Source organism: Columba livia, chromosome 9 (genome assembly GCF_036013475.1).
Source record: "Columba livia isolate bColLiv1 breed racing homer chromosome 9, bColLiv1.pat.W.v2, whole genome shotgun sequence".
NCBI lineage: Eukaryota > Metazoa > Chordata > Aves > Columbiformes > Columbidae > Columba > Columba livia.
In genome coordinates this window covers 25,675,292-25,736,270 of record NC_088610.1, presented here as the reverse complement: position 1 = coordinate 25,736,270, position 60,979 = coordinate 25,675,292, and the positions used below count along the sequence as shown (strand labels likewise).

At 40.1% G+C, this 60,979-nt stretch overlaps 1 protein-coding gene across 1 annotated transcript; it reads left to right on the top strand.

The window, feature by feature from the left end:
- The first annotated feature begins 8,508 nt into the window (after positions 1-8,508).
- LOC102083552 (vesicle-associated membrane protein 2) lies at positions 8,509-60,572 on the top strand. Its single transcript, XM_005505052.3, has 5 exons — positions 8,509-8,903; positions 44,149-44,263; positions 47,790-47,948; positions 49,633-49,684; positions 51,706-60,572. Coding segments are annotated over exons 1-5 (345 nt in total). The 5' UTR covers positions 8,509-8,901; the 3' UTR covers positions 51,723-60,572.
- Positions 60,573-60,979: the final 407 nt, after the last annotated feature.

Sequence of the window (60,979 nt, the reverse complement as noted above, 5' to 3'; positions counted from 1 at the left end):
CAAGTCTGTTTAGCCCATTCCCTACCAAATAGCAAGGAATTCATCCTGCATATAGAGTTGTGCCGGCTGACTTGGGAGAAGGTGCATACTGCAAGGTTTGGGCTGATCTGCTCCAGAGGCTGCTTCCACACACCCTCAAACTATATTTATGAATTCCATAAAGATGAATAGTCTTGTGTATGCCCAGACCTTAATGCCACCCACCCCTACCTGTGTGTATTGGCTAGTCACCGTGCTGCTCTCCTGGTCATCACTGGGCAAGTCCTTCCATGCGCTGTGAAGGGAACGGAGACAGACATCTCAAGGTGTGGGTTCCACTGGTTTGCTTAAACTTTGAATACTGTTTTATTTGGTGCTGTACTACACAGATCTTAAACTCAAAGAAGATTTTGAGTTGCAATTGTTATTGTTCTTCATAAGGAAAGGTACTGGATTATAATTTAGGAGTTGAAAGACTGTGAAAGTTCAGATGTTCTAGAAGGGAATTTGAATGTGATCTGCAGTGTTTGTGGCCAGGATAGCCTTCAGAAACCCAATTCCCCCATCAAATTGCATACCCATGTTAGTTAATTTAAAAATAAATTAAAAGTTTAATGTTTGAGACCACGAACACCACTGAAACATACTTCAGCATTACAAATAAGTGTAATGCACCACATGGTTCTGCATTTAATATTCAGTTTCTCTTTTGCAGCTCAATGGGATAATCTTGTTCTTGTTCAGAAACTGCTTCTGAAACCATTCCTGCTCTTGACAGCTCAGAAACCTTTAGCTCCAGCTTACAAATCTTTGTTTGCAGAGTTTATGCTAGTTAAATTAGTGAATGTGCATCTGCTATGCACAGTAAGTATGAACTACAATATGGTTGTAATTGCTGCTGTTGCATACAGATTGCACAAACCGGAGATCCAGTCAGCCTGAATGGATCCAAGCTTTAGCATTTTGGATGTAGTCAGGTACCGACAAGGTACCCACACCAAATCTTTAGTCACCTCCATATGCTTGACTTTCTGCAATCAATGCATTAGAGCTGGTGTCTCCTCTGTCATAGTGATCAAGCAGGCTGTGGGCAATAAAGCTGCTTTCTGAGTGTAGTGTCTCACATTTTCGGCAGACGAGGATTTCACATTTCGGACACATTTTCCCAGAGTGTGGCTGCCTTAAAGAGCATATTTCCTCCCGTGCTGGCTTCAGCTTTTTGGAACCTTTCCTGTGTAAACATCTCTTCTTGTCTTCAAAAAGCTGACTTCTTCCCTGAGGGCTAGAACAGTCAGAAAGGAAGGTGACAAGTTTAGCCTATATGCTTCCTAGATGAATGAGCTCAGCAGAAGCAATTAGTATGTGATTTATGAACTTGTTATGAGGCTTTACCTATGATACACTAGGAGCAGGTACAATGTGTGGTCACCTGCAGAAAAGAGGACTGGACAGAAAAGGGAGAGCCTGGCTGTGGTGCTGTGATGGCAGTGACAAGCCATTAGTTTTAGAACATAAAATTATTTAAAAGGATTTGTCACCATTTAAACAAAAACCTTAATCCTAACTAGCTAGATAGGAGCTTTCTCTTCAGTTCTTCAATATGCAGCTTTTCTGTGGGTGACCATGGCACGAGTTTCATGTGTTTGCATGAAGACATTTTATACAGCTCTGTGTACCTAAATTCCAGGCCTCTGACCTAGTAGACCCCACCTGTACTAGGTTATTTTTCCATTTGCATGCACTAATAATTATGCTGGCTCATAGATTGCCCTATACTGCACTGTCCTTGAATAGAGATGGAAGGGCTGAAAGAAAAGCACTATTTACTGAATTATATACCATTATATTTTATATAAAATAACACTTCAAAATCAATACACTAGCCTACGATAATCCCTTACAAGAGCTTGCAAATCAGCGTTGAACTGTAGAGATTATCTGATTTGGCTACACCACTGTGAAAGTTGTGTAGGCCCTGATGCATTGAATGTTTTCTAAAAACACTGCCATGCAATGTCTTGGCAGAAATATGTGCAGTGAAGTCTGAAGACGCCTTCCCATTAATATGAGAATACCATGAGAAAGACGATGCTATATTACTGGTTTGTAGATCAAAGAGGAAAATCTGTATTCATCACTTACAAATGAGGATCAAGGCCCAGAAAGCATGATTTTACTGATTCCGTTGCATTTGTCTGCCTTGAGAATGCAAGTTTCAGTGAAATTCTGAACAACAGAAAATTCACAGCTAATTCACTAACTCCTTGGATGTTTGACTGTTTCCAGTTCAGTTCCTCAGCGGTGCAGCAAAATGAATCATTTCTGGGTAGTGGATTTTAATCTTATGTCGAGCTTGTAACCAGCTGCTGTGGCTATCAAGCTTAATGTAGTTAGCTGAGTAATTGCTGGACTTGCATGCACTTCCTGCTAAGACAGTAATTTCATAATTATCAAAGACAGACTCTTTTTAGGAGATTTGTATAGAAAACAGCTCTTGTAATGGATGAGAAAAGACACTTTTTGGAAGCTACTCCTGATCATAGCATGATGCATCCACTAAGTTTGCCTCATGTTAAGGATGAATAATGTCAAGTATAAAGACCAAGAGAATTTCAAGTCCTGTAAGACCGATGACAATAACTCAAAGCTAACACATGCACAAAGCAGTAAGCTCAAACTCATTTGTGCCTCTTTGGTTAAAAAATGAATAGTTTCGCATTGCTTGTCCTTTTTTAAAATTATTATTTTATTTTCTCTGAAAAGTAGTAAGCATAGAGGCATGTTATAGAAACATAAGCAATAACTGTGCTCTGATTCAAGAAACTTAGTAACACTAATTTTGAACAGTGATTTTGGCTGCTGCCAGTACATTGCCACTGTCCGTTACAACCTGGAGCTATAGAAATCAATGCAACAAAAGCTGAAGCAATATTATTCCCAGAGACAGCGTTCTGGGTCATCACAACTGGTAGGGCTGCTGCTCGTTTCAATCTCTCTTGCTGGGTGGGTGGAAGCACAGGGAAATGGATGTAAGATAAACATGCAGACACACAAGGTTTGGAGACCTTAATTTCATACTTACTTCTGGCTGTGACTTGCTTGTCATGTTGTTTAATTAGCCCATAACTGTTTCCTTGTTTCTGAAACAGTTAATATAGCAAAGGTAACAAAGGTGCCTGTGCCTCTTTCGCAAGGTGCGCTGGAAATACTTAAAAAATTTATATAATCTTGGATGTACTTACAGTTTATTTTTAGGAGACCCAGAGAAGAGGCTCAATCCAGAAAATCTTTTCTTAAACAGCCGCTCTCGCTTCTTTCGGCTGTGCTTCCCATCTCCCGCAGTTTCTTCTGCGAGTTCCTTCTTTCCTTTGTGCCAGCTCATTTTATCTGTCATAACAAAACACCTGCTTAGATGAAAGCAGAAGTCTGAGTAGCTTTTTGAAAGTCTCTCCCTTACTGCGTTGCACCTGGTGATGTCTGGATCCGTTGCTCTATAAACCTGTAAGTGTCCTGGTTATGCGGGTTTAGTTAATATCAGTGAGAAGCTGCTCTCCATCAAATTGAGCAAAGACCTGCTTTGAAAAATCCTGCAGGCACAAGGCAACTGGATATTCTTACTCAACCACTATTCCACATAATTATGGAAAGTAGGCTTGGACATCTAATGTAATAAATATTTCCCTCTACATGCTCTCTTTCATGATAGGGCTAGTTGCTGAAAACCAAGAGAGAAGGCGGCTTGTTTGCTAAAAGCAAAGAACCGGGAGCCAATGAAATAGTTTTCTGCAGACAACAGCAGCAGTGAAACAAATGTGAGATGGAACAAACACTGCAAAGCAAAAACCAGAACCCTGAAAAGATGAACCACCAACTGGGGATTTTAGTCAAGGCTTGGAAATTGTTTCCTTTTTCTTTTGATAAAGCAGTTGATTAGTCTGCATTTCCGCGTTGCATTGCTTTGTCTCCAAGAATTATCCCTTTGGCCTCTCTGATTGAATTAGTTGCTCTGCTCTACATTTGGTACTTAGTAATTGCATTAACTTTTGGTTGCTTGACTTGGAAGGTCACGTTCACCCCCTCCTAATAATTGGAAGAGCTTGTCTGTTCAAAATATTTTCCATCAATTTTCTAAAACAAGTCACACAAAGTTTGTAGGCTTAAAAGCAAAATTGACAACCATTTTGAACTAAGCATCTTCATGATTTTACTCTTCGTCTCTGTGTGTGTCCCTCACACCCTAACTGCCTTTTAAGGATAGTTCTCCTTACCCAGTTCTTACAGTAGGAGATACACAGGCACTAAGGGCTCACTGTGCAAATGCTTTGCAGGATCGCTCCCTGAAAGGGTTTTTCATTGTTTTATAATTATTTACCAAAATTATATGTTGACATACATTAAGCAAGCAACTATAAATACCTCGAAGGAACAAAGAGAGACACACCTTGCTGCTTGTGCTTGGTAATGAAACACTCAGCTTTTAAACAGAACTTAGGTAAGCTGGACCTGTTTCACCCACAGAAATGGCAGAAAAGATAATTTATGAAAGAAATCACAAACAGTTCATTGAGCTGTAAGAGGAAACTGTTGCTAAAGAATTACTATGCTATTAAGGAATGAATAAAAGTTGTGAATGAAAGAAAATAACACATTTCACAATCATAGACTTCCATTCAGTTTTTAACTTGTGACAAAATAATCTGCAAGTTCAAGACCCAGTTTAGGCATGTGGTGGTGCTGAGGTGAAGCTTTGCTGAGCAGAGTTTATTATCTGTGGGTAATAAAGTCAGCAATGGGGGAAGCAGGAATTTGCTGTACCTCTGAGAAGTGAGCTTCAAAGGTTTCTCACTGCAGGATATTTCAGTACTAATTCCACTTGTCGAAAAGATCAAGAGAGGAAAACGGAACATTGAAAGTACAGAGGTAAGTATGTGGAAAATGGTGACAAAGCATTGGAGATACACAGAAGGGGTATTTTCTAAAGCCTTTTAGTCAATTTAAAAAAAAAATAAATATTTTAGACATGTACAGTATGTAGTTTATCTTCTTTAAAGATGAGGTTGTCTGGCTATGTTGAGTTTGCAGTGTAATTAATTCTAATGATGTAGGGGGAAATTTTCCTATATTTTAACTATATGTTTAAATGTGTTGCCAGATCAGAAGACTTTAACACTCAGCATTTAAATAATTCAATTTTTTTGCCTTGCTTCTCCGCTTAAATCTTGTGCAACTTGACTACCATTGCTTGCAGTATACTGATTAATTGCCCTCACCTTTCTTACATATCAAGAGCAATAGCGGGTTTTTTTTTGTTTTGTAAGCCAAAGCAAACAGTAGAAGTGTTACTGTGGGTAGCCCCGAGATTTACTTAATTATGTGGTGAGTCTGTAAACCAACAGAGTAAGTACATAATGAGTCTTTAAAACAGGAATTATACTTGTAGATCTGGGAGAAAATAAGCTTCCTTCAGGTGAAGGTCAGGCAACACCATTTTCAGGAGCCTCAGTGTTGTATCTGTAGGTTGTCTCCAGTTAATTACAAGCAAGGTCTAGTACTTGTAAGACTTCAGATGTCAAAACTGATTTGCACTGATCCATGCTGTTTTCTGCTTGCATTCCTGAACTACCTGAGCAGTGAATTGGTGCCTCTGTAACTACCTTCATATTTATAAATACGATTTCAGGACAGAGTATGAATTATGGATGGGGTGAAAAAAAAACCACCACCAACAAAAAAACACAACAAACCAAACAAACAACCACAACAAAATCCAAAACCAATTTACAAACAAGACCAATAGTTTTCCCTACCCAGGTCTGACAGGTTAAAGACACATGAAATTGTTTTCCAGAAACAGAGTATTTCCACAGACATCCCTCCAACTGCAGCAGCGTGCACCAGCCCTGACCCAGCTGATGTCCCCTGGGATAAAAGAACCAAACAGAACAAGAGAGAAAAATCTTTGTGGCAACGTCCGTCATGCAAACACACAGGACAAAAGAGGCCAGACAGGAAAGGAAGTCTGAAGAGAGGAAATTACATGACTAGCAACTTAGGAGAGATTTCTCTGTGTCCCCAGGATGCAGCTTTTCTGATCCAGTTCTGTGTTTTAACCAAAAAAAACTTAAGCTGTTTGAACAAATTCTGATCATATTATTTTTGCCACCACAGGGTGTCTCTGCATCTCTTCTTACACCAAAGGCTTTGGTAGCCTTCAGTGGCAAGCTGTAATCCCAAAGGGATGTAGGGTTAATTGAAAATGTCCCCCTGTTTAGCTGGGGATTTTCTTCAGTATCATGAGCCTTCTTGAACTGGAATGGTGATGCCTTTGTTAGATGGTAAGAAATTATGCCTTAGCAAGTAAGGCAATAGTCCAGTGGTGTTATTTAATTTGGTTTTTAGAGCTCACCTATATCAGATCAAAGCAAGCTGTGGCCATATGATGCAGTACATCAACCTAGTTTAAGCTCATTCTGCACGATGTTCACAATCTTTGAAGCACGGTCCCTGTGCTGGCACACTTCTGCTAAAGCAGGCAGTGTCTGGCTGCTGTTTTACCTTAACGCTTATGTAGGTATTTCCTTTTCTCCTTCAGTCAGGACAAAGCTGGCATGAACTCAGCATAACCACTGTATCATGTGCTCTTGACAGTTTGTATATTAAAACTGTTTCATGTTGGCTTTGGGGTTTTCCATTATTTTTTTGAGTCTTAGGAGCTTTGGTCTAGCATAAATAGTTACTTGACCCACCCTCCATATAGTAGGGACATGAAATGATACCATAAAAAGGGCAGGAAAGTCTAGATAGTGGGTCCTTTTGTCCCAGGAGCTCTGTGCCACACTAGCCATGCATAACTTTTCACTTCCTCAGTATTCAAACGTGTTTTGGGTTTGAGGACTAAGAAGGTAATGTACTTGGTAGCAGGTGGTCCCAATATTGAGCTTAAGTCTATGTGTAGGTGCTGGTGTGGCTGTATGCTATAGGGGCATCATATAAACATATCTTTATCTGGAATATCTGAAAAGTTAACTGTCCTCAGGAGGAAAAAGTTATGGGGGAATTCCAGATGAGAAGTGCTGAGCTAAATGGTCTGTGGATGGATAGTCAGGAATCCTCTGACTGTCATCAGGCATGTCAATTGGTTGAAACTCCAGCTTTTAATAGAGAAAATCCAGTCTGAAGTTTTTCTTACTTCCATCTGGAAAAGTTTTCCAGGGCCAGGCTGTTACGAGTGCAATATGTGAGAAAGCCCCTAGTGATGTGGTCAAATGTAGAAAACTAAGGATCAAAATGCTGCCCTAAGTGACATTTATTTATTCATGCAAATAACTAGCTTCAGTAGAAGAGACAGAATCACCCTCCAGTGGCAGTAGGTATGACGAGTCTTTAACACAGTGAATAAGCTCTCAGTCAGCAGAGGGAGAAGGAAGAGAAGATCCTGTGACTAAGTTGCTCCAAGGCGTTCCATCTTCCCAAGGGGCTGGTTCACCTTCAGAGCTGATTGCTGGGGGTTTGCATCTGAATCAGGCTGTGATAGCATCTGAGCCTGGATTTAGGCAATAACCAAGTGTCCTAATGTCTGGGCTGTGTACCACTGCTGTGGGTGTTGTCACATTCTCTGTTACTTTCTTTCTCCATTAAAATATTCAAGTGGCTGATATCAGGTTTAGAAATTGGGACTGACACTTTTCTCACCTGTAGTACCTGCACCTTTGCCTGTTGCTTTGAGGAACAACTCATCTTTTCTTTGGCTACCACATGCAGAAAACATGGATTTGATCTGATTATGCCAATGTACTTTATCCTCAAGAAGAATCCTAGGATCTGAGGCCTGGATACTTATAAAAGCTCCTCTGTGTTCTGGGTAAGCCCTTGCCTTACTTGGGTAGACACCTGGTTTTGAACGCTTGTGCTAGCTGTCACTGAAATTGATAGAAAGATAGTGAAGGCATTGACTGGTGGAGTATCTTTTTACAAGTAAAATGAAATAAGGTATCATTTGGGACAGCAATGTTCCCACTTCTTGAAAAACGGACTGTGTAGACTTTATTCTTCCTTGGCCTCTGTTTAGAGTATGTCATGGCCTTAGTTTAAATGCAAAGGAGCATGTACTGTTTCAGAAGAAGTTTTGTTCTGTACAGGGGCGAGGGGTGTGCAAGAGAAGTGCTCATGTTAATGAAGGGGATTCAGAGGGGAGATTGGATGCCTGGACCTAGGCTGAGTATGAGGTAAGGCTGCAAGAAGTCAAAGCCAGGAGAGCAGAGCCTTGGAAATGGCTGTATTCCACCTGAGACACACAATCATTTAAGAAGCAATGGTTGATCTAGCAGCTTATCTGCCTCTGGTTTTCCTCTGTTATGGGTAGGAATTACAATCCTGACAACTTGCTTCTTTTCATTCGCAAGTGCTCACCCATGACAGCACAGATCAAACTGCAACACCTCTTGTGATTTTTTTTTCCTTTTTTTTTTTTCTTTTCCTTTTCCTTTCTAGAGAAGAGAGGGAGAAAGAAGGTGGTTACAGAAATACACAAAGGTTTTCATCTAAATAACCCCTCTAAGCCTCCTGACTGGAACGAGCCCAGCTCTGGTAACCACACCCCAGCGAGACAGTTCCAGCTCGGCACGGGGAAGAGGCGGATGCGGGCAGGAACGAGCGGCTCCATCTGCGTTAGTCACTCCAGGACTTTCTCCTGCCTGGCGTGAGGGTGGGGAGGGGGTACCTCCGTGCCTTGCCTCTACTTCCTACTCTGTGATGTGAGGCACAGGCATGCTCAGTAGCTGGTGCCTACCCCTCCTATCTCAGCAACAGTGCCTACAACACTAGGAGATTGCTTGCAGCAGGAGCGGAGAGCAGGAAAGCCATCTTTGCTGGAGAGGGAGGCAGCAGCCCCTGAGCCGCTCGGCACCCGCTCGGCTGCACGCCATGTGAGTACCCGGGCAGCCCCGCGCAGCCGGGGCGCTCGCCCGGCCCATGTCCCTGTCCCATGTCCCTGTCCCACGCCGCTGTCCCACGCCCGGCCGCCCCTGCAAACTTCGCAGCCGCTGTGGGGGCAGGAGAATTGCTCTGTAGACTTTGGAGAAATAGCGGGGTGTTATCCTGTTGCTTCCGCAGCCGAGGGGGGATTAACTTTGGCGATCCGGTGTCGGTTTGCTGTCTGTGGGAGGTGCAGCGGGGTGGGGTGAAGGGATGGAAACAGGAATAAGATGTCTGAAGCAGCCGTAGCCCTTGTGGATGGCATCGGTGCAGCTGCAGGCTCTGAGGAAGGATTTCCAGGGCGTGGGGCTCGGCGTGTGTAATTCAGCCAGCCGGAGTCTGTAGTAAGCAGCATCGAAGTCTGCTACTGCTATTAACCTGTGAGCACTTAGATGGGGCTCTCACTGCTGTTTATCCAGCTGCCAGGCAGCAGTGGAGAGGATTATTGACACATTTCTAACTCCGATTAATACTCAAAATGAAATGCTGGGCCAAGATCCTCAACAGGTTCAAGCCAGGTTTGTTCGAAGGTCTGAGTCACTCAGTGCTGCTGATCCACAGCTGCTGGGTCCTGTTTATTTTCACTGTTTAATGAAATGTTCTCTCTCAAATACTAGCTGTCTGATCAATTCAGCCTCACCATCTCCAGTACCAATGGCTTCCTGTCAGCAGAGCTTGATAGCAATCTGTTCCCTCTTGTTTGCATCTCTTCAAATATCCCTTCCAAGTCTTTACATTCAGCATTGATGAAAGCATTAATGTTCTCTGCTAGGCAGTGATGAAACCCCCAAAGTCAATTCTGAAACCAGAAGTGTGCTGAGGTAAGTAGAAATTGATTAGACCCTTGTTCATTCACAAAATAATTCAGGTAGCTAAATGCATCATTCTACTATTGTCTCAATTCGTTGCTCATTCCCTGTGCCTCCTAAGAGACAGCAGAGATGATGTTGAAAACATTCAGTCACTCACATGTGGTGTATGGGACCAAATATCTGCTGCTATTGGGTGGTCTTGGAAGTACCGGAGCTTGGTTGATACAGGCAAGATGAGGACTGGAAGCAGTCCTGGCAATCTGTGATTAAATTACTTTAAAAATATTTCCAACAAGCTACTGTTCTTCATGAGAGGTTTTCAAAATAGATTCTAAAAACACATATTCTGAAATGTTGACTTTTTGTTTTCATGCTATTTTCTATACAAAATCTCAGACAATAAGATTTTGTTGTCTAAGATGTTTCTAAAGCAAGGACCTCTTTGGAAGTAAAATAATTGCTATCTAAAAAAAGATTTCTTACATGAACACTGAACTCTATCTGGTAAAAGCCAGTTTAAGTGTCTGTTGTGTTTAATCAAGATCCAGATGATGACATCCAATACTTTTATTTATACGTGAGCTGTTCTTCAATGATTAATACAAGAGTTTGCTACTGTAGTATTATACAATCTATGCTGTTCAGACACTAAGTAATAACTCAGATAATATTTAACTTAACCTGTGTGTATAGATATTCAAGAGAGCATTTGTAAATAAAGCAGGAAAGGTGATGCTAATATAACTCAATCATACTTCTTCTGCAGTGAACTTGCATTAGATTTCTGACAAAAATGTGAAATAAAAAAGGGAAAGCAGTTTTTGTTAATTTTGTCAGTATAGACTCTCAGTTTGATAATCGAAACAAAGCCAAGACAAATAAGCAGCTTGTCATTGGCAGTGTCAGTTGGCTTCTGTTTCATTGCTAGATATTGTAATGAAAACTTTTTCTTGAACATCTGCATGAATATCATGTCCCAGTAGCTTCTGAGTTACTGAAGAACACAGAGATAAGTGTATATTAGCTACTGACTTGTAGCAGTAGCTACAGCTGTATTTCACTGGATGATAAAAGCTAATTGCTAGTGAGCACAAAATAGTCTGTAGGTGTCACTTCTCCTGCTGTTACACCTACAGAGTATTGCAAACGTGGACCCTTCTCATGCATGTATAAGACATGCGCGTGAGACACAATGTTTTTGTGTCTTCAGCTGCTATGAACTAGTGTCAGTAAAGAAGTCCTTTACTGGGTCAAATGGCGTCTCCACCTGTCCTGGTGTGCTGTGCCCTGAAGCAGCTCGCAGGGAGTGCTCAGGAAAGAGTACAAGAAAACAGTGAGTATGCAGTGGTATTCCCAGAATACTTTCACAGTTTCCAGTGACTTAAGGCTCAGGGAGTATCTGAATCTGAGGAGAGTTCTTTGTATTCCATTACTGTTCTTTCAGGAAGGTATCCAGTTGCTCCCTTTGCAGTGTCCTGTGGCAAGGACCTCCACAGCTGGACCATGCAGGGTGTGAAAGCCGCTTCCTGTTGGTTTTGAGCTAGCAGATAGCAGGTTCTGTCTGATCTTACTCTTGTACTGGACATCAGAGAACAGTGTTCCTTTTTCACTGTCTTCTCTCTGATTCATGATTGTGTATCACCCCAGCAAACCAGCACTGATTTACATCAGGTGAGAATCTGTCCCCATGGTCTTTTATTGCAGTGAGTACAGTCCAGGGCAGGTAAGATACATCCACATAACAGACATCTTTCACCTTCGTGCAGGCAGAAGAGAGGAAGCTGTGACATGAAGAGGTTGAATGAAAGGAGAAGGAAGTAAGAGGGATCTTAAGCAAGAACAGGGAAGGACTGGACCATGCTAGTGCAGCTGAGAAGGCTGTTCTAGGTATAATGGAGAGCACACAAACTTACTTGGAGGAGATACAAGGAAGAGTGAAGGGAGATGAGGAGAAGAAAATGGTGCTCAAGGCTGAGGCACTTATAGGCTTTATTCCTCTCTGAAAAACAGGCTAACAGCAGCACGTGAAGTATATGGTTTTGTTTCTTTTACAATGGTCATATCTCAATAGGTAATTATATATAATAGAAGCTCATGGCATCATGTCATCTGTTGTTTACAGATAGGTCAATGACCAGACAGCAGGGTGCCTTTGATTACATTAATCCAATACAAATGTGCTTTATTGCAGGGTATAACTTTTGTGAGACACGCAGCAAAGCAAAGCACCTGGCTGGCCCTGGGGCAGAATTGCCTCGCTCTGTCTCATTCCTTGGATAGCAGTTAGAGCTGTCTGAAAAAATAATAATAAAAAAAAATCCTTCTGCCTGTTTTAGAGCTGGAAGGAGTACCTCCTGGAGGGGACAGATGGGATTAAAAAGGTTCCACCAATTGTAAGAAGTCTTTTCCAGCTGAATGCCTATTCAGGTTCTCTGAAAAGAATGGTGTGGCTATGGTCTCCTGCTGTTAGTAGAGCAATACTTAGTCCTCCTTTTGTGGACATTTTACAAAACTCAGCAAAACCCCCCTACCCTGCTCTTCTCATGTACTGATCAGCGGAGGCAAACCAATTCAGTGTTGGTCCACTGCTTCTAGGGAGTTTAGTGGCTTACAAAAGTGCACACAGCCAGTGTGTGTCCTAGGAAAGTATAACCAGCATGAAATGGAGGGGTAAATTTTCTAAGTGGTGTAGCTGTTCCATGCTGGTTAGTGTCTGTGTTCCCTTAGAAACATGTTCCAAAAGAGCTTCCGAAATCCATGGTGGCAGGAAGATTTGAGTCTACTGGAGCTCTCAGGATTTTACATCTGGTGACCAGCTGCCTCAGACCCAGAGAAGCTAGCTTGAGTCTTGACATTTTCTGACTTTCCTCCCCTTGTCCTCTACAGTCAGCCAGAGAGACTGATGGTTTGAGGGTCCTGTAGTATTGGATCACACAAGCATAGGTGTGAAGGAGTGGGTTGTTCTTCTCATGTATGGGATGTAATGTAGCTTATAGTGAAAATAACCAGACTGTACTCAGTGGAGCAGGGCTGCGTACACGAGAAGAAGATGTTGAGAAGAGGAAAGGATCCCATTTTCAGCATGGCTCTGTTCTGACTCTTTTTTGCTGGTTTTAAGGCTCACAGCTCTGAGTAAGAGCCTTGAAGTAAGGGCATTAGGAATAGGAGCTGTTGTTTAGTTTGCTGCTTTCAGACATCAACAGAGGGATGTGTGTTCTGTTCATTGTTTGCTTCCCTTAACTTGCTCTTTGTGACATTTTGCAGGAAGGGATCTTCTTCATGTATTGCATTAGAAATAAATGCATCCAACTCACATTAAGTGTTATTTCTGATACACTCATTTGACATTTGAAGTAAGGGTGGCCCTTAGGTCACAAACCTTTTAGATATTTGGGTGGTGAGTGTTTGAAAGTGTAGAGATCAAACTGAATGGTGTCTTGAGATCTCAGCAAAGAAAATAATCCCAGAATGGGAGCAACTGGGAATTATATGTGACAAGTACAGACAACATGAATATTTGTCATGATAAACATGCTTCAAAACAGGCTAATATGAGGTAGATGAAGCCCAGATACATTTAGTTCAGTGGTCCCTTTCCTTGTGACTTAGCACTCCATGCTGGTTTTGCTGTAATTGAGTTAATTTTCTTCATAGCAGTTAGAATCTTTTATTTTTAGTAGCTAGCATAGTCTTTTGTTTTGGACTTGATGTGATCACACACAAAACTTCCCATGGGAAAGAGTTAATCTTTCCTGGGACAGAGTTAACTTTTTTCTTTCTAGTAGCTAGGCTGTGTTTTGGAGTTGGTATGAAAAGAATTTGAGAACTCACTGATGTTTTGGCTGTTGCCAAGGAGACCAAGAACTTCTTCAACTTTCCGTCTGCAGGTGCACGTAGAAGCTAGGAGGGAGCGTAACACAACAGCACCTAGATTTCCATTCAGGCTGGCCAATGAGATATTCCCTACCATTAGCATCACGCTCTGTATGTAGCTGGAGCCAGCTTTTCCAGCTCTACTTTTTGGCTTTTTGCTTTCTCTTTTCTGAGACTGGCTGTTCAGCGTGATCGTGTTCAAGTGTGAACTGTTGTCTGGATCTCCATTCTTCTGGGATCCACTGTATGGGACAGGTGTTCATGAACATTTGTACTGTGTATAATTTATTTTTATATATTAAATTTGGTATATCAGCTGACAGGTTTTTCCCTTCCCTGTCAATTTTCTCCCCCATCCCACTTGGGGAGGGGATGGTGTATGAGTGAGCGGCTGCATGGTCGTAATTGTTGGCCGGGGTTAAATCATGACAGGCTGATTCATTCTGCTATGCATTGGCAGTAACTTGTTCCTGTTGACTTCAAGGCATTTTGCATAGATAGTTTCAACTGTAGAGTGACTTACAGGACACTTAAAGTGGCTATAGTGGAAGCTGAATCAGTCTGCCAAAGAAGCATTTCCACTTTTTAGATGCTATTTACATAATTAATGTCTTCCTGAAGAATCAATTAGGCTGTGGGGCACCAGGAAAACTCATGTTTGTGTGCAGGTGTGTGTACAAAATGCCCCCAGGGTGAACGGGCATGGTTGCAGATAGGGGAGCAAAATATTAAACCAGTTCTCCCTTTCCTTCCACCACCCTTCTGCCACCATTTGTAGGATGCAGAATGCATGGAAGATTCTCACTGGCAGCTTTAGACAAATGTTTATGGTGCTCCGGAAGGAGCGGTACAGACTGTCCCAAATAAGTTCAAATTGACTGAACTGCTCATTTTAAGCAATCATGACTTAGAGAATATCCTCTCACCTACGTCATTCAGTACTCTCTACTGTCATTATTCATAGCTATTACCAGCAATTAACTAGGCTGGTGTTTTTTGATGATGCAATTCCTTTTTCCCTGATGTCTCTACTTAAACCCACTTTTCCATTATCCACTGAACAACCACCAAATGATTGCAAGCTGGGTTTTTTTTTTTGAACTGCTCAGTTATGACAACCTTATGTTTTTCTGTGTAAAGTAGTAACTCACTGAAATAGATCTGTCTGTACATTTGCAAGTAACTGTTTTGTCAGTTGCAATTATACTGTAGCTAATGTACTGGATGAATAATTAGAATGGAAGTTTCCTGACCAAATTATGTGAATTACCTGATTAAGTTCCTTGATCTCTTCAGATGAAAAATTTAATGAGAAATATGCAGAAAAAATGAAGTATTTCTATTTCAGAGTAAATGAGAAAGAAATATATCAGTTGTTAAATTACACCTGCTGGACTCAGTATCACAGGGTCAAAAGACAACTCTTCTAGAAAACAGAGACTCTCCTATGATGACCTTCTAGAAGATCAAAACCACATTGTTTCAGGATATTTTTTTAAAGTATGTTCTCATCTATTGCAGCGCTTTCTAAATGTAAACTGGTAAATGGGTTGGAATCAAGTGCTGTCACTGCATATTTATACATCAGAGCTGTAGTTTGCTTGTGTTTTGGAAGCACCAAATAGCTGACAGTTTGTACTTCTTAGGAGCTGGTGCTGTGAACTTCACTGGAGTTTTTATTATTATGAAACCTGTCAATACTATGCAGAATTGAGATAGCCTTTGCAAGAAGCTGGGGACAGAAACAGAACTGATGGATGGTGGGAATATACCAGAGGCTGTGATGTGTCCTGCTTCATTGAATGGTGTCCTTATGCTGGTGTCTAAGTGTCCACAGAGTTTACAAAACTCCCAGGTTCCAGTATAGGTTGGGAAATTACATATTAGAGAGCAGTGTAGGGGAAAGGGACCTGGGGGTCCTGGTGGACAACAGGATGACCATGAGCCAGCACTGGGCCCTTGTGGCCAGGAAGGCCAATGGCATCCTGGGGTGTATTAGAAAGGGAGTGGCTAGTAGATCGAGAGAGGTTCTCCTTCCCCTCTACTCTGCCCTGGTGAGACCACATCTGGAATATCGTGTCCAGTTCTGGGCCCCTCAGTTCCAGAAGGACAGGGAACTGCTGGAGAGGGTCCAGCGCAGGGCAACCAAGATGATTAAGGGAGTGGAGCATCTCCCTTATGAAGAAAGGCTGAGGGAGCTGGGTCTCTTTAGTTTGGAGAAGAGGAGACTAAGGGGGGACCTCATTAATGTTTATAAATATATAAAGGGTGAGTGCCATGAGGATGGAGCCAGGCTCTTCTCGGTGGCAAACAATGATAGGACAAGGGGTAATGGGATCAAGCTGGAACACAAGAGGTTCCGCTTAAATTTGAGAAGAAACTTCTTCTCAGTGAGGGTGACAGAGCACTGGAACAGGCTGCCCAGGGGGGTTGTGGAGTCTCCTTCTCTGGAGACATTCAAACCCGCCTGGACATGTTCCTGTGCGACCTCACCTGGGCGTTCCTGCTCCAGCAGGGGGATTGGACTAGATGATCTTTTGAGGTCCCTTCCAATCCCAAACATACTGTGATACTGTGATACTGTGAAAAGAGTTGAAAAGAGGAAATACACAGTGATAAATGTACTGAACCTAGTGCCTGATACTGGATAGATGCTGATTTTCTTTTAAGATGTTCACACCAGATCCAGGTGGGAATTTATATATTGAACTTTAAAAATTTTAATTGGAAAATGAAATTGAAAAATTGAGCAGTATTGAAAATGCAGTCATTGTAGGGAAAATTATTTTCTTATTTCCCCTCCTAGATATAGGGAAGTGTGTTATGTTACAAAATTATCAGAAGACTTCTTTGCATTCTTTGAAATTAAGTTGCAAAATTTGGTTTAAAATAACTTCTCTAAGGACTGTAGAGCACATGTTTGGAGATATTATAAGATCTGACTGGATGGTGCCCTAAGAAACTTAATCTAGTGGGCCCTGCTTTGAGTAGAGAGTTGGATTAGAGGATCTCCAGAGGGTCCTTCCAACCCCAGCACTTCTGTGATTCTGTTTGAAAAGGCCAGACAAAATTGAATCTGTTGGAGGTAATTAAACTAAAATTTGTCTGCTTCCCAGACATTCAAGATTTTGATGTTTCATCCATGATAACTTGGTAGCTTTCATCTTCAACTTGTTGGTAGTGGATGCTGCAGAAATATCAGCAATAGAAGGGGGAAATATATGGTGTTTGGGAAGGGAGGAAATGTGGGAGTTTAAAAACAAACTGCAGGTCACTGGAATGCGTTATTAAATTTGGCTTGAATGCTAAAGTTCATATTCCTCCCACAGAGAACAAAACCCAGGTTCCCTGCAAGCAGGCTTTCTCATCTTTCATATTCAATGCAATCTTCCCTAGCGTGGTGTCTGTTCCCATCTCTCTATACCATGTCTTGCAGTACCTTGGTGGTTCGGAAAAAAACTATTGTTCTGTTCCGCTGTAAATGCAGTCTCAGTAGTGCAGAGTGCTCATTTTAATAAAACCATATGTACTTATGTCAAGTTAGGGCATTCAGATCTATAACAGAGGAGAAACAAATCTGACTTTCACATGCAGTGACTGGAAGAAATAGGAATTGCTGGTAGCAGGTGAGGTTACCAAGGAGCGGTGTGCTGACCAAGACAGGAGTTGTGATCCACTGCTACAGAGCTGTGGCTTTTGTAGCTCAGTTTGTAACTTCTGGAAGTGGTGGGTTTAATTCCCGATTTACCCAGCAAGATGGTGGCTGTTGAATTAGCACAAAGGACTGTGTTGCTTCAGGGCACAGCCGAGGAGGTAGATGGTTTGTCTGTGGAGCTGTATAGCAGCTCTATGGGCACTTGTGGGAGAGGGTGCTCCTTACATCCATGCTGGTAGCAGGCGCCTCTTGTGTTTGGGATGTCAGAAGCAGGACAGATTCTTAGCCCAGCATCTTCCCTGCTTCTTCAGATCTCCTTGCTCAGTCTAGATTTCATGTACCCCTGGGGAAGAGGTGAGGAGTGAGCTTTTCCAGTAAGCCTTGTGAACTGCAGTTCTTGAGGGCATCAATCTCTGAACCTTTGAAGTGAGAAATGCACCCAAAGTACTGAGCTCTACTGAAAGACAGTTGCCCATACAAGAACAAGTGTGGATCTGTGGAGGAAAGGACTTGAGAACTGGCTCCACAGGCTTCTCAGCATATCCTCTGCACCCACAAAAAGGCTGGGGTGCTGGCTCTGGGAGGTGGAGTGTGTTGTAATTCACTAGTTGCCCTTTTAGACACGGAGGTCCTGAGTCAGGCAATATGCCAGCAATTTAGAAATATATGAGTCCTGGTAAAGCTTTCCTAGAAACTATGAAAGTCATTAATTATCCCTAAACCTACTTGTTATCTACTTCAGGAGGTTAATGGTTAGAAATTACATTTGTTCGTTTGAATTCACATACAAAAATAGCTCCTTTTTATCATGCTAGTGAATCTGGCCCTACTCAGGGCCTTAATTACAGCATGCTGCAGTAAGGCAAAGGGCACTGCTGCTTGAAAGCATAAACCTGATCTTGTGTTATCCACCAGCTGTTGGCACAGCCTGTCACATAGAATAATGTTTTGTGTGTTATCTTGGACTTAAGAGGGAAATTCTGAGACTGGACATTTATTGCTCCTGAACAACACTGAAAAAATGATACAAACATCTCTCTTCCTCTTTCTCTCTCACACAGACTCTTTAGGTTGACCTGTGGGAAAGCTTCCTGAACTCTAGCTAGGCTTGCTGATAGCTCCGATAGAGAATCAATCCCCCTTCTCTTTCCTTCATGTATCTCCAGTAGTATCCATTTCCAGTGTGTGCAGAGAGAATATCTGCACCCAACAGCTGTCACCCATGGTGAAAGTTAAGGTGGGGGAAAGGGAAGGGAAGCAAAGAAACAAAGAGCTTTAATCAACAGCAGCAAAAACAAAGCTGTCATGTAACCCTGAAAGGCATAAAGCACTTTGTACTATCACCAAGCAGCTAAAGTGATTGGCGTGGTGCTCTGTGCTGCCAGACATCCTGAGTGGGATCAAACCTGCCTATTGGTAAAAATGCAAAGATTCCTAAATAGGCATCAGAGTGAGCACCAATAAGCAAAACCCTGGCAGAGTGACCTACGATCTATTGTACAGGGTGAGAGTGGTGGATGCTGCAGGCCTGATTTTCTAGGACTTGTTCTGGCCAAGTACTCGTATTTGCAGCGGACCGTTGTGTACAAATATAGCTTTGTTTGTTTTCTGTCACAAGTGCACTGTGTGACAAAACCACCCTTCCAGAAGGCTTTGGGTATCTGATTGTTTCCTACACTTCAAAAGATGACTGAGATTTGATGATGACTTGATTTGATGATGATTTGATGATCATCTTACCCGAGAATTTCAAGGCAAAATTCTCTGGGCTCATGTCAGTGCTGTGGTTGAGAGCTTTTCATGATTGGGATACAGGGAGAGCTCAGCTTGAAAGTGGGTACTGCCAGGATGAATCAGCAGGTATCTTCCTGGAAGCAATCGACAGTCTGGATATCCCAAGTGTTTAGCAGAGATCCCACCAGGCTATAAAAGTCTGCTTCTGAAATGTTTGACTTTTTCTTTCCAGCAAGGAGCTGTACAGTCATTCCCTGACAGCTGTGATATTCTCTCCCACACATACATGAAAATCACACAGTGACATTTTTCAGCAACTCTGTTTACTAGATGATATAAATACAAAAATATTTCAAGTCACTTAACATTTTGGTGCTTTTCTCTTTGCATTGAACATTTTAGGGAGGCTAGGAGAAGGAAGTGGAAAGGCAGAATACGTCTCATGTCTTGGCATGTCAACACTGACCTGCACATTTTTTCATGTCAGTTCTCAATTGCCCCATGTACATGAAGCAACATGGTCTCTTGTATTTCATCTTCATAGGTGATGTGTGGCTACAGCAGCAATGTTAAAGCAGAGACCCTGGCATTACCATGTTCATTGTCCTTGTGACAATCAGTTTTATAGAGTTAACTCTGGGGAAGGATGAGTGGATTTGATTTTAAGTTCTTTGCAGAGACTGAAATGTTTTAGCAGTAGAACGATCTCCTAACAGAAATCACAGCTGGCAGGTGCTTTGCTTGTTTAAACCCCCACCTGGCAAAGCCAGTTACAAAGTATGCAACTTGGTATTTCTCTTGTTGGCGGCTCCCAGACAGCTGTTTGCTGAGAATCTCCATCACCACAACTGTTCTCAGGCCTGAGCCCTCCCGCCCAGCCCGCCCTTCATGAGCAGTGTGGATGGTGAAACTTGTGACACAGAAAGAAGGCACTTTGAATTAGACTAAAACATAACAATTACATAATCAAACACTCTCTGTATTTGGGCAAAGAGCTTAACAAGTCAGATAGTGTATGTAGATGAATCAAGAGGGGGCCTGCACCTTAGGGAAGGGAGCATTGTACCCAGAGGGAAGAGCAGAGTTCCTCTCTTAGAAATACCTTTGTTCCTGTGCACTGTCAGTGAATAAGAGGTACCAAGATTTCCAAGTAACTTATGGTAGTCTTGGATGAATCTTTAGTTCTCATAGCAAGTAAAAGAACTCCAGAAACCTTAAGCTTGATTGCACTGAATTGTTGCTAGTATTGGAGTCCCTTAGAAGACTAAGCGCTGCCCAGGAAAGGGAGAAGGAGTCCAAGAGGTCATATCTGTTTAAGAAGTTAAATCCAAAGTCTTCAGAGAGGAAACGTGGCCAGTGGCTTTAGATCAGGCTCAGCTCAGAGCTAAATCATTCTGTACAAGGTATTTTCATTCTGAGATGCTGCAGGAGCATTGCATAACTTGAAGGAAAACATTAAAAAAGTAGATAAAATGTAGTTCAGAAGGTAATTCCCAATTAATTAATCATTACACCCTTTGTTGAGTGAACCTGAAAAATTCCCAAATATTCTAAAACATTTAACAAAACTTAACCAGTAACTAGCCAAATAATCTAATCTATAGGACTGAATCTGGTTTACAGTGAAGGCAGCTGTTTCCCTAACCTGGACGAGAATAGTTGTGCTTCAGTGTTTAGATATATACAACCATTTGCAAAACTGTAGTTGAAAGGATTTTTCTCAAAGGCTTGTGTTTATTTCTGTAATCTTTGTTTTGCTTTGAAACTGATTGTGCAGGTTGCTTATGGGATTATGCATGTCAATAGCAAAGGAAAGTACTTGATAAAGATTTCCTCATATCTTAAAAAAAATTATCATCTGAGATGTAGCATCAAAAACGAGAAACTCCTTTTATTTGGAGGGTGGTGGGGAAATATTGTAACAAGCAGGAGACAGCAACTTGGGGAGCGTATAGGGAAGAGGAGACAAATATAGGTGTTTACACTTGCAGCTTGCTGCACCGAGCCAACTTTCAGTCTCTTGACAGCACAGTCACATAGCAGTCTCCGTCAGCCAGGTGTCTCAGGCAGTGACTCATACACTGAATACAGTTTTCTGTTGTTTTCTCAGTGGTCCCTTGTTAACCTGCAGATGGTCTGTCTTGAAATCTGCCTTTCCCTGCAGTTTCCCAGTGGTGAATGTGACTTGTTCACCTGTATTTGAGACTTTTCCCTTCCTGAGGTAGCCTGATTACAGGTGTATTATGGATTAACCAACCAGCAAGCATCAACTATGGCTCCAAGTGACAGAGGACTCCTAGCCTAACTTCCCATGGAAATGGCCTTCCTTTGAATCCGTACTGGGATGGTATCATGTGTTTTGGGGCTCTAATGGCAGAAACATCCAACAGGCTCTCAGTGGTGACAGGAGACAGGATTGCAGTACTTCCTTTGTGTTGTCAAATTAAAAAAAAAGCTACCCCTCTGCTCTGAGCTACAATTTCCTTTCATTTGGTCAAGTAGAATAATCTGTGTTTATTCTTCTTTGCTGCCTCTTTGAGAGAATAAACTAGGTAAATTTGGTTTCATTCTTTCATAACAGAAAAGACTGGGTGTAGGCTGAGGTCAGAAGAAAATTAGTTTAGAATATATGAGGAATTAAGATGAGGGCCTTAACCTTTTCTTATGCCAAATACAACTTCTTAATTTCAGAAAAGCTTTTGCATTTTCTGTGTTGCCAAGCTCCAACCTTGTAAATCCTTCTCTCAGGAGCAGTACAGAAAAATTAGAATTGTCAGGATGGAGAAGGCTTCTTTTATTTTAATATCACATCATGCATTTGTGAAAATACTAACATTTGTAAAAATACTAGGCACATGAGAGATGGCATGATCTCTGAACAGACCAAACAGCTCAGTAATGTCTCTTAATGGAGACTTGAAATTTTAAGCAATGTTTTCTCTCTCTCAGACTCTTTTAATTAGCTAGTAGAAATCTAGTTAGTCTTGCTATGTATACACAGAGGTGGAGAGCTGGCCATGCTACTGTTTCCCTGTTTCCAGTTAAAGAGCTTTTTGGACAAAGGCTGACTAGCTGTGTACTGAACATGTACACTGGGGGTGTAGTGAAGAGAAACAGGATCTCTGCCCTGCTAAAAATGAAGTTACATGATAAATCTCCCTATGCAGTGTTAACGCAGTAACTATTACCTGTGCAATACCATTGCTTCTCCTCCTATCCCATGTCTGTCAATGAGCCCTACGGCAGGGCTGAATCAGGAATCACATGTCTTTTGGGATGGAAGATTGCTTCTGCCTCCTTTTCAGAGAGACTGAATGAAGAGGACACAAGGATAGACTGGGATGCACAACCCACTGCTACATTAGACATCAAACCACCTCATTTGTTGCGCAGAGAAGGAAATCAGTGCTGTCTCTGTCCTCCTGTCTTCAAAATGGAACAAAAGGAAGATATTGTAGTTGGCTTTCCGTTCCATTAAAAACAAAACAAAACAAAAAACCTCAAGGACTTTTTTAGTTATCTTTAAATACTAGACGTCTGCCCAAGTAATGGGGGATGTTTGAAACTGGGAATTTCTTATAATTACTGCCATAACCAAAATAGGGGCCTTCTCAAGATGCCTTTACTTTTCCAAAATGTAGTGTATTTCGTATTTCCAAGTACAACACAGATTTTATATAGAACTTGTTCTTGGGCATGTTCATATAAATACTCAGGATGATTAACTCAGAGATCAAAAAGACAAGTAAGTTGACCTTACAAGGATTATGAGAGAAGGTATTAATACTCTATGAGAAGTGTGAGATTTCTAGGTGAGAAAATATTCAGCACAGGAACAAACACCTCTACCTAGGAGCATGCAGATTTTTTTCAAATTGCCAGTGTTTTTAATGGCAGCTGCTTTGTGTAAATGTCTACAGAGAATGCCCAATTTAGATATTTCCTTGAAGCTGTACAAGAACTATTCTGCTTCTGAGTGTTACCCATGCAAAGCGTGCTCTATTTGACAACTCAGTCTTTTACTCTGTCTTTAGAAATAAAATCCCGAGAGGCTGGTATTGTTTGTATGCATGTGTATTGGATGGGTTGTTTTGGGATAGGCAACTTGTTTTGTTGATTTTTTTCAGACTATCTAAACAGAGAAGTTGTTTGCCAATATGTTTGAAATCAGCCTCTCGTTTCTCGGGCCTCATCTTCAGTCCACTGAGGTGGCAGACCCAGTTCAGGCAGTCTGGCTTTGAAGGGTACTCGTTAGTACTTTGGTTTACATGGGATGTGTTGTTGGTGAATATCTTCTCTATGTGGAGGTATCCTTAATTGCAAGTTTAATTACAACAAAACAGTAACAACTATTTTAAGTCGCGTGTCTACAGCATCAGAGAAACAGGGGGGCAGTGTGTGGCTATTGACTGCACAGGAACTAGCCCTGTTCATAAAAGCCAAATGCTTTTGACCATGCAATACCACACTAGGTAGAAGAGGAAGCATCCGGCATCTTTGTCATTCCCTCTTGTCCCCAGTCTGTAGTATGTATATATATATATATATATATATATATATATATATATATATGTATATAAGTAAAGCAAACTGGTTCTTGGAATGTAGCAGTAGTCCTGTACTAGCCTTATACAATTGGCTGAAATCAAGAGAAATGTGTAAATGGCCCATAGGCCCTAGGTCTCTCACATCTGGTACACCAGGGCACAGCAACAACAGGGATCAGACAAGCAGGTAGTGATTTGAAAGTTCAAGTGAATGCATAAGGTTGAAGTCTCCTTGAAGAGGTGGGGGAGAGATTTCCCTCTATAAACATCTGTTTGCAAGACAGACCTTTTTTAAGCAGGGGAACAAAGAGTGAATTTTAATTAGGAGAATGGCTTTAACAGGCTAAAAAGAATCAAAATACCCTTCTGTGTCTTAAAGACTGTGGTACTGGCAAGCTCAGCACTGCACAGGTTTACACCATATAAACATTGACAAATGAACCAAAGAAGAATTAAAATCTTGTTGGAAAACTAAGACAAACATAGCCCTTGTATATATTTTATGGATTTTTTTTCCTTCAGAATTAGCAACTGTTAATGGCAATTATGACAGAAGATAGAACATCCTGGTTTAAATTGAGTAGCATAAGTGAGTAAAAATGATTTACGCAGTTCTCTTACGTGCTTATGACTGTTCCAGAGCTTTAATGAATGCTTTCCCTTTGCTGATGTCCTCCAAATTTGTCTCACGGAATTGAGTTAGTGTGGGATTGTGTCTCCATTGCAGTACTCCAGAAACTGACATTTTAAAAGAAGTTAAAACGTCTGTCCTCTTCCTGAATGTTTCTTCTCTCAAAGTACTAGGAAATAAAACAACCTGCAACAACCTCTACTCACTGTTTGGCTGAGAAGGTGGCTTCAGGCTGGTGGCTTCTGATATTCAGGGTTATTTGTAACCCCTTCAGGTGTGCCTGGTGTTTGGTAATGCACAGGACAGTAAGTACCAGTTAAGTGGTAAGCAAAATGAAGGAGCAACAGGTTGTAATAGCGTGATGCTGGTTGAAGGAAAGATGTTCCTGTCCAATGAGGCACATATAAAGTGGGTTACTAGCGTAAAACATAACCATCTCTGCCTCTTTTTTGCTTCTTTCCTCACCTTTGATCTATGACTAACTCTGACTACCTCTGACTATCTTTACTCTCCTGTAACTAGTCTGCCTCACAAAACCTTTTGTGAAGAGGATTTGCTCTAGTAGTGTGGGCACAAGGTCCGCCTTTTCGACTCTTTTTTTTTTATTGTTATTAGAGGCCACATCTTGTACCATCAGGAATAAAATTGCCTGGCTCACTTCTAATTTGAAATTTTGTTTCTTAAATGTTAATAAATTAAAAAAAAAAAAAAAAGAAGGAAAAAAGTGATCATGCTATGACATGTGAAGGGAACAGAAGCTATGGACTTGGGAAAATATCTTCTCACTAGAAAAGATCTTTGAAGAGAGAAAATGAGTTCTCTATGGAAAGATCAAAGCACATGAAGTTAATGGATTATGACAAGGTAAAAAAGATACCTGGAGAAAACAGTAGGATGAAACATAAAAGAAGGAAATAGGAGAGAGTGGGGGTTTGTTGGAGATGAAGGATTGTTTAGATGGCCAGCTAAGTACTTGAGATTATATGTTGTGGCTAAAGGGCTATTAGCGGGAATAGGGATTTTGTTCCTCTTGCCTGGCCCAGCCTCCACTTACACAGTATTGAGGTAGCCTTGGAATTGCAGTCCTGAATTCCTGCTCTATTGCAGTGCTCTGTGCTGGTGACTACAGCCTAATGCACCCTGTAGTGCAACCAGACACTCTCAGACTGGCCCAAAACAGATACTTGGAGTTGTGGAGCTTAACCAAACTCTGCAGCAAGTGCTGTTCACCAGTTACATTCTGGGCTTGTACAGATGTGTGTATATAAGGGCTAGTAGTCTGGCACCTCATAACTAGCAAATTCCTTAAATCCTTCAAAAGCAATAGACAAGGATGCTGAACAAAGGTGCTTGTTCTTGTGGTTGTGGTGGTGGGGTTTCTTTGTTGTTGTTTTCTGTTTGTTTTGGTTGGTTTTGTTTGTTTGTTTAGATACTGGTCCTGAAATTTCAGTTTTCAACCTTTGTTTTATCACGTTCCACTTCTATAAAGTGGTAATAACAGTGGTGTCCATTTGGCACACACTGTTCCTGCCAGGCCCAGAGGAACTGATCTGCTCTGTGGAGTAAAAGGAGTGCTACCCCCTGTACAAAAGTGCAGTGTCTCCTTCTTTTCCATCTCTTCCTGTTTCCCAAAGCTATGTATGGCTTTTCTTTTGTATATTGTCAGTTTTACCACCAATCATTTCCATTTCAGTGCTCATATATGGAAGATAACATACAAAACATTGCTAGAGTATGGTACTACTATGAGATTATTCTGGCAACACATGCAATTAACCATATTATTTTCTTCTCTTTTAGTAGCTGGGAAGAAAACATATGGAATTAGTGAGCAACAAAACCTCAGTTTTTATTTGAAAAAGGAAGTAGAGTATGGTTCATTCTAAGACCATACGCTCCAAAGGAGGAAGATTTGAATTACTAACAACGTTTCTAAACATGATGGGTGCTGACACCTTCATCTCTTTTATTTTTACTGCCATGGATTTTCTTCACATGCAGTGAGAGAATTTACACTACAGGAAGTGTTAATGGTTTCACACTTCCTATCCATTTTTAGCAGCCTAATTTATGGAAAGCCATTACTATGTGAGTCACTGCTTTCACAAGATTAGTGTGGCTGAGATAGAACTTGGGTGTTTCTTTAATTTCCATATTTGCTTGAAAGGAACAACAGACATTAAAACTGTTAGTGTTTGGTATCACAGTGGAGTTCAGAGTCTCTGCTCTACTTGATCATGTACAAATATTGCAAGAGGTGCTCCCTGTCCCTATAAGCTAAGAAGCTAAACAAACGAGAGACTTGTCTGCATTATAGATGCCGTGAGTCACTGTGTCTCATTGTTCATAATTTGTGCCTAATTGGATGGGAGTTAAATAATTGCAAAGATTGCAAACAGAAGCAATACTAGGAATCTCACTACAAAGAACTGTTCATCCTGCAATAGCTAATGAGGAAGCACTTTTACTCTCTTGTTGATCTCAAGAGGTTTTGGTTAGATATTCAGTTACAATGGTAAACAAACAATGGGTTGAAATACATTTGGGCTGTTCGTATCACAGATGTAACAGGAGAAATGCACTGTGTAAAACTCTCAAGCACTGAATAAGATGTAGATTTCATAACCATGACTCTTTGTAATAAATAATTCAGAAAGATTTGTTCAGTTTAGAGAACAGTCTCCAGCAGGCAGCAACTTAAAGGAAATCTTGAATCGATTTTTTAAACTAATTTACTCTTTTATAAACCTCTTGCTGCAAAAAGCGCATGCTACCTATTATGAACCTTCCACCCAGTTAGAAACTTTGAAACATCTACATAGTTTTTTTTCTGCTGCAGGTTTTCTGTACAGGTCTGCCTCCAGAGGCTGTTTGTTTCAGTTATGTGTAGATTTCTTAATTAAGGAGCCCATATCTCACTGCACAGCACACACCAGGTAGTACATCTGTCCATCTCTAGCTTCCGCATTTGCTTTGCCGGGAAGTCTCTTGTGCAATTGAGTTAGTGTGGACCTGCAGCTGGATTAACTTTGAAGTACTGTCCTAAAGAAATTATGATTTTTTAGGTGCTCGCTGTAGGAAGCATCACTAGTTCTTCCTCTTTGTTTTCCAGTGGATAGTTTGTGGGGAATGAAACTGGAGAAAAGATGTCACAAGTAATTTAATTCTCAGGGCTCTTTTTCTCTCCCCAATTTCTTCCTATTTTGTCAGCTTCTTTTTCTCATACCAGTTATTCTGACTTAAGAAATAATGGTTTTTCACAATCATGCTTGATGATTGGTATGTTTGCTCTATAAATTGAGGCAGATCTTCAGATGCTAGAAAGTGAAGTAACTCTCAAGCCACAACCTTTTATTTCAGCTAAAGATCTTTTGTATATGAGCTATCCATTTCTCCTCCTACCCCTCCCTCCTTAGGGTTTTTTGGTATCTTTGTTTGAAAGATTTTAAAAACAGAAGGGAAAAAAAATTGAATAGTGAATGATATATGCCTAGGGTTGGGAGAAAATAAGTTACAGAAACTAAATATAGAATTCATTAATAAGTTGGGGTGTGTACATGTCTTTATATGCACACCTATGTGTGTATTTTTGAAAGAGGTGTTAGAAAATAAGACCCAAATGACCTTTAAAAATCTATCATCAAACTGATCACATGAGAATGGTTAATAAGTAATGTAAGCAAGTACAACAAAACATTCTTCAGCTACTGTTTTGCAATATGAGTCTGTGGTTGGAATTTACTCTTATTAAGAATATTCAAAGTACTTTGAGTATTTAGAATTGAACTGTTCCATAAACGTGGACTTTCAAGCAAAAAAAAAATAAATATTCTGAACTTAACACAAACATTTGGCGTGGATGCTTTTATTTGCACTTTCAAAATACCCAACATGTTTCACATCTTTATTTCACTCAGGGCAGCTGAATGACTGAATGTGGAAAAAAAAGCAGCAATGCCATTTGAAATCTGAATGATTACCTGCTCATTTGTTGTACCACTTCTATGTAAAGTGAGCAGAGTCTTCCTCTACTGGAGAGCCACTGACATGACTGGGGCATAACACATTTGAATAACAGTATCAAAAGCAGAGACTAAAAAGTGGTGTCTACATGCAAGGCTGTAGCACAATGGTGCTGGCTTTGGCCTGCCTTTTCTAGGAGGTGCAGTTTGTGTAATTCCCTCTATTCTCTTAAACTGATAGAGTAGTAAAGACTTCATAGATACAAATTCCTAAAAGCTGTTGGGAAAACAACAACTAGGTAGAGATGAGGCCAGCTGAGGAAAAGTCAGTAAGAGAAGGTCAGGAGCTACTGGTTACTGTGGCTGGCTGTGTGCAGGAATGGTCTGGACCTCACCACGTCAGTAAATGTTCTGACACTCACTAGAAAGGCAAAGTGTGGAGAGGAAACAGGGGATGTGGCAGAAACCACAAGTGTTATAAGTTAGTTATCCAGTCTTGCAAGATGATAAGGGAGTTAAGCTGCATGTATTTTGGTGACTGGGAAGTGACGTAGCAATTTCGGATATGAAGGCAGGCTTTATTGGTTTGGCTTCTCATGGAACAGTTCATGATATAGTCTGCAGAGGTTGCTTTTTAATGAATGACCTCATAAACCAGGGAATAAATGGAATAATTCTGAATATTGCTGATGTTTTAGATGAGTAGAAAGGATTAGACTCAGTCTTGGTATCAATAAGAGGTCATTTGGGACCCTCACCATAGAAAAGGCGGAAACTGCATACAAAGTGAAGAAGTACAGTAATATACCATGAGTGTTTGTGCTATAAATAAATAAGCCAGTAGACAGAGTATTTGTCCTGCTTTGAGGCATTTCATTTCCAAGCAAACCAATGAACAAATAACAAAAATAAAGGAAGACATTACTAATACACTTCTTTTGACCTCTTTACTGAAATCTATGTTTCATTCTGGGGTGTGTACCACAGAGAAATTTGTGAGTCCAATACATATCTTCAAAGTAATAACTGACAAGTCAATAAAAGCAAGAATTAGCAGACTCAGACCTGCCTCTTCTTTCTTTTGTTTGACTCAGTACAGTCATACAAGGTAAGACATTCCGGAAAGAGTCTGTGTTTAATGGATACAGTCCATGGATACTTTAATGGATACTTTATTTGCTGCCGCTGCTTATAACTGAATCAAGCAAAAATGTTATTTCCTTTTGGACACTGACAATTGTCTCCAGTCATACCACAGGACATCTAAAATGGTAAGATGGAGCTAGACCCTACTATTAAAAGCCCCTTGGACATTGTCTGATACATTGTGGGCTTGCGACAGTAATATTTTACTATAATTGCTTCCTTAAGATGATGACAGAGCGCTGCAATTGCTGTCATTTTTTCAGTATGAGTTAAACCAAATATGTGTGATTCAGGCACATTCACTTCACAGAATGCTCTCAATTTACATGATTAGAAAGCTCTTCAGATTAAACGCAATTCATCAAGGCATTTCTCACAAGTAAAATACCTGTGTCAGGTTCGCCACTTTTCCTTTGTGATGGTAGGAGAGTAATCTTACTGAATTCAAGAAAAATCTCTGAGCTACCTGCACATGCCATCAGGTAGGTATGTAAATAGTGTCTCTAATTATTTCCAGATGTAAAACTGCATGCGCAAGGTTGAAGATCTTGCAAAAAAAAAAAGTAAGTACAAAGTGGGACTGCAAACCTCTGAAAAAGAGGCTTTTTCAGAAAATCAGGCCCTTCAAATACGTTGAATCTCATGAAATGTTAGTCAAAATCTTAATAAGAAAAAATGCTTAGCAAAGCATTTTAGAAGGTTCTTTATCATTGCATTTGTTCTGTTTTTGATATCATGCTGTTGTTTTAGTTGTTGCTGAGCAGTCAAGGGCTCTCCAGCTTCTCATACTGGCCTGCCAGCGAGAAGGTGGGGAGTGCACGAAAGGCTGGGAGGAGACACAGCAGTGTGTTCATTTAGGGTGGATTAGTTCTGTAATTTTCTCCTCAAAACCTGTTTTCCCAATAACATTGTAGTTTATCTTTCTGATAATATTTTTATCAGTTAACTCACTCATTTAAGTATTCAGAGACAGCAGCTACTGCAATTTTTGATGTTCTTATGAGTATATTATTAATTATTTTAGGAAGCTAAACAATTCTATTTTAGAGTAAGAAACTGAATCAACCAGTTCTTAAAGAGAACAGGCAATGAAAGAACTCTCCTTTGATTTGAACAGGTCCGTTCACAGGTTCAAATGTACTTTGCAAAATGTTTTGTAGATGCTTCCACCAAACTCAGTGCGAATTCTGCCAAACTTAGCAAGGAAAATGACTTCTGTTAATTTCCTGTAGTGAATTGTTCTGTAGATGTTCAGCCACCCTGGGACTTCATGGATAAAATAAAGAGCTTGCTGTTTAGATTTTCATGCAAACACCCAAGAATCTTCGTATTCACAACTCACAACTCTTTTTTTTCTTCTCTAGGCATTCTGTTCCCTCAGCCGGTTTATGATGGAGGGGCCTCTGCTATAGATATGCTTTGGCCAGTCCTAATTTAAGGGCCCTAAGACTGAATATTGCAAAGCATACTTGCAAGGATTAATGGCTCTGTCTGGTGCTCTAAGAGCTTTGCTTGAGTTAAAAGTGCTAAATGAACCATCAAAATCTCTGATACAAATATCATTGGGGGGAAAAAACAGCCAAGGCTGAGGCAGACAAACCTGTTTCAGTTCTGAAGTAGAAGTCAGCCCTGCCTGGAGATAAGGGAATGGTCAAGATGAACTCCTGAGGCCTTTTCCAGATAAATTTTCTATTTTCCATTATTCCGCTAGGAGAGGAAACCGAAAAACGTAAAACCTCGGTCAAAAGGATATCTGCTCCCAGTTATGTCAAAATCTGTTGCTTACATTGGGAACTGACTGAACTTGTGTGGTTATGCCCCACTTCCCTTTGCCTTGGTTCCCAAATTTTTTACTGTCAGACCAAAGCCTAAGGATTTCATATTGCCACCTAAATAGAATCTTATTTAATTATTGGCTAGTTAACTTTAAGGGAATACCTTATTGGTATGGAATGCTTGATGCCATGTGTCATCTATGCATCTAACATATAGCAGTCTTATTTCTAGGCTAACATATATATCTGTGAGAATTATAAGGCATGACTTACAATTGTGTCCTTTTAAAGACTTGTAATTTATCAAGTTCTGCTGCATTCAGTGAGTGTACTGGTTATCTGGAAGCACAATGATTCTGGGGCTGTGCATTGTCAGGTCACTAATCTCCATCCTGCACTCAGCCTATCAGCCACATGAGAATGACTCATTCTCTGCAAACCTCCTGTTGCTTGGTAGCTCTTTGTAATGTGAAAGAGAGTGGGGAAAGTAGTGGTGAGGTAAGAGGAAAGGGGCTGGGAGGCAGCGTGTTCCTGACTGCCTAAAAGGAACTTGTGAATGAGGGTGTTATTTGACCTTCTAGTTGGTGAGGAATTTTTCTGTTTCTTCACAGATATAAGGTGCACGAATTTACATGCTCTGCCCCAATCTGTTCTCTACAGTATTTAGAGAAATTATTCGTGCCTGTGGGCCTTTATTGTATGTCTTTATTTATTTACTACCATAGTACCACTTTCTCTTTTAACAGTATCCCTTTGTTACCTAGGGAACTGGTTCCAGCCCTGCACATTTCTTCCTCTGTTTGGTGAGTCACCATGCTCCTGTATGCCATACACAAGGTTCCCAATAGAGTTTGAAAAACTGTATGTCTGAAACCTGTTGTGCCAGGCCTGCCTTGCAGCACTGGCACCAGCATGGTGACTCAGATAAACAAGGATATGGGAACCAAAGAGGAATAAAAAAGGAAAAAAAAGTCTTAGTCTATCAGTGCATTGAATGCTGGGGTTGAAGGCTGCATTTGTTGTGGACAGGTAGATTTAATTCCTGGTATTTAGCTGGGATAGCTGTAGAAAGTAATTTAGCTTTTTTTAGGGAAATCAACTGCATTAATAACATTCGCTTCTAAACTATCTGTATCCCAATTGCACTAGCAGGAGGTAATGCTTCACCCTTCAAGGAATGTAACACAGACAGAAAGAGCTTTAAAAGTAGCTTTGAAAGCAGGAAATACTAGCTACGGGAATGCTTCAGTGATCAGACATTGTCTTTACGGTTGCTTGTGAATGGACTGCATTGTCCCAAATATGATTCTCACCAATTTATTTTTTTCACTTGAATAACATCCGGACAGTTCAAATTTTGATTAAGTCTTTGACTTCTAAAGCATAACAGGTTTAAATCTCAAACATTTCTCCTCAGTTCTAATGATTTGTTTTCAAAAAATGAGATGAGGAACAAGTGGTTACTTTTGAAGTATTGTAAAAATAATTAACTTCCAAGTTTCAGATGAATGCTAAGCAAAATAGGAATAGTCAGCAGATATGGAGGAGAGTCTTTCCATTTATCTAGAGAACTCTAATGGCTGCTTATAACGATGCAACTCACAACAGATTTTCAGTGAAGTGTCCAAGCATTTTAACAAATAGCAAAAGGCAGTTTCCTGAGTGTAACTAAAAGAGAGAACCAAGCTAAACTGGTCTTTACTGAATTAGTAGAAGTTTATGGATTTATCGGGGGCGGGGGCATGGCGCAGAAAACAGCAAAATCAAAGTTCGGTTTCTGGACTGTAGCAATTTGCAAATGTACAGGTGTGCACAACTAAATTAGATAATCAGATGCCATATCTCAGCCTCAGCATTGATCCATGGGGTATGTCTATAAGCTTCTGAAATCACATTAGGTGTTCTGAAAATGTGATTTAAACATAGGTGTTTGTGTAAAGCAAAGATGGTCATTAAAAAATATCAGAGTTTTGAGAGAAAGATAGATGGTAAGAAAGATGGGAGCATAGTCTAAGGGGAAACTACAAGACTCTCAGTGATCCCTTGAGGATGGAGAGTCTGAAGAGTCTAGGAGAGATGGCTGTAATGATATAGACAAGTCTTATTTTACATGTTTAAAGTGCTCAAAACATCTTTCCATGTTGTTTATATAGTCTTCTGTTAGGCAATATTTAATGAATTCACATTAGTTTGTCAAATGTTTGAATTGGCAAAGTAGTCTTAGATGATCTTCTTTAAAAGGTCTCTGAAACCAATTTTGTTGTATTCCTAATGATCTGGGGTTTTTTCTTTTAATAAAACTTTGAAATGAGAAGTTCTCTTTTATTGCTTTAATATATTTGATTGGTTAAATGAAATCTAGTTTCAGTAGTTGATGAATGTTGAAGTGGGGGAGAAAATACATTGTGTATGAATCACAACACTGTGGGAAGGTGGAGCGCCTGTGATAAGGACACCGTCACTTGCAAATGGTAGCTGTGTTTCATTTGTGAGAAAGAAGGATGAAAGTTTGGCTTTCTGTACAGATACTTTTGCTGTTCTCTTTTAACACTTGCACATACTGTGTGACTGCTGTTTAAGTAATGAATAAGTGGGATAAAATGTTCACTGTCGTTTTCTTGGCCAAGTAGTTAGAGAAGATTTAAGCTTAATAAGCCTGCTGATAATTAAGCTTTAAAATAAATAAGGATGGTGATTACCACGTAAAATTCAGTTGTGATGAAACTGTCACTGAATAGATGTATATAGCAATGTATATACAAGAACATTTCACTGCTGATGGAAATGTTTCTTTCAGCTGTTTTGTTGTTGCTGGGGCTTTTTGAACTTTTTTTTTTTTAAAGAATGTGTTAATAGTTGATTTCCTTCTAAAGTGCAACAAGAATGCTGGGAAGTAATTTACAGGCAACTGGAAATCCCCCCAGCCTCCTAGGCTTTAATTTGTGTCTCTCAAAAGACAGACACAGAAAACATCCTTGATCCAAAAAATGTTACTTAAAAGCAGGGAAAGCATATCAATCTCACTGTTCCCTTGAGAGTCTTCCTTGTTTCTCTGTATCAGAGTTAGTTTTTAACTGACTGCAACCAGCAACAAATGACAGTCGTTTCTTTTACACCAGTACATGAGTCAGTGAGTAGGGGATGGCTGAGTCAAACTCTGCCCTGATCCTTCCCTCCCACTCCCTGCCCAGCTGCTGCCTGTTTACTCCTTTGGGTAGAGCCCGCGATCCTGAAAGCCTACACAGACAGTTAGAAATAGTGGATGCTCTTACTCCTCTGCATGAGAACATAGGTGAAGTCTAACCGTAATGTACCACGTCAGCAGGAACTTCAAGAACATCAGCTCGTGTTCAGAAATAGGACTGAGGACTTTGGTTAAAGCCAACCATATCCACCGAGCAGTGTCCTTAGTGATTGCTCTAGAGGTTGAAAACAGAGGTTTGTGAATTTGGAATATCTGGCAGACTAGGATGTTTAACATCATTAGCTAGTTCAAATGTACTCTGGCTCTGGAGTCCTGAATTTTTGACACATTTCTCTAACAATGTATTTGGTATTTATATATTTCCCCTATAGTTTTCAAGACAGATTGTGTTTCTTATTTTTATTCCAATTTGGAGCAGAAAATAACAGCAATGATACTGACCACGTTTTCAGAGTATTTATTGCTTTATTCTTGAGTTGTTTCAGACATATCTCACTAGGGCACTTTGTTCTGTTAGGTTTCCTCGCTCTCACAGTCCGGTATGCTTTGGTGATTTTATGCTTTAATCCAGTATTGTTTCAGTTTGCAATTGGTTGTGCGTTTCCCTAATTTCAGATTGATAACTTAGCACAAGAAAAACAAAAGGCTTTGTGTTATCCAGGATTTGATTTCTCTGTTGAATTTCTTCTTTGTTTTTGTTGGAGTTTTTATGACCAGTAAAATCACACTCTTATTTATAAACTAGAATTCCTTTATTAATAGTTTTGTAGGGAGTAAAATGCAACTCTTCCTCTGATGGTCAGGATTTTTTGTTCTTTTTCCAGGTGTGTAAAGTAAATTCAGTGTACAAGACAGAGCTACAGTAACTGGCTAACGGCTGCTACCAATGCACCTTGCAAAATCAAGGGCTCTCAGTATTGAAGACCATAGCAGCTCAAATGGGCTAGGTTAAGATAGAAACATGTGGGGCTGATGGAGCATGAGGAACTTTCTTTAAACAGAATTCTGGGAGTTTTTACAACAGTATGTTCATTTACCTACACCTTTGAATCTATTTGAAGTTGGCAACCCATGCTGAGCACTAGATTTAATCTATATTCAACTAAATTGAAATGGTAGCCATTTTATGCTAAAAACAGATAACACAATTGATCTTTGTACCAGTTTTGTTGCCCATAGCCCACATCATAACCCAGACACTCAACAGATTGAGAAACTTGAAAATATTTGAAAATAAATAAAAAAAGGCAAAAGCTTGTGTTCTTTCAGCTAATGGAGAGAAATTACTATAAAAGCCTGAAACCTGCTAATTCTGAAATCCTGTAAGAAGTAATAGAAGGTATAGTCAATACCTAGGAGCTAGAGATACTACTTACTTTTACAAATTGACTTTTAGTGCACTACAGTGCTTTGGTGTTTTTCTCTGTAGACATTGCACTAAAGATTTTTTTTTTCTTAGTTATTAACTATCATGAATATTTCACATGATGGATTTTCTAGTTGTTTTTCTTTCTGTTTGGTTGTGGGTTTTTTGTTGTTGTTGTTGTTGTTGTTTTTTACTAAGCAGTAATTTCTATCCAAAAGCAGCCTGATGCAAATTAAGAATTTAATCAAACAAAATTTAGAAAACAATAAATTACATTGGTCTTTGTTTTTGCAATGTGATGTTGGTATCGATATAAAAACTAAGAGTAAGGTTTTTATAATGGCTTACACCTGAATTTTCTTTCATTCTCTAATTAAAATAAACCTCATTTAATATAAAGATTACAGTTCATTTCAAATCAGCAAATAATAAGAATTAACTCTTTTCTAAGAAATAAAACAATATGGGACTAAAATTGGGTAAAGTCCCTGCTCAGTCTGAGGAAATTATCTCAAAAGGAGATTATTTACTTTAGAATTGGTTTGTTATTTCAGTTCTCTGTATCAAGTATATAGATTTGCAGTCCTTGTAGCTGTGCAAAATACCTGTAATTTGATCAGATTACCCAGATCTGTAGCCAGTCTAACGCAGAGGTTGGTTGGGGCAAAGTCCCCTGTTGATCTGAGCAGGGCAGCGGAGGTTCCCACTCCAGCGTGCCTTGCTGGCAGTAGGTGAGCAGAGGTCCCGTGTGCAGTGAGGTGCAGTGGGGCTGCCCATGAGCCAACCAGCTCCGTTGGGTGCTCAGCAATATGGGGCTCTTGCTTCCCTCTTGCAGTTGTTCCCAGAGAGACCCAATTTGCTGCTCTGCCTCTCTGGGAAGAGATGGGGAACCCTCATCACTGCCACTGGGATGGTGTAAAAATTAAAACCTGCATCACAGTGTGTCAGAGCCCAGGTTTGGTTAGTCTAGTCTGGGTCAACACAATTCCCAACTGTGGTTTAAGTGTCAGACTGAGTTCTTTTACAGGTTATAATGGTAGCTATCTACCTGGCTACTGCCTTAGTTCCATACATTTTGTTTAAAAGTTTCTTTTGTCCAGTTAAATGTGAAGATGAGACCGGTCAACTGGGATCTAAAGATATGGTAGAATTAGTTTGTATGTGCAGGTGCTTCTTTTGGATAAGTGATCACTTGACACGAGCATATGTTAGACAGTTGGTTTCTATAGTGTAGTTCTGAGTTTTTAATTTGTGAACCTAAGATGTGTATACTAACACCCTGAGTCATATAAGTCTTAATCATCCTCCAAGCAAATTCAAAGAAACTCTGCAAAGCATGGTCAAGGGTTAACACATGAATCAATATCCCTGCGTTGTGTTGACTTTATCTCAAGCCTTTGCAAAAGATGACAGCAAGGGGAAAGAAGGATCTAAAAAAATCTGTAGTGCTGATGTTTCAGAAAGGAATCCTGCCTTCTGTTGCTTTTCTGACTAACAGAAACCCCGCCTGAGTCACCACAACTGGTTGTGGTAAAGACTACAGTTTAGAGAAATTATGGAAATAGGGCAACTCTTTCTGGCAAATTCTTATGTTTGTCACAAAAGTCATTTGGCTGAACTAACTGGCTTGATTTAGAATTCAGGTGCTTTGAGCCTTGTAGGTAATACACATATGGCTTGAATGAAGATACTGAAGAAGATAAATCAGTCAGTCTTTACTAGCATAACAAGTGATGATCAAATTAAAGATGATGTCTTAAAGTTCCTCTGTTTTTCCTCCATGTGCATATTTAGTGCACCAGATGGTCAATGCAGTCGTAATAAACTGGTGGGAATATTTAATTAAATGTGTTCCCAGGACATCAAATGTAGGGTATTATTCTTTGGCGAATGATCAGAGTAAATATTTTGTAATAAGGGAGAGTCCTTGTAGAATATTGCTGGTAGTACATGAAAATCACATTTGGGAACAGAAATCGGTTCAAAGCAGAACTTTTTTCACAAAATTAAGACATCTCAAATGCTAATTCCTTTTATATGTGTGTTGGGTTTTTTCTGCCATTAATTCACTATTACTCATTACTACCCAATTATTACAAATAGCATAAGAAATCATTTTAAAATTGATAATCACAGAATGGAATGAGTCTAAGTTTAAGTCTGTAGACATTTAATTGGCAATAGTAATGTTTTTACTGAATAGTGAAGGGCTGAGATGGAGCACTGAAAAGCACGGTTAAGAACAACACCTCTGTTAAAGCAGTGATGGTTGCCTGGTAGTGAAAGAAGCCTGTTTGCTCTTGTTGGGAGTTAATTCTGCTCCCTCTTTGAAATCTCAGAGGACTGAAAACACCTTCCCATACTCTGAAAATCCCTCTGCCTCCACATATGCAAATGTCCACTAGCCCAGCAGCGATAGTCCTCAGACAATAATCTAATTATCTTTTCATATATCTTTTTCATATCATGGCCTTCTTTATTCCCATAGAGCAACTTTTCCACCCTCCTTCCCTCCACATGAAAGTAAGATTAGTAGCATGAAAACAAGGATAAACTTAGCCTATTAAAATTAGGCTAGTTAGTAACTGGAGGGGGAAATATCAGCTAAAAATCTTAAATACATACAGTTAGTAGGCAACTGAACTGAAAAGCAAATTACTCTGAATGCCTCTATCTCAAAACTGGGTAGGTCATGCTCTCTAGCCAGGGTCTTCTTTTGAAGAGTCCTCTCACCTTACAGGCAGAGAACATCATTATCTCCTTGTAAGAAGGCCAAGAACATAATTCTGAAGGACACTTAATTTCATGGGGACATTAAAAGTAAGTTGTCTTTTCTCTGAACGTCCCCTGATAGAATTAATGTGTGGTTTTGAAAGAGTAACAAGACCTGCCATTTGACACTATCCCATTTCATCATGGGAGAAGCAAAAAATTTAGGTAGGAAATGTTGGGATGGATGGCTAATATCTCTTGATTTCTAGACACACACATCTGTATATTCCTGAACAGAAACATAATTGTCCACATGCTACTGTGTTAGGCCTGTACTATTGTTAAGTTCATACAGTTAAGGACACAAGTCTGGAATGCCCAGAGCTTAAGGAGTTGAGATATCAGAGGTACCAATTTCTTTGAGAGAATGATGTGTAAATAAGCTAACACAGAATTTTAGTCTGCCCTCTTTGGTTAGACTGGATTTTGTTAGGGCTATGTCAAACTGCACACAGCAAAACTGATTGTTAAGAAAGCTTTTGTGCTAGTGCTGGCTTAACTGACCTACTGCAGAAATAAAATCCTGTGTGGCAGAATCTGATTAACAGAAAACTGGGAACTAGCAAATCCCTCCAGAAAGCAGAAGGCTCTAAGTATTGTCAGCAGAAGTCCCTCTTTGCAAATTAGCAGTGGAAAAAATTGTTTTAGCTATTACTGCATAGGAATAAGCAAAGCAAGTTCAAGACTAACAGCAAACCCCAGTGCTATTAGAGCTCCTTTATTTCCTTAGAGAACGTCTCTGCCTCAAAGCTTTCAGATGCATCTAGATTCACAGATGAACATTCTCAGCAGCAGGGACAATGTGAGAGTGGTTTGTTTCTGCACTTACGGTTAGGTCCAGGATCTTCACTGACATCTGTAGTCACTACGGTAGTGACTACCGTAGTGCATTTGTAGCTAATTTTAATAATTGTTTTAGAGTTAAATCTCAAGAGCTATGGAAGTGTTCTAATTTATTTTACAGTTAAATAAAGGGTGTTGTTGTGGGTTTTGGTTGGTTGGGGTTTTTTTGTTGTTGTTTTTGTCTTTGTTTTGTGTTTTTTTAATGCCTTTGGAACCAGACTGTCAAACCCCACCTAAGCAGTTAAGCCCAAATGGGTTGATGCCTTTTGAAGGGGTCCAAATGGAAGACCAGTGTCTTAAATATACATAAGTTTGGTCATAACTGTATGTATTTACTACAGAAATATGGTACCTGGTCAGTAAAAAAATTAAGAGGAAGAGAGGCAGTGAAATTTTGTGCTTTATTTGAACAACAGAGAAAGGGCTTGAGGAAAGAGGAATCAAGCTTGGATTCATAGAAAATTGCCTCCATTTCACTTTTTATAGGGATCATTAGTTGCATCTTCTGCTGTGCTGATGCACTTTCACTGCCCTCTCCTCAAAGCTTTGCCAGCTGATACCAGCTAAAGCTGTGGGATGTAATTCTCACTTTCCTCGTGCTGTAACCTTTAACTGTGTGTTTCTCACTGTTTAAGTCTGATGGGTAGAATATAATTCCTGCTATTAGAAATAGGTTGTGAGCTCTGATTTGGAGTCAGTAGCTGAAGAAGAGGGGAGCAGAAGGATGTGAACGAAGAGGCTGCTTTGCCACAGGCTTCCTGTGCCACTGAGCAAGTCACTTAATCTTCCTGTACCTGTTTCTGAGCTATATGCAGGGATAATAGCTTTTCCTTAGCCTATGGCAGTGTTGTTAGGATAAAGACTTTAAAGGGATTAGGTCCCATACTTGCAGGTTTTAAAAGCACCTTGGATGCATAAAACAGGTTGTTGAAAGCAGCTATCAAGGTCCTAATGTAAACCATACTGAAGTCACACTGGTGGCCTGGCATCCTCCTGGTATTCACATAGTGTATCTCCCTTGCCTAGCCTGAGTAACACAAAAAAAGTATCTCCTATGTAGCTCACACATACCAACAAAAATGAAAGTATTTGTCAGGCAGCTTCCCAAAACATTAGATACACCGTCATCCTTATAGTTCTTTCAGCCAGTACTGAAATGGAAAACAATAACACTGGATATCTCCAATTCTGTCTTAATTAGAGTTGCAGCTCCCTTAGACTGTTAGAGCTAAGTAGGTAAATTGTTTCCAAAATACCCAGTTGAGATGAAAAATCTCTTAGTCATTATTTTGTCCTACCAGTTTCAGGCCCAGCAGGACTAAGCATATCTGAGCCAGCTGTGACTGTTTTACTGAATCACTAAGATAGTCCCCATGTGTGTTTTATAAGTAGCTGTATGCACACACAGATCCAGCACCCACTTTCAATCAGTCAGATTGCTCATGTGCTAACTGAAGCAAAATCTGGCATGGTGGGGAACAAGGCTGTAACTAATGTTATGTAAAGAGCGACCTAACTGCTGAGGCACTAAGCATGTGCTGCTGTTGTCCCGAAGTAAGCATACTTGTTCTCCCAGAGCGTGCCCCGGTGCTCTGACATTGCGGAGTGGTTGCCATTTAAGAATGTATGCTAGGGATTTGTACCCTTTTTCACCAACAGCAGTAGAGCTTTGTTCCACCTTCAAAATTAATTTAACCTGTTCCTGGAGTGGAGGTTATCAGCATCAATGGTAACTTTTTTTCCTTTTTCTGGAAAAAAAAAAAAGTACACAAGTCTGATGGCTAGAAGCCCAGTGATGGAGCTTTTATATGGATTTTGTATTCTTTTGTAGCTCCCAAAAATCATGCCAGGCCATGAGAAATTGGACTTTAAAGTTGTGATGCTTCATGTATTTCAACAGAAAGCCTCTCTAACATAATGCTAATGTTTTGCTTAAGTTCCCTTGAATAATGCTTCCGAGAAATGATAAGCTGCTCTGACATGGTACAGAGGCAATAATAGGATTATGTACGTTGGACTTTAATTCTAGCATTTTTGCACTAGGATAGCCCAGAGAATATTGGCGCTTTCTAGTGAAATAATTCGATTCCCTTCTTTACTAGAAAACTTGGGTTCAAAGACAAACTCTTAACAGAGGCATTGTGGGAATGGAGACACATTAGCTCACAAATGTCCTACCCTCTGCTGCTGCCCAGCCAGGACGCTTTCTACAGAGCTCAGACACTGGCAGGGCTGAGCCAGAAGCATGGAGACCCCTCTCTCATGTTCTGAAGTGCCTTAGGAGGCTGGGAAGAACAGAGGTGATGCAGGTGGTTTTGTGCTTGTTTTGTCTGTTTTGGATATTACACGCTGCCTAATGATGAGAGATGGCTCATGCCTTGTTAACCTGCAAGAGCTGCTGGTGGCATTAAAGCCATGTGCTTAAGAACTGATTTATCAGGCCTGTCTGGGAACCTGTGCTGTGCCTTCTGTAGCGGGTGCTGCATCTCTTTTGGTGAGCACCCTCCTGATTGTGGCAGCTCATTGCTCTGACCCATGAGGCTGTGAGCAAGGCAGCTGCTGTTACTGTGTAAGAGGAGCACACCACCAGAGACAACAGGTTTGGAACTAGTAGCTCTGCACTGCAAGCAGCACCCAGCTCTGGTTACTCTTTATTAGATTTTATGTAATTAATTAACATGGGTATGTTAATTACAAGCTTGCTGTACCTTAGCGTAAAGATAGCCATCTCTCTTTGGCAGTTACAGTAACTCCTGCTGGATGGTCAGGGCAGCTGTAAAAACACAGAATCTTCCCACCCATTCCTTCATTGCACAGGGAGCAGAGAAGCACCAGGAAATACAGTTGAAACCGAATTAGATGGCAGCAAGGATGCTGGAAGAGAACAAACCAGGAAGTCTCCATGCAAAAACATTTTAGGACAGCTTGGGAGGTGCAAAAAAAGATTAAAGTTACTAGGCAGAAAAGATATATGGCAGAGCATTGAACTTCATAGTTATCACACAGCTTTGACCAAGAATACTGCTGAACTTAAAAGCTACACTTACTAGCAAAAAGCATGTGGCCAGGAAAAAAAAAACCACAACTTCTCATGCCCTTCCCTTCTGTAGTCTCTGGTGAGGTAACAGTATATAGCTTACATAGAAGTGCTCTCCTAACATTTGTAGTAGTGAACAGTGTGACACAATGTTTCCATAGGAAGAATTCTGCTGGTGTTGATTGGGAAAAAGCCTATTTACTTCTCTGGCTGCAAAGAAATGTCACAATTTCAATTTTAGCTCTGTTGTTGTACCAGGAACTCTCTTCAAAGTTGTTAATGTTCCAGGAAGATCTTGTTTTGCATTGAGTCTGATATACATTGTAGTCAGATTTTGATCCTTTGTGACAGCAGCATAAACTCAGAATAAAGCCTGTTGGGATCTTGGTCCATGGCTGTTCAATGCAGTAATTCCGTTGCCAGTGGCAGCAGCATCTGATCTTTTATGTTTTTAATGGTGGCTGTGAGGTCCTCAAAGGTGAGCAACTAAAGCTTGATAATGATGTTCTCACCCACAGTTGAAGAAGTGTAAGATGCAGCAGTGCTCTGGGTCTCCAAACAGCTGCTCCATCACTCGGGGGGAGTCTGTGATGGTCAGTGTTAGCTGTGGCAATCTCAGCCTGTGGGCAATACTGTCAAACTGAATTTTGCAGCTTAAGCTACCTTTGGGGAACTAACTGTAGTGCCCCTAGGCGCTTTGACAGTGTATTAATGGGGCCATAATTCCAGCAGCATTAATCAAACCCTAGGATGTAAAATGGAATGATTCACAGAGAGACACTGTGTTCTCTCAGTCTGTCACTGTGGGAAGGCATTGGTAATGCATGAATGCAATTTGTGCAATTTTTCCGTTCACATGCTTGGGGATTTCCTCTGCAGCTTCAGGAAGGGTTTTTATTTCTCTGTGGGAAGAAGTGGCAGGGGTCCCTTGAAAGGAAAAGTGAGGTGTCACAGGTTAAAGCGTGGGTGTCAAGAACAACCAGCGATGGTTGAGGGATCCTGTTCAGGCCAACAGGGTGAATTGCTTGCACAAGCTTGTATGCTGAGACAGACAGGATCTGGCTTTGGATTTTAAGGGACTTTTGTTTTGTCTCTTGTTTTAAAGTAAGGTGGGGAAATTCAGTGTCGATGCTTAAGAAAAGAGCTGATGTGCAGGAGGGCAGGACTTTGTTCACAGAATTGCTGCGAATATTCATCCAGGTTCTGTGGCAGCTGTTCAAGCCTGGCCAGCTGTTCTAGTGGGGTATTTGGTAACCACTGGTGGGATGGTTAACCATTGCTGAATGCTTGAGATGACTAACCACATGCTGTGCACAATTCTCACCCCCAATTCCTCCTCCATTTATTTCTCCTCTCTTATGGTTTATCTTTACTTGGTTAGCTTCCAGCCAAACACAGAGGAGCAAGGGAATGCATTATCCAGCACACTGAGGAGGAAGGCAGGGTTGCAGCTGTGGCTCCTGTAGCACAAACACAAAATACCTGTGGCTGTCTGTCTCCTTAGTGGAATATAAACTCTGCCCTGCTAGTCAGGTCTGTGATCAGTTTGGCCATTGGCCTGAGTTAGAGTAGATAATCTGAATTGCTTGTTGTTTAAAAAGGCAATAATGGAGGTCCAAAGAGTTTGATATGGTCCCATTAAGAAATAGTGTGAAAACTACCTGCAGCATGGGAGGGAATGATACCAGGGTTGTGATCCAGTAATAGAAGATGTGGGCTGTGAGACAATGGAAAACTCCTTTTAAGATATTCGTACTTGTGACTTTTTTCCTGAAAATAAGTAGTAAACAAGTGAAGACGGTTTCAGTCACTTTTTGTGTTCTCTGGTTTTGGTCTAGGTCTGCTCCAACTCCTAGCCAAGGTCCCACCAGTGCTGGGGCTGCAGGGCCACCTCCTGCTACCAGTGTGTCAAGTAACAAACGGCTGCAGCAGACACAAGCTCAGGTGGATGAGGTAAGTGGTTCTAGGTGGTTTGTTGCTCACCACAGGGGTGCTGATGTGATTATTTTTTTGCTTTCCTCCCTAGTGATCCAGCAACTCCTGCTTGTTTGAAGGCAGTGGGTCTAGGTAATAAGGTTTACCAAAGGATGGCATTTATGAGGAGGCAGATAGTATCTGAGAGATTTTGAGTATGGATGTCCTTGTACCAGTAACACTTCTGCAGACCAAATGTGGGCTTTGGTACCAATTCAGGAATTCAGCCCACACAGTCAGGTTAGGAGGCAATGTCATAGTGAAACCTACTCTTTTAATGTGTTTCTGTGTTCCTGAAGGTTAGATGCTAATCTCACAGGTTGTTCCACATGGACAGACCATCAGTTTCTCACAGATAGATCCAAGCCATGAGAATTATACAGCTGAGTTCTGTGTTCATTAGCCAGAGCTCTGTTGATTAATCATCACAATTCATCCCCAAAGAAAGGTACTCACACATGATGCCATTACAGCATCTTAAACTAATCCCCACTCCTTTTGCTGGTTGTAGAGGACCACATGCCTGCATGGATCCTTAAATTCTTGTGGCATACAGACTACCCTGCCACCTCAGCTGTAATGCCGGTGTCCCTCTAACTGCTGTGATAATGGGAATAAGTGAGCATACCCCTGCTCATGGGTGTAGTCCCTGAGCCTACCAGCAGTACAGTAGCAGCTATAGCATCCTTGCGCACCTGCTGTGCAGATTTGTGTACTGGGTATTAAGTACTGAGATTTAGTAAGCCCCTACAAAGACTTAAGTAACTAATCGCTTACTGTCTATGGGGAGGTGGCCAGGGCTTGTGTGATTCTTTAATGCTAATTGAAAACAATGCACATTAGAAAATAGTTATTTACATGCATAAAGGCCTCAATTTTCAAAAGCTCTACTAAAAATAGTAGAGGTGACCTCACAACATCCCAATCAAATGAATTTCTTAAGATGAACTAAATACTCCTGTCAAATTGAGCTTTGTCTTTTTGAGAACTTATTTGCTGAAGATCTGAAACAGGGTCTTTCTGGCCTCCCTATTGATGATGCTCAGAGCTGATCGTAAGAACATACTCTGGCTGCAAAAATGTCTACAGATATTTCTAGCCCTGGTTTTCTCATTATCACTGATTTTCGTATCACACTAACTTCATTGACAGTACTGGAGTGTTGCTAAGTGGGGAAAGGAATATTACAGTGTCTTAGGTCAGAATAATGAAATAAACTTCTTGTCCTGACCATATTACATCATGATGGTCCTGTAATTGTATATGTGAGCTACAGCAAAAGTAATTGTCCCTTGAAGATGAAAAATAATTGCTAGTTGTTGTCTAAAACGAGTGATGCAAGTCAGATTCAAGTAGATCAATGGAGACGGCTCCGGTGAGGCTAGTAAACCCCTGCTTTGTGTTTAAGATACTCTGTATTCTGAGACTTTTCATGCAAGCCCATGCAAGTTTGTCTTCTTGTAAAACATGATGGAGTAATTTTGGCAGGAATTCTTACCCAGTATGAGGAGACATTGAGTAGTTCTTAGATTTCAAGATTATTGTGGGTGATAATCAGGGTCCACATTTTTTTGCCTGTAGTTTGTGAGGGATGATGATATTGGTGTGGGTTTTGAGTGGATAGCACATGGTCAGTGGATCCTTATTTAACAGGGAAGTCACAAGTATAAGTATAGCCGTGGGACAAAAATATCACTAGGCTTTCAGTACTATGAAATCACTAGGGTGAAACTGATTTGTAGCACCTGAGGATCCGATTCGTTTCCTGCGTGTTTCTTTCAAGCCTTGTACGAAAGTAATCTGTAGGTGGCACCAAACACCACAGCACAGCACTACAGTCTGGCTATTCTGCTACAAGTGCTGTTCAGCCCAGCGCTTCAACGCCAAAACTCAGCAACGCCATCACCACTTTGCTTAAGAAAAAATTGTTGTTCTTAGTAAAATGAATGGCGTTTTTAATGCTATATCAATGATGATATAGTATTTCCTCTATATCCATGATGGGTTTCCCCCTCTGATCACTCTAGACATCCTCGAGCTTATTTGCTAAGGCTCAGGTCTTGGCTTTACTCTAGACAAACGTTTGTTTATTTGACAAAAATGCAGTCTCATCTGGACAGGTGTTCAGTGCAGTCAGGTTAAATTCAACAAATAGGTTAAATTCAACAAATAGGTTAAATTCAATAAATAGTTCTAGGGGGAAAAAAAAAGGAAAAAGTGGGTAGAAAATGTTACAGTATTTTGTTTAAGCATTTTCAAATAGCTTAAAATGTTCCCTACAAAACATTGTGCCAAGACAAAATACAGCTAAATACTAGATGAGAAGTGAAAACACATTTTTTTTTTTCTCTGATATGAAGTGAAATGTCTGCAAGGTTTTGGTTTGGAAAAGCAAGTAAGAAAATGTGGGTTGACCATAACATTCGATTTTGGTTTAGGTTTGGTGGACAAGAGAAACAAATCTTTTGAGTTTTGGAACAGCATTTAACCCTATGCCAGTCCTTTCAAAGATCTTTCACTGCCAGTTTCATCTCACTGTGCTTACATCATGTATTTTTTTAAATAAATCTGGGCTTTGGCAGGTAATAGTTAAATTATATAAAGTACAAGCAACATAGACTTCCTTATTAGAAATTATGAGTAACAGATCAGCAAACATATTCACTGCTAGAATAAGTGGACACAACTTTACAGAGATCGGTATACTGACTAACATTTACATTAGTGATGAATTTATACAGGATTTCTATTTAGTTTTATTGGCTTGCCAGAAGAGGATTTTTATCTAACTCAATGTATAAAATATATACATGAATGGGCCTTACCCATTGTGTACTGGCTGTGCAGACTTTTTCCACTGAGGCTGTGCAATGGGTTGGCAAGAGCTCCCTGCTACACTTCAGGCTGAATTTTATGAGGTAAAATTTTATCCTCCTCCACTTTCAAACAGGACTTCAAATTATGGCTGGGAAGTTGTCTTGTCCAAGAAAGATCTGCAGAATAAGTAAGTTCCTTAGTCAGGAAATGTATACAGTTTCCTTAGAGTAGCCTTTATCTAGGCAATTTCTCCAGTTCAGGTAAGGAAATTGTATTTAATATATAAGGAAAATAATGGCTTCGTCTTAGTGATGACTAGACAAATGCCAACGAAATTGTAGTAGAAGTACTGGCCTCCATCAGGTTTTTTGTATCTCTAGTGAAGTAGCTAATTGTAGGCTAAAAGACATCAGAAGCTTTAAAGAAACTAATAATGGTATTTCATAATGTCCCTTTATTTTTTTCCATTTAAGGGTATCTGAGCATAGTATAGCTATGTTCATCTTGTTCTCACTGTGTCTGTTTCCATAGGTATGGTTTTTGAGGCACTGTCCAAGTAACTGCCATCACATACCATAATGGCAAATGGCTGATTTCAGTATGACATGTGATGTTCTAGAGTGTGAGCATATGAAATGACGTTTGGCTTTACTTTTGTGGAATCTAACATGAGGCTGTGCCTTTGCAGGTGGTAGACATCATGAGAATGAATGTGGACAAGGTGCTAGAAAGAGACCAGAAGCTATCAGAGCTTGACAACCGGGCAGATGCATTGCAAGCAGGTGCTTCACAGTTTGAAACCAGTGCAGCCAAACTGAAGAGAAAATATTGGTGGAAAAATTGCAAGGTATGTTAATTCATGTCATTTCCCTATGTGAATCACAAAACCCAAACAGGTGTAGTGAATTCTAGTAGTGGGAGAAGAGCAGCTTTTCCCTTGTTGGAGATCATCAGCGTCTTGATCTTTCTTTCTGATGGTAAACAACCAAAAAAATATTTGGTTCCACAAATGGCATGAGAAGTGAAGAAACGACAGTGTCTTTTAAGGAGGGGAAGATTAGGATAGAGCAGGACTTTTATCAAACAGCTCTCTCTGCTATCTTCAAAGTCTCAAACTTTCCTGTGAGCAGAGGGAACATCACTCTGCTTTTTCAGACCAGCATTTCTCTTCTCTGGATCCAGAAACTTCAGCTCCTCTTATTCATGTAAGACCCCATATCCTTGCTTCTTTCTACTCATGCAGCACCAACACATGAACACTATGCCAAAAGTTCAGCTTCATTTCTATTTCTCTTCAATACCATCTTTGCTGCGCACCGTTCACATCCACCCAAATAAAACCATCTGTTCTCAAAGAAGAATCTCACATGTATCTCTCACCAGTCTGTTGCCTGCTTTGTCTCTTCAATCCACGGTGCTATGAAATCTAAAGCAAGGCAAAATATTCTGTGTCGACTACATGCGCTCCAGAAATAAGCGGATCTAGGTTAGAAACTCGACTGAGCAGTTCCTCTGGGCCTTTTCTAGATGTTGCCTGTTGCTTGCCTGACAATTTAGGGAGCAGGGTTTTTGGGAGCTGCATACACAGATTTTGAGTTAGGTTCACCCATGCTGACTGCAGTCACCACGATGACCTACACTACACTACACCTTCAGGCCCACCCTCATTCTCCTTTCCTCTCTGCCCCTTCTGACAACCAGAAGCCCCCTGTCCTTCCTCAGGCTCCCAAACTCTGGAAGAAGGGGGAGAAATAAACACCTCTCCTACAAGCTAATGGCTGGCTCTGTCCTCCAGACCTGTGTTGGGAGGAATGAAGGCCTGAATTTAACATGTCCGTGTTTGTTGGTTTTCAGTCTTTCCATTCTCACTGCTGTATCTGCCACAGGTAATGATGGAAATTGGGCTTCAGCATCTCTGGTGGCCTCATTAGCATTCAGCAAGTCTCACGTGGGGGCCTCTACCCCACTCAACTCAGTGTTGTATGGTCTGTGCACAGCTGGCTCTAATGTATCTGTTCTTGTGGGAACAGATTTCAACTTTGCAATGAGTTATTTCCAGGGTAACATGCTAGAAACCGTGCTGGCAAGCATGGGCTACCACTCTCAACAGCACAGGTACACAAAACCAGCACAAATAGCTGCTACACATTAGGCATCTGCAGCTGCCTCTTCCCTGAGTAAGGGACTGTGGTGAAAAGCAATCAGGCTACTCCAGTATAAAGTAATACACAGCCATCCATGTGTGAATCCAGACACTTAAATCATCTCTGGAGTTGTTTTACTGCCGGAAATGGATGAGGTGGGTCACTGAATTTTAGTTGATGGGCAAGAACTTGCTAGCTTTAGCAACAGGCTATGTCCATTGCTGGTGGTCAGTTGTTCCTAAAATTGACACTGAATTTGGGGCCTTAACATTTGGAAGTTCAAGGAATGAGCCACAAAGTAAAAGCAAAAAACCAGAGGGGTTTATGTCTTTCATGTGAAAACCTGACTTTCTTTTTTTTTTTTTTCTCATAACTTTCTTTTTATAGATGATGATCATCCTTGGTGTAGTATGCGCAGTCATTCTCATTATAATTATAAGTGAGTAATTAATTTTCTCTTTCATTTATGATCCCAGTAGCTTTGTGACTTATGTATTAAAAAACAAAGCAAAACAATAGAGATAACATATTTAAATTTATTAATTTGTGAAATTCCCCTTCTAGTGTCATGCTGTTACAGTGAGAATTACTGCAACCGCTCTGAACACTTACATGGGTAGAATTTGTTGATATTTAATGTATTTTACATTAGCATGTTACATAACTTTCCCTAGGATTAAAGACTCTCCCTTTTCATGTTTACGTAATTTTTTATGCAGTGTCAGAGATCTTCCTTTCATTACCACTAATGCCACAGTCCTGGTGTTTTCTAGTGAGAACAGTAATGCTTGGATTACCTCATGCCTATAAAAAGAAGGTGAAGGCTCACAGGCAAATGGGCACCAGACACATTTTTTAAAAGCATGTAGATACCTAGTTCTCACCAAATCAGCTGGAATTTGAGACGTTGGTGCTTCTGAAAGTCCCTTTGCATCTTGAATACCTAAATATTATTAAAATATAGCACAAAGTCTTACTGATTTCTTATCTTGAAAGATCATCTCATTCCACACAGTTGTTATAGGAAAAATAGCATATGAATGAATAATAGCAGTCATGCTGGTTGGGAGCCAGGGATCTTGTAATGACAGGAACTGAACATTTTATTTATGTAACCTCTGTGTTAGCAACAGCCATTATGTGACATAACTGTAATATGGCATTAACTACTAAAAGGGAGATTTCTTGAGCTAGACAGTCTAGCTAGTAATCCAGAAGAGCTTCACCAGGAGGCTAGACCGTGCATGTGAATTAATTCCCAGCTCTCAAATTACATGCCTTGTATTCAGCATGTTTCACTTTCCTCTGTTGCTTCTGTAAAGAAGGCTTACAGAATCACCTGTAAACATGACTAAATGGATTGAGATACATGTGGCAGTTTATTAGTCTTATGAATGCTGGCACAAGAATGACCCAGAATAATTTTAGGGTTTTGTAACACTGATACAGCAAGAATGGGAAATGGCTAGATATTGACTGTATTAACTGAGTACTCAAGGGAAAGATGGGCCTTTGTTCTGCAGTCTAGTGCAGCAGTCTAGGAAGACAGATGTGCAGCCATTGAACTGATTGCTGTGTATATACGCATCATTGTGCATTATGTCTGTCTTAACAGGAAAGTAAAAAGTAGACAAGATAGCTCATAGGGTCTTTAATCACAAACTTCAGTGTCACATCATCAAACCCAGGTCACGGCTCGCCATAGTGAGATCTAGTGGAAGTGTTGTGAGATTTAAATGTATTTAAGCTCTAGATCCTAATTTGTTTTTTTCAGTCTATCTGATGTTTCTGCAATAGTGTCTAAAGGCTGTAGCTTCAAGGAGGACCCTGTGCATTGAACTCAATTATGTATTTATTTACAGGAGCTCTGAAGTATACATTTAAATTCTGTTGACATCAAGTATCCAAATGCTGTCACAGACAAGGCCTGCGTGGCTTCTCCAGTCACTGATACGAAATGGAGGAAGATCATACCCTCCATGCAGGACTAGCTCTAGATGCAGATAAATTGGATTGTTCCTCAAAGCAACAAGCTACCGTGGGTGGTGAAATGGCCCAAGTCAGGCTTCTTACCATCCTGGTAGCAGGGCCATGAAAAACACGGCTGGCTCCCTGCTGAAGGAAGGGTTACAACATGTGGGACTGCAGGTGTTGCTGGAGCTGGGGATGTCAGCTAATATCACCATGAGTCCTCGCCCTTTTTGTCTTTTGAGCTGCAGTCTCCCCTGTTTTCTACTCCAGTTCCCCTTGCAAACTCCTTTTGAGACAGGAGAAGCATCCCCATTCCAACTAGGAAGGTGTAATGTGTGCAGGGCATGTCATGCTCTTTCAGCAAAGATGTGTTACAGATGTTTGCCATCCCCTGACAGCAGATACTTCTGTGAGATAAAACACAACAGTAACTCTGTAATAACTGCTGGTTTATGTCTTTTTTTTTTTACCTTCTGCTTCTTTTCCCAGTTTATTTCTCCACTTGAAAAAGTGAAGAAGGAAGACTTGGCACAACTTTGTTCATATCAACCAATGATATCAGTGTTCCTTTGTTGAACTCCGCTTTTTAATTCCCGGTGTCTTGGGATTTTTGCTTGTAATAACCCATAAGCATTCGGTGTGGTGTGTTTTGGAATTCTGTTGTTTCCACAAGAAACTGTACCAGCTAAATACTGCCAAGTAGTTCCATACACTGTCTTATACTGTGTCTTAAAATGTATATGTACTGACCTTCAGAAACTGTAGTATATGAAAAGCATCCTAAACATCTCAGAATCAGAGAATGCAGCTATGGGGAAGCTCCTCCTTAAAGGGACACTGTCAGGTGGATTGGACCCAAACCTAAGGTCACAGCAAACGTTAGGGCCAAAACTTTCAATCTGAGCACCTAAAGTTGGATAGCAAAATCCAATATCAGATGTAACTTTTGGAGGTAGTATCTGGTACTCCCCTTCAATAGAGTAGTTACCAACAAGTATTCATGTAAGATGACTTATTTCAACTTAGCCAACCAAACACAGATTTTGTGAGATTAGTTGTGGTATCCAAGCATCCAAGTCTAAATACATTGCCTGCAGGAACGTAATAGAACTTGATTATTACCTTTTATAGTTTTAAATTTTTCCTTATTGGGTGTTCTGTACAACCAGAATGGCCTTGATATAAAACCCAGAAACAAAATAGTATTAGAGAAAAAACAAACAAACAAACAAAAAAAAACCCAAAAAACCAAAAGAACATTAGCTAGCACAATCTTGAATAAGCCAAGTGAAATGCAGAAATGGTAATACAAGTGTCATTAATGACCAAGATCCAGACTCTTGCTAAAAACTCAAGGTACAGTGTGTCAGGCTTCATGGGACTTTCTTGAATGCAAATCCCCAATACTTGCAGTCCTAACTTAAAGCACATGAACAACTTTGGCTATGTCTGTGGCTTCCCAGCACACTTGTAGGAAGCTACCTCTGCACAGTTTTGCAGAAGTGGTCCCCACTGCGAGGACCATTAAAAAATCAGGAAGAAGAAGGTATTGGCAAATAGAGGGAACAGTGGAGAGAGGCTGAGAAAGGGAAGGGTGCCTAGCAAAGTTATCCTGGAGAAGAGGAAGACAGAGAAACACTGTTCCAAAGTGGTGGTGTTAATAGGTTTTTTAAACTTTGTGTGTGTTTATAGTTCATGAACTATAGTGTGGTTTTTGTGAAGTGCTCAGCTGAGATAGTTTTCATATTCAATTATACTAACATTTGATGTAACTAAGAGAAATTATATATTGCAGTTTTAAAGTTCTTGTATGCTACTGTTGTAGGGTTTCTTCCAAATGCTGAATTCCTTGTTTTTTCTCTTTTAAGCACTGAATAGTTTAATCATAGCTAACCAAACTAAAAATGAGTTATCAAATTTTGAGCCAGGAAATTCTGGAAGGGTCTTGTTTAGGATAACTCCTTTTAAATGTCTAACAAGAATTTGTAGATTTTTTTTTTAAAGGCTGTTGTTTTTTGTTTGTTTGTTTTTTGCAATATAATTAGGGCATAGAAATTGTGATAATAGTAGTGTAAATATTCCCACTGTGGACAATATCTCTTGACATGCTCTTACATTAAAAAACAGGGACACAGACTATTTCATTGCAGTGGATGTATATACAAATTGTGTTTAAGTAGAATTTTGCAGAGAAAATAAGCAAACATCAGTTGAAAGGTTCAATTTGCTTTTTTTCCCTATATGTTTATCCCTTCATATTTACATGTACTGTTTCATGCTATTAAGCAGTAGGTGTCTTATTGGAACCGTCTTATTGGAATTTAACTTTCTAAGTTAGTAATATGCTACGGGACCTCCTGGTATGCCCTGTTCACTTAAATTTTTCAGCTGAGTGAGTACATAAACAATTCTAAAATCCCCCAGGCCCAGGCAGAAAACTCTGCTGACTCCATGAGGTGCCACAACTGAATGCTATGTATAATTGAACTTTCACTTGTCCAACTTCAAGACCCTTTTTAAACCACTAAGATATTTGGCTGGCTGATATGAAAGATTTACTCCTAAGAGTGAGACCCTGCCACCCATACCCATGTTGAGCATGGCTCAATCCTCACAGGGCTTCTCCACAGGAATGCTGAAAGGACTCAGGGGATGAAGATAGCTTTCATCAAGATGGTACGGTCGGTAAAGTTATATGCTGATACAAACCCTTAATGTAGACAGGTCCTTCTCCTATGAGTCTGAACTGACTACCTAGCTGATATGACAGCAAATACACATCAAAGAGTTTGACTCTTGTAGCTACAAAGATGCAGATTTTCCAAGTGAAACTGTAATGAAACTGCTATAAGGATGCAAAGCCTCCTAACTAATGTATCTCAAGCAAGTTAATAATCAAAGTGGGAGCTTTATGACAGAGTGCAGAAGATAAACCACTGGTTGTGGAATGTGTACTCGTCCCTCAAAACAGTAACTTAAGAGGGGTGGCTGCTAAATGTTGGTGAGAATTTGCAAGGAAGGTTTTGGTCAAGAAACCTAGCCTCTAGTGGTTGTAAAATGTGAAGAAACTAAATTAATGTGTTTAACTCTTTTAAGTTGTTCACAATAGTGTGCCTGTGAATGTTCCATGTTTGCTAGTTGTGCTGTGATGGTGAGCTGCAATCAGTAAAACAAGCCATGTAACATTTCTAATTCAGCCCAGGAAGCATGAAGAAGTGCGTCCTTCCCTGATGTACAGACCCAAAGTTGAACTGCTCCTGCAGAGGGTTAATTCTTCTGCAATGAGATTATGGTAATATAGTCCTGTCTGGGCTCACAGATTGTGCAGCACCATCACCTATATGTAGACCTATACAGAGGACAATCTATATAAACACAGCTGGAGATCTTATTTGCGTTGGAGCCAGGATTGATTGCTTTCCACTCACATTTAAAATGTTCATGCAGTTACAACTGCCTACTTGTAACAGTAAATTTCCCATGAAAAGGTTAACTCATTCTTGTTTAGTCAGCACTGATTCGAATTTCAATTACTAGGTAGAATGTCAACTACTATTCTTCATCACTAACTACTGCTTAGAGTTGGGCTGGTAAAAAAGCACCAAGAAGCTCCATTTTACCCACTCCCCAGCAAACCCTCAGGGGACTGCAAGGCTGATTGCTTTCTGCCTGCCATCATGGGGACTGAAGACTTCTCTGGCTGTGAGCAAGGATTTTGATAGCCTTAGCCAGAGATAGACATAGTTTGAGATTTGCATGTTCTATTGTTATGAGAAGTGCTTATTCTTCCTTTGGTTTCTGGGCTATACTGTACAGCTATGCTGTTAGTATGGTACGCCATTCAGAAACAGCATAGCTGAACTGAGATGGTTAGGAGCTGGTCTGTGGTTGTACCACAGCTGCTGTCTGGCTTGCTAATGAGTGCACATGAACTTCTGAGGCTGAAGAAGTGTTATTTGCATCCACTATCCACAGGCTAGTAAGGTCCTGCTTGGAGTTACGTCTTCCTCCTTCTAATTTAGCTCACCTTAAAATAACATAAATGTGGCTTTAAACCTAAAAAATTGGTACACAGAGCTTACAGGAACAAGTAGCGTGGAAGCCCAAACAGGACCTGATTTTCACTTGGCAACATTATGTAGCAACACAGTCAATCCAACATAGTCCAACAAAATTCAATATTATTAGCAGGAGAAGGGGAGAATCTGATAAAGATTCTCAAAGTAACTTGTGGTCTGTAAGACAAGAAGTGTTTCTGTGTCTCATTTTTATCTCTGCTCATCTGACACGGCTTTACATAACTCTAATTTTTTTAACAGCTGAGCTACTTCTTATCTGAATACAATAGATTTTAATTCTTAAGAGCAAGTTCATGACTTGACATTTGTGTTGGAACATACCTGTAGATAGTGACGTCTGCTTCTCAGAAGTGCATCTACCATGGCAGACTCAAACTTTAGGTACTTTTAGAAGTCCAGATATTAGTCAACTCTTCTTCATCCTTTTACAGATTTTTTTTCTCTATGCCATGGAAGGTTATTCACACAGTAAGAGTATGTATAATCTATTATTTATTTATGGTGGCACCTTGATCGCACATGTTGGTGCTGGACCTTTGCAAAGAAACTAGAGAGAAGAGCATTTGGGTGTGATCCAGAATTTAAATCTCGACTGCCCTTTAAACAGGGAAGATGGCAAAACCAGTAGCCATATAAGGCACTGGGCTGTCTCCCAAAGTACACAGTGAGTATTGGAGAAGGGCCTCGAAGAGACCAAAGTCTCTTTGGTCTGGATTCATGTCCTAACTTGAACTTTAGACCCATAACATACTATAACCTTTGGGCCCCCTGTGTAGTAAGAAGAGTGAGATGCTTTTGCAGTTATTCCTCTCACTTGATTTAGGTCCCTCTTGCTAGATGAGATACATTTGAGCATGTACTTCTCCATGCATGAGAAAGCACAAGCACCCTGGAATTACCTTATTTAAAAGCAAACCCAAAAAGCTGAAGAGTGTAGTTTGAAAAAAAAAATGCATTATATCTAGAGACGTGATCGGCTAAAGATTACAGCATTATTATCAGGAGGGATACTAGGTCGGGATGTATGAAACAAATCAGAACCTCACAGCAATTGTTCTTTTTTCATTTGGTCTCCTTCAGAAACACTTTTCTATTCCACTTCAATAAAGGGTTTTGTTTTCCTCTTCAGCTAATTTCCTTTCCTTATTTCATTAATATATGTCTCCATTGATGTCCTCAGTAGCTTTTTTTCTCCATTGAGAACCAGAAGACTGTCTGCTGTTAAACACATGCACAAAAAGATCTGAGCCACCCAAGGAGTTTACCTTTCTTTCTGATGCACTGACATTTAAAAGCTACATCCTATAACAAAGCAGAAAAACTGTGGCAGTCCGGTTACACACAGTTTTGGTGGAGTAAACACTTGATTATTCAACAATGAGTCATTTCTGCAGTAACCTCATTCTGTCATGACTGTATCACATCTGCTAACTCTCCAAAGCAAAAATCATAACCTATACTGGTCTAAAACATGAACACAGCCTCTTGGTTCATACGTAACACTCTACTCAACCAAAGAAGCCAGGAGCTATAAGTTTAGAAGGGCAAAGAACTTGTTCTCAAAGACAGAAAGTCATAGAGAACAACAAAGATAATTATGAAAAAAGCTTCCCTGTTCTTTAGCCCTTCTCACAGTGTCTGGCTTCTCCATTATTCTTCAAGTCCCCCTTTGTTCTCCTATAAAGCTTTTGTGGTTTTTGGAGTATACTGTGTTTGGAACCTACCATACTTGGGGCTATGGTTGTTCTGCTGTCCTCTGAGTTGACACCCTGCCTTCTGCCGTATTGCTTTTGTTGACTCCAATCAGTGCAGAGGTAGGCCTGAGTGGAGTAGAACCTCCTCTCCATAATGCCCTGCTGTCCTCAAACCAGCCTCCACTGGTGGAATGAGAACACTGGAGGCAGAATATGGCTCCTGGATCTTAATTTTGTTCAAAATGATGTGATACAAAAGAAGGCTTCTGACTGATAGACAACAGTATTTTTGCTACACTGTTTTCAAATACCGGAATTTTAATTAAATGTATTTAACATTTCTTGTAACAGTTTTGATGGAAAAGAGAGGAAACAACAAATAAGGCTCGTGTGATGACAAGATAGTAAATTGGGAAATGGTGTAAGTGAAATATAGCCAACGGTCAGTAAATTCCTTTTTATAAGTGGCTATACCCAAGAGCACCTTTTGTGTGTTAAAACTAAGCAGTGCTAGCCTGTTGAAGTGCATATGGACTACTAGTTAAAATGAACTATGATAGATGATAGTTGAATTTACTTCCTTTCATTTATTTATTGAAAACACAGGACATAAATGCAGGGAGGATGATGCAGTATTTTTGCAGAGTGTGCCATTTGGGATATACCGTCCAAATACATGCTGCTGTTGTCAGCTGCAGAAGTGGTTGAGGACTTCAGTCAAATGATGGCTCCAGTGTGCTTGGTGCAGTAAAGATACATACTGAATGCGCACTCAGTTATATAGCACTTTGGTCTGCCAGTAAGGAAGTAATTTTCACACAACATGATTACTCCACTTATCCTTATTCCACTCTAGTATCTATGCTTGCCTAACAATAAATGGTCTAAGGAGACGATGGAAAATTATTTTGCTGAATCCATTACATTCTTGTCATGTACACACATGGTGGTGGTCTGAGCTTTTGTAATGAAAAGAGTTCAAAAGAATTAAGGAGTCTCAATATTATAATCTATCCTTTGAAATTAGTTTCTCCGCCTGATAAGCTAGAAGTTTGTTTAAAGTAAGAGCAAATAATGGCAGCTGCTGTTTCATTTGTAAGATCAGTGTTTGAGATAGTGTATATAATAAAGCCACGAATTCATAGATGCACAATGCATAATTGTTTTCAGAAGTTCAGTTATTCATATTTATAATGTTGACCTGAAAGGCTGCAACAATTTCTCCATCAGTCATAGCAGTGTTGGCTGGACGTGATAATTCAGTGGTCAGTGTGGCTACTGTGCTGCTAGCAAGCTACAGTGTACTAAATAATGCAACTTCAACCTTTCATGAAACTTAAAGGGGAAAAGAAATTCTGAATAAAAGTAGAAAAGTAAACAAAAGGCCATGGGTATAGAGGTTTAACTTAAGTATACCTGCTAATTGCTTAAATAATAGATAAATCATACAAATAATTGAATAATTAGCTTCCAAAGCCTATTTAATAATGAATTTATTTTTTTTTCCACATTAGAAATGCTAAGTTCAATCTATGTTCCATTTGCTTTTTCCCCAGATTGGAAATAAAATGCTAATGTAGCCAAGACATACTCACAGGTCTGCACAATAAAATGTTATGGATAGCCCACCACTTGTCATGAAAAACATTATTACTTTGTCTTGTCAATGAAAAGTCCTCTCTCCCCCAACCACATACATGGTAAAATATTAGTCACATTATATATATATATCAGCACTACTGAAAGATTAGAAATTAGTACCTCCTACTCAAGATCAAGACTTAAAAACATCCTTTGTCTGTTGCAAAAATACATTTTGAGGGGGAAACACCAACTGTTGTGGAGGTTCAACTTTTATTTGACAACTCCTATTCTTTTTTCCTCCCACTTTCCGAAAGAAGTGCGTATATACATAGACATTTGGCATTTGGGTGATATGTTCTTTTTCCAAGTATGAAAGAGATGAAACACAGCCAGCATCTACTGTGAGCAACCTTTAGTTTGTTTTGCAGCATAAAAAGTTTTTTCAGTGGCAATATATGTACTGTCATTATAAACTTGTTTCCGTCATTGCAGGAAATTAGTTTGTAGCCAGGTAGTATTTTCCTTAATGACCTATGCTTGAACCTTAACACATAAAATAACCCTCTGGAGGTACTATCTAAGCACTGTAGACTTAGAAAGGGCAAATGGTTGAGTATTTCATGCTCTCTGGCCACAAGTGAACAGCAAAGCGTGGAAGGGAATTCAACATGTGCTTCGGCATATAAAGAATTTCCATTCCCTGTTTAAGACAACAAAAAAAATCATCATTTGTCCTTACTAAATCCATGCCTGATATGAAATCTGTGCCATGTTCTAATTCAGGAGAGGAAACGCCTTTCCTTTGAATGGTAGAAAAATTAGATTGGAAAGAACCCCAGGGGTTTATCTAGTCCAATCTCGTGCTTGAAGTAGGGACACCTTTGAGGCTTGATCAGGTTGCATAGGGTTTATATTGATGAGTTTTGAAAGTCTCCAACACTGGTGATTCCACAGTAATTCTGCCATTGGAAATATTCTCTGCCCTACCGAGGCTGGTAAAAGTGCGGTATGCACCTTCATAAGTGTATGTGGTCTGTGTTTTTGCCTTTTTTTTTTTTTGTGCACTGGTCTGATTAGAGTCAAATTCAGATCTAGTGGGAGTAAGTGCAGCCCCCATTTTTCAAAAAGCTTCCACTGACTGCAAGAACTTTTCTTCCTTTCTCGTTTACATGAGACCTAGACAGATCTGATCATGCTGAGGATATCAGTGCATTCTCCCCTGTGAAGCTTGCTCCTCTTAACACTGAAGTTGAGGATAGACATAGGATCAGACTCAGGACATCTGGTAAAGTCTAGTTCTATACTGAGGTCAGTGATGAAAGCTAGACTGGCTACTAAGTTACTAGACAGGCACCAAAGAAAGAAGATTTACTGAGATTACTATCTCTCCTAATAAGTCACCTTAGCAATGTCACCCCTCTTTCAAATGCTGCTGGAATGGCCATGCAAAACAAAAAGCTTTCTACTACCTCTTTCCTTTAAATTCTTCAAGCTCTACTTCTAATAGGAATAGCCAGAAATAAGATTTCAGTTGCCCTTTTAAAAACTGAACTCCAGCCCAAATCTTTAATTGCATCATTTTAAAGGCTACACAGTAGTGTTAAGCTACATAGTAATTAACTCAGAAAGTATCTGAAAGTCTGTGCTGAGAACAGCATCTCTCACCTTGTAGACTCAGCTATACTGAACGAGAAATTGTGGTTTGTGCCTCTACAGAAAACATTCCATTTGCATCTTCTTAGAGCTACCTGGGGAGGAAAAATAATGTTGTGAAGACCAGGAAATTTCTTAAAGTGCTTTACCTGGAGGTCAGTGGAATCCCATTTAGAAATGATGAATGCATGAATTTTGATGCTAAAATTGTGATGACTTACAAAGTTTGATATTACTGTACTTTTCTGTGGACAGTGACTTTTTTGAAGTGGTAAACATATTTTCCAAGAATATTGTAGGCATTTGTAACATGTATGTTTGTGCCAATAAATCTTGTTTTAAGAAACTGCTTTTTGCATCATTTGTGTTCCAAATATACACAGTTTAAAGACAGTTAAGCAGCTTCAGCTTTCACTCCCTCTCAGTGTTAAGTGCTAAAGACTTCTGAAAATTAAGATTTTTCTAAATCATACTGAGTTTTTATATATTCAGTCTAATAGAAAAGAAAAAAACACCTATGTTGTAGAAACAATAAAGAACTATACAAAAAGCAGGAGAGGACAGTGGTACAACTATAAAAAATTGTGAAATGGAGCAGATGGGAGAATGCCTGAAGTACCTTTTACCTTATTCTTAACTTTCTTAGTGATAACATCCTCCCCTTTTAATAGGGCACAGTTAATGCAGGGAGCTCATTGCCATGAGATACTGTTAGTTCATAAATTTGGTCTGCTTTGGACATGATTTTTTAAA

Excerpts from the sequence above, each read along its gene's own strand:
- LOC102083552 (XM_005505052.3), top strand. Across the intron at positions 44,264-47,789 it reads CACAAGCTCAGGTGGATGAG|GTGGTAGACATCATGAGAAT; the intron begins GTAAGTGGTTCT and ends GTGCCTTTGCAG. Across the intron at positions 47,949-49,632 it reads ATTGGTGGAAAAATTGCAAG|ATGATGATCATCCTTGGTGT; the intron begins GTATGTTAATTC and ends TTCTTTTTATAG.